Genomic DNA, 60,948 nt, shown 5'->3' on the forward strand with positions numbered 1-60,948 from the left:
AGCACACATGCCCGCACTCCAGGAAGACACAGGACCTGACGTTGGTCAGACATACGACACAGGTGGAGCCCAGGCCCTCCCTGTCCTCCGACTGGGCCTCGCTCAGCATCCGGGACACCTGCTCCCGTAACTCCTTCTGCATCTGCTGCAGGCGCAGGCGCTCCTGCCACTGCAAGTACTGCTTCCGCAGGAGGAAGAAAAGCATGGCGCACGTGGCAAAGCCGAAGACCAGCACCAGAACCTTCCAGAATCTGACGCTCGACTCCTGCCTCTGGAGCAGGCTGTCGAAGTCCTGGCTGCTGAGGTAGTACTGCATGCCCTGTTTGGGGGGCTGCAGGCGGACGGCGTCGTTGTCCAGGACCAGCTCGCCCACGCCCGTGAGCGTGGCTCCCACCTTGAGCACCTCCTCCGTCTCCTGGATGCCTTTGGGGCGCTCGCCGCTGATGTAGTGGCCAATGACGTCCGTGAAGGACTGCACCGAGGGGTGGAACCTCTCGTACACTGTCTCCAAGCCCAGGTCCACCGAGTCCAGGGGCTTCAGCACACGCACAGCCACATCCACGCCATCCTCGTGGGGCACCAGGTCAAAGGGCACCGTGTTGGTCCTCTGGTGGATGATCTTGGAACAGTCATTCCTACGTGGGGAAGAGATCTGATGACTGAATTATGGCGAGCAGGCAGGGGAAAGAGGACCCGACACCCAGGAGGACAGGATAAAGTCCATGGGAACCAGATGAGTGCAACAGAAATCTCTGCCACTCAACATCTCTTTCTTTCCAGAATTTGTTTTTGTGTGAGAGCAAGCAAGCCCCACTCCCTTCTGCTGGCTTAGTCCCCTTGTGCCTACAAGGTCTGTGGCTGAAGCCAGGAGCAGGAAACTCAGTCTGGCTCCCCCACGGGGGTGGCATGCGCCCCATCCTTCGAGCCACCACCACCGGCGAGGCCCCACTCTGAGACCTCAGGCAGGAGCAGTGGGCAGCAAGCACCCTCCCAGACAGTCTAACCGTTCATTTCCCTTGGCCACTGAAAGAACACGTCAAGTCCAAGGCCGCCAGGGCTAGCTGGGGAAATGTACTCCAAGAACGGCTCCAATCACCTGAGCGAAGCCTGAAGTACTGATCCGGAAGTCAGCGGCCCTCAGACTCTGGTGTGTGGGAGCCGGGAGATCCAGGTCCCCTATCCCGGAACCCGAAGTAGGACTAGAATGGAGCCCGGAATCTGACAAGCCAGCAGGCCGTCTGGGTGACCGAGGTGAGCTCCCCAGAACACGCAGAGCATCGTGAACGTGCGCACAGGTCTTCGGCATGTCTCAGGAGAAGCTGGAGCCAAAGCAGCAGGGGCCGAACGGCAGGCTGCCGACAGGGGTCAAAGGACACCTACCACAGGTGCGTTGTTCGATTCCACACCATCTTGTGCTCCTGCAGGGTCAGCCGCTGAATCACCCCCTTGCAGTTCTCCACAAACTGGCTGTTCAGGGTTTCTTTAACAGATCGCACAGCTCCTAAGGGAAAACGTTATTTCTTTCCTTTAAACATGTTTTTAAACAATCTATTTCATTTTATCTGAAAGGCAGAGAGAGAAATGTCATTTACTGGTTCACTCCCCAAACATCCAGAACAGCCAGCACTAGCCCTGGCCAGAGCCAGGAGCCCAGAACTGAGTCCCAGCTCTCTGCGGCACCTGCTGGCTCCTAGGGCATATGGGGACAGCAAAGTGGACTGGAGGCAGAACAGCAGGGACTCCTGGCAGGCACTCCAGTATGGGGTGTGACAGCCTGACTGCCATTCCAGTGCCCACTTGTCTTTGAAAAACTGGAAGGGGCGGGGGGGGTAGAAAAGAGAGAAATACATGTATGTATATATACACACACACACACACATACAAAGAGAGCGAGAGCAAACCCACGCCCAAGAGCGCCGGAAGCACTTCCTGGGCCGGTGCACTCCCCTCCCGCCTGCTGAGGCAGTAGGGGTCAAGCTCAGGCCAGGTCCCCCCCCCCGCCATGAGCTGGGGCCATGTGCAGTGCCAGCCAGAATCAGGAGCCAGAGCTGGGTGTCCCTACCAGCAGCTCAGGCACTAGGCCGACAGCCCTCTCCTTACTGTGTCTCTGAAGGATTGGCCGGCCTCTCCTTTAGGATAACAGGAGAGCACGTTTCGAGTTTTGAGTTCCTTTAACTTATCCAAGCGATGACACTTTACTCACTGTAAGTGGGTGTAGGAGCACCTGCTAAGCGCCCCCCACACTTACGCCACTCCTGTCTTCCAACAATGCTGTGAGGCGGCAGAGTTCCAGAAAGGTCTGGTAACCTTCCCAAGAGCACACAGCGATAACCCAGGTTTTTCTGACCCCCACACACATCCCAGACCAGGCACTTAACGTTAGCCAAGGCGGTCTCTATCAACCTTGGGAGAGGGAAGCTGTTTTCCACTTATCAATAAAGACTCATACCTTCAATAACTGCGTAAGGCACACATTTTCCTGGAGCTTCTGAAAGAATACTCTTTAAATCTTTACCCAGGTGGATTTTTTTAGCTCCCTAAAACGCAAAAAAAAAAAAAAAAAAAGTCATCCTTTGCATTCTGATATATTCAACTGAAAGGCAAAATGAATAAATAAATACTTATTTTTTTCTATATTTATCATATTTGAAAGGAAGAGTGACAGAGAAAGAGGGTGAGGCAGAAAGATCTTCCCAGATGGTCGCAATGGGTGAGGCCAAAGCAAGCCTGGGAGCCCAGTCAGGCCTCCCACGGAGGGCCAAGGCCCCAGCACGGGGGTCGTTTTGTGCTGGGTTTTTCATGTACAGAGAATAAGGACCCTGGAGATGGAGGCTGTGACCTCACTGCAGTGCTGGGGGCTCTCTTACACAGAGGTACAAACGACCTCCTGCCCTCCAGCGTGGACAACGGAGCCACACGTGCTCCAGTTACCCCAAACTTATCCTCAAAACATAAGGTACTTGGTAATATGCACGCCGCAGACTCCACATCATTAAATCTGAGCTGTGGCGCCAGGGAGGCTTAGGTAAGCGGCAAGTAGCTAAACCAAGGCAGCCATCGTGGTACAGTCGCTTAAGACATCCTTAGCATGCAAGCATCCCATACTGGAGCCCCGGTTCAAGCTCAAGCTACTCCGTTTCCAGTCCATGCTGGGAGGCAGCAGACGGCAGCCAAGTGCCTGGAACCCCGTGGCAGACCAGGCTCCTGATTTTGCACACAGCTGAGGGGTGAACCAGATTTCAAATCGCCCACTCTTCTGTCCTGCTCTGCCGTTCAAGTGAATTAAACTAAAACAAAAAAAACCACCAGGCACCTGAGCCCGTGATGTGAGCCTCCGCCCATGCGGGCATCCCCATTGGCATCTCGGGTACTATGCTGAATTCCCGTCCTTCACTAAATCTAGGGAATGTCAGGCAAGGGGCCCCTAAAGAGGGAGACAGCCACTGGGCACATGTTTATTTCACTCTGAATTTATCTTTACTTTTTTTTTTTTTTAAGATTTATCCATCTTTATTTAAAAGGCAAATTTACAGAGAGAAGGGAAGATAAGGTGGAATCTTCCATCTGCTGTTTCACTCCCCAAATGGCCGCAAAAGCCGGAGCTGGGCCAATCCAAAGCCAGGAGTCAGGAGCTTCCTCCAGTGTCCCACACAGGTGCAGGAGCCCCAGCACTTAGGCCATCTTCAGCTGCTTTCCCAAGTGCATTAGCAAGGAGCCAGACCAGAAGTAGAGCAGCTGAGACACGAACCAGCGCCTGTATGGGATGCTGGCACCGTGGCATCAGTCCCAATCACTGAAAACTTAAGCCATGGCTACACGGTGAATGACAGGGAAAAGGCCAATAGAAAAACAAAAACAACAGCGGCAACAGTTAACACAATTTATTCATCTACTATTGCCCGGCACCCTCCGTTGGCATTAACCCGTCTCCTTCATAACGGTGCTAGACACACAGCAAGCACCTGACACATACGCAATGACAAATGACGGACTCAGCATCCCATGTGGCAGCACCATGCTGAGCACTTTAAACACAGGCACTCCTTCCCGCCCGCCACCCACTTACACAGTGCACCTAACACAGAAGCCGCACAGCTCCCCTCCGTCCCTGCTACGGGGAGGGAGGGAGAGCGCGGGCAGAGAGCTGGAGTTGGATGAGGAGCTCTGGGCGACTCAGATGGGAGTCTCAGCTTTGCCAGCTGAAAAGGGCGGCAGACACGGGCTCCTGGAACTTCCACACAGGTCACCTGCACGCGGATCCTGGAGGCTGGCACACCGCTGAGACACAGCCCCACCACTGGCAGTTTTAATAACCTCACCAGGAAAACGAACCCTCCCCCACTCCACCAAGCTCAGGGGTCTGCACTCTGCAAAGCTTTTAAGTCACCAAGGGACAGGACCTGGAGGCTTCTCTCTTCAATGACAAGAAGGCAGGAAGTCCAGTGTGGGCCACACTCAGAGCCCAGGCTGACTTGATTATTAGTGAACAGGCGGGCAGCTGGTCTCACAGGGGGCCACGTTGCAGGGCGCCTCCAAGCGCCTTCTACCTGGGTTCGTTCCAGACTCCAAAGCTCCCTTCTCAGCAAGTGGTTCCCAAGCCCTTACTGAAAGCAAGCCGATGGTAATGAACTTGGTCAGGGCTGGGAGCCCATCTTTTCTCCAAGTGTCAAATCAAGCCCTAGCGGTCACACAGAGTTGTTCTAACTGACATAAATCCAAAAACATCTCTCAGTAACCTACCACTTGTCAGGCACTCAGAACCCATGGCGGGGAGGGGGAGATAAAATTCCATCTCCAAATTAAGAGGCTCATCTATCTCTATGCGAATCAGATATTCACAATCCGGCAATGAGGCCAATCAGAAAAAAAAATAATAATCCCAATTTTAGAATCAAACAATCTAAGGTTAAAGTTCTAAACTGGGGCCCGGCGCGATAGCGTAATGGTTAAAGTCCTCGCCTTGCACACACCGGAATCCCATGTGGGCACCAGTTCTAGTCCCCGTGGCCCCACTTCCCATCCAGCTCCCTATTTGTGGCCTGGGAAAGCAGTTGAGGATGGTCCAAGCCCTTGGGACCTGCACCCGCGTGGGAGACCTGGAGAAGCTCCTGGCTCCTGGCTTCGGACTGGCTCAGCTCCTGCCATTGCGGCCGCTTGGTGAGTCAACCATCGGATGGAAGATCTTCCTTTCTGTGTCTCCTCCTCTCTGTATATCTGCCTTTCCCATAAAAATAAATAAATATTTAAAAATAAATAAAGTTCTAAACTGACTATAAAAAACTTTCTTCTGAACCACAACTCTGCTTCACAATTTCAGGGGGCGCTGTCATGTTGTTTGGGGGCTGGGGCGGTGGTGTGCTCAGTCGATCATGCTGCCGCCTGCAACATCCGCATTCCGCACAGGAGTGCAGTCTGAATGCCGCTGCTTTGCAAGTCCCGACTCACGTGCCTGTGAAGACGGCCTGAGTGTTCGGGACCTGGCCACTCACATGGGAGACCCAGCTAGACCTCCTCCTGACTCTGGCTGCGTTGAGGCTCAGCCCTGCCTGCTGTGGCCATCTGAAGTGACCTGGAAGATCTCCCTGTCGCTCCGCCTCTCAAATAAATACATCTTTTTCTCAGAAGTTCAATAAGAGGGACCGCTGTGATGGCAGAGCGCACAAATTCTCCTCCTGTGGCGCCAGCATTCCATAGAGGCGCTGGTTCACGTCCTGGCTGATCCACTTCTCACCCAGCTCCCTGCTTGTGGCCTGTGAAAGCAGTGGAGGGTGGTCCCATGTGGGACACCTGGAGGAAGTTCCTGGCTCCTGGATTCAGAGCAGCTCAGCTTTGGCCACTGAGGCCATTTGTGGAGTGAACCAGCAGACGGAAGACCTCTGTCATTTTCTCTCTATAAAATCTGCCTTTTTTAAAATTTATTTTATTTTTATTACAAAGTCAGATATACAGAGAGGAGGAGGAGGAGAGAAGATCTTCTGTCCGATGATTCACTCCCCAAGTGACCACAACGGCCGGTGCTGTGCTGATCCGAAGCCAGGAGCCAGGAACTTCATCCAGGTCTCCCACATAGGTGCAGGATCCCAAGGCTTTGTGCCGTCCTTGACTGGTTTCCCAGGCCATAGGCATGGAGCTGGATGGGAAGTGGAGCTGCCGGGATTAGAACCAGCACCCATATGGGATCCCGGTGCAATCAAGGCGAGGACTTTAGGTGCTAGGCCACGCCGCTGGGCCCAAAATCTGCCTTTCAAATAAAACCAAATAATTCTTTTTAAGTTTGTAAAGAAAAAAGTTAAATCAATATGGAAATGTGTTATGCAAACATGTCTGTTCAAAAAGCATTATTTTCAGGTTAAGTGTGGTGAAAATAAGTAAATAAATAAGTGCTCTGGTGCTGCGGGTTAAACTGCACCTACTACAAGGCCAGAGGGGGCTGGCTAGCCCCAGTTCTGAGCTCCCAGGCGGTAAGGCTTGGAGCTGGGTGGATTGGATTGCCCCGGACGTGGCTCAGGTCTGGAGGGTAACCTGACCCATCTGCCTACCCTGTGCTCAGAGGCACGTGGGTCAGTTAACCCCGGAGGTCCGGATTGGGTCTGGAAGAGGCCAGCCAGACAGTGGGCTCTGAGCTCCCAGGTGGCAGGACCCGGGCCAGCAACAAGATCTTGAGGGGGGAACACATGGACCTTTAAGGTTCAGACCAACACAGCAGTCCTAGAGGGACAGCAGTGCTGGGGTAGTTAGTAATGACCAATGCCTAATACCACTCACTGGGACATGCTAAAGCTCAGGCTGGGGGCCTACCTGGCAGGGTTAGATCACAGTACTTGCCAATGAGAGTAGAAACAGGGGGCAGGTAATGCTAGACTGGGCCATGGCACTAATCAGCACACAAGACAACTGGGCCTGGGGGCAAATTCTGTGCGGGGATGTGGGGGCCCACCCCTGTGATCTGCAATTTCAGCTGGTTTTCTTGGAGCTGAGGGTGGTGACAGGCTGAGCTAGGTATGACCATGGACCCACCAACATTCATGGGTACTAGGGTTGGGTACAGGCTGGGCTGGTTCAAGCTACAGCACCTGCAGACATACCCAAGACTATGGTGTGGGGCAGGCTGGATCACAACCTTCACTGCTCATATATAAGTCAGGATGGAGGAGTAGTCTGTGACTGGTAAAGGCCTAGCACCCACTGACATGGGTAAGATTTGGATCTGGGAGTGGGTCTGGTGGGGGAACTAAGGCAACTCCCCGATAGGCCATTGATCCTGCTTGTGAGCATAAGATTCAGGCTTGGGTGTTGGTTAGACTGGGCATGAGAGCTCCAACTGTCCACACACGTGTGGGCTGGCTTTGGAAGGGGGTGGATCAGGCAGGGCCTTAGCTCACTGGCAAGTGCACAAGCCAGCCTAGAATATAGGGCACGCTGGGCTAGGCTATCACACCTACAGGTTTGCACAAGTCAGTGATGGGAGCAGATGGACAGGGCCAGGCTGCAGCACTTACCAGCGAGAGCTGGGACTGAGGGTGGGCCAGGTCAGGCCAGGCTGCAGCATCCAATGGCAAAGGTCAGGATAAGAGGGCAGCCTGTGCAGAGCTGAGTCAGAGCAACCACTGGCATGCACAAGATCTGGGGCTGGGAACAGGCCTCGTTGGGGACCCTAGGGAATGCCCCAGCTGTGATTCCCACTGCTGAGCAGGAAAGCCACAATGGGGGTGGTGTGGGCTGGACATGGCTGCAGCGTCCCTCGGCATGGGCGTGGACAGACTCTGAGGCATACCAGACTAGGCTAGACTCCAGCATCCACTGGTGCTCATGAGAGCCACAGTGAGTGTAGGATGGGCTGGGCTAGGTTTTGGTTTGCACTGGGCCATGTGAGAGCTATGTCAGGGCATGGACTGGGAGTGGGCCTGTTGGGCAATCCTACTGTTTCTGCCAGGACAGGAGGTGAACTAAGTCAGCCCGGGCCAAGGACACACCAGTGTACATGAGATCTACCACTGACTGACAGGAGATCCAATAAAGGAGCTTGGGGAACTCCTCTGTCAGGGTGCAGTCCTGAGCACAAGAACCAAGGCAAGGAGCAGCTCAGACAAGACCAGGTTACAGTACCTGCCGGCGTACATATGGCTCAGGTATGGGGGCGGGCCAGTTCATAACACCCACTGGCAGATCTGAGAACCAGGATGGGGTGCAGGACAGGCCGGGTCTAGCTGCATCACCAGCCAGTACATGTGAAGACCAGGACTGAGGGCTGACTATGCTGGGTTTGGTGGCAGCACCTGCCAGCACAAGCTGGAATAACAAACTGGACCAGGCCAGGCTACAGTACCCGCTAGCAAATGCCAAGGTGGCACGGGCTACAAGAGACTGGGCCGCAGCACCCATCAGCACACACAAGACCAAGCATGGGGGGTTAAACCTTGTAGGGGAGTAGTAGGGACTCCAACGCTGGACCACCACTCATGCTGGTGAGCATGAGAACTGGAACTGAGGGCAAACCAGGCTGAGCAGGGCCACAACACCTGTTGGCCTACATGTGAACCATGTTAGGGGGAGAGCCAGGCTGGGGTAGCCAATTGTATCCACTGGTACAGGCATGAGTCAGAATAAAGCCAGGTGGGTTGGGCTTTGCTGCAGTATCAGCTGGCAAGTGCTGGGACTGGGGGCAAATCCTGTCAAGCTAGACCACAAAGCCACCTGGAGCGTGCGCGATCGGGGATGGGGAGTGGGTCCAGTGGAGGGGTTGTGGGCTCCTCTCTGATGGTCTGAAATTCCCACTGGTGAGCATGAGAACCAGGACTGGGGGTGGGCCTGGCTGGACAGGCGGTGGCACCCGCTGACAGGAGTGTGTGCTGGAGGGTCAAATCAATTGGGTTGATTCAGGCTTCAATGCCCAATGATGTATACCAGATCTCAATGGGATGTGGGGCAGACTGGACCAGTCCACTGCACATGCTGGCAGGCACAGAAACCAGAGCTGGGGGGCCAGTCCAGTAAGGGTTATCAGAGGTCGCCCTGACTGGGCTGCAGCTCCCCCTGTGGTACCTGAGAGCCAAGCGTGTGTTGGGCAGGGCTGGGCTGGCTGCAGCACCCATTGGTTTACTGAGGATGGAGAGCAGAACAAACTGTTCAACTATCCCAGTGAAACTTGACAGCAAACTGCTGGGCCAATGGACACTCAGAGGCAGACTGTGACGGCCAATCAACCTCGGAAGGATTTCCTCATCCTCCGAGCAGTGATATCAACAGCATCTCAGAACTATCAAAACCACGTGAACAGAAGAACCCTCAGAAAATGCTCCACAAAGGGGAACTTGAGATGACACCGGGTGGCAGTTCCCCAAACCCTGGGGTGATATGGCGGTTGGGAAGCTGGGCGTGGTGTCTCCTCTTGTATAACTCTCTCCCCATAGACGGGAAGAGGAAATTGTATAAACAAGGGTCTCACCCACTGCTCCCTGACCCTTCCCACCCTGATCAACTATGTAAACATCATCACTAATAAAATTTTTAAAAAACTGCACCTACGATCCCAGGGTCCCATCTGAGCGCGGGTTCAAGTCCCAGGTGTTTCACTTCTGAAACAGCTCCCTGCTTTAACGTGTTTGGGGAAGCAAGCGATGATGGCCCAGGCTCTCCCCTCACCCCGCCCCATAACCCCTTCAAATAGCAAAAGAAAAGAACTGTAATGAAAAAAGCACCTGTCGCGGCTGGGTGTCTCGCAGTGGCCGCCCGCACCGCCACGCTCCTCTCCTTCAGCCCTCCACGCCCCCTCCCTGCCCGGAGCCCCGCACCATGGGTTCCCCTCGTGCCCGGCGCACAGCGGGAGCGGCACACAGCAGCAGCAAAGCGACGGTCAGCACGCCCCTGGCTCCCACGGGCTGGACACCGTGGGGGGTGGGGGTGGGGACGGTGGTCACCTCCAGCTCTTCCGGCCGAGGCCAAGGCGGTCCCGGCACTGACCTTGAGCTCCCGGGAGACCTGAGCCTTCTGTCGGTACACTGAGTACAGGAAGGCGGTGACGACGGAGCTGGTACCCAGCAGGATGAACTGGCCCAGCGAGGGCCTTCCTCCGCTGTCCATGACCTCGCCGCGCCGCCCGCCCTCCACCTGGGACGCCACTCCTGGGTCGGCCCTTCCCGGAACCCACCCACGCCCCAAGTCTGTCGCCAGGCGATGACGCAACACGCCGGAAACGGACGTGGCGTTGCCAGGGCTACCGGCGGCCTCGGGGCGGCTGAAGAGATGCGGTGCTTCGCGGCTGCGTGGTCGCTCGAAGAACGTTCTGATCTTCCCGCGGCGTCCGGCCTGTGACTGACTTCGCCGAACCCTCTGCTGTCTGGGATTCTGGGGTTGTGTGAGCAAAGAGCAGTGTGGGTTAAACACCTAGGATGCGCTGCCTTTCCACCCCGAAAGGGCGCGCAGGTCTCCCCTGCATCTGCCTAAAAACCCTTGATTGTTAACATACTGACTAGAGCTGTACTCACCAGGGGCCTGTCGGGATCTGTTGCAGAAAACCGGCTCCAAGGACTGCCTGGGATCCTCCGCACGAGGCAGAGGTGCAGACCACCGATGGAGAACGGGGGTTCAGGGCCTTGAGCTCCAAGTTGATTGGCTAGGGGCCGGCCACGTGGCGCAGCATCCCAGGTGGACAGCTGTTGCAGCCCCCGCTGCCCCACTTCAGCTCCAGCTCAGGCACCTGGGGAAACAACAGAGGAGGGTCTTCGCTCTCATGTAGGAGACCTGGAAGAAGCTTCTGGCTCCTGGTTTAGAACAGGCACAGCTCACCACTGCGGTTTGGAGAGTGAACCAGCAGATGGAAGCTCGCTCTGTTTCAAATAAAGAGGGGTAGGATGGGGGGGGGGGCTTCAGACATAGGTGATCCTTCTTGGCAAATGTAGGCACTGCGTCTCCTCTGTAATAATCAGATGTTCAAAACAACCTGCAAATATAAACTCGCTGAGTAATTCACAAAGGATGCTCTAAATTCTTGAGAATATGGGAATGAACCTAAATGAATGTATGTGAAAATGTATCTCAAATCTGGAAAGAGGCAGAAAAGTAAAAAACGCCTTTTTTACAAAGGCCTTGCAGCCTTCTGGGGAGTGAACAAGTGGATGGAAAATTCCAACTCTGTCTCCCCCTCTCTCCAATCCTGCCTTGCTGTCAAAAGTCTATGCTGGTGCCACAAATGATGGCATCACTGGCAGACACAGCACCAGGCCCCCATTTGGCCATTCTGTATAGCTTTTACACTTGCACATGTTATTAACATCTGGGAAACAGATTTGTCCGTTGTATTATGTTTAAGCAACTTAGAGGAGTAAACCAGTATGGAAAGACAAACACTGCTTTCAATAACAGTGAAAACTTAAGTGTGATCAATGGTCAGTTGATTAAATGATGGAATGTGGGTGTGTATAATAAAGTGAAAAAAGCAACCTACAAAAAAAGTATGATCCTGGGGTTTTTTTTTTTTTTTTCCTGTTGTTTTTAAAATGCTGATTCACTTCCCCGAGATGCCCACAGCAGCCAGGGCTGGGCCAGGCCTGAAGCCACGAGCCAGGAACTCCATCCAGGATGACCACGTGGGTAGCAGAGACACAAGGACTTGGTTCATCATTTTGATTCTTCTGCTCTTCCCGGCTGCCTTAGCTGTGGCAGAAACACAGCAGCCATTTTACAGCTGTCTCCATCTTAACCTGCTATGCTACAACATCTGTGCATTTCTTTAAAATCACATCTTTTTTATTATTACTTTCGAGACTTATTTTTATTTCGAAAATAAACTGTCAGAGAGAAGGAGAGACAGAGAAGAGAGATCTTCCATCCACTGGTTCACTCCCCAAATAATCACAAAACAGCCCAATCTGAAGCCAGAAGCTTCTGGTCTCCCACGTGGGTGCAGGATCCCAAAGCTTTGGGCCAGCCTCCACTGCCTTCCCAGGCCAGAAACAGTGAGCTGGGTTGGGAATGAAGCAGTTGGGACATGAACCAGCACTCATATGGGATGCCGGTGCCAACAGGTGGAGGATTAACCTGTTGAGCCACAATACCACCACCCTCACCACCCCACCCCCGCTTATTTTTTTTTTTTTTCTTAAGAGGGAAATAAGGACCCAGCACAGTGGCCTAGTAGCTAAAGTCCTCGGGCCATTGGTTCTAATCCTGGCAGACCCCCTTCCCATTCAGCTCCCTGCTTGTGGCCTGGGAAAGCAGTCAAGGACAGCCCAAAAGCCTTGGGACCCTGTACCCACATAAGAGACCCAGAAGAAGCTCCTGTCTTTGGATTGGCTCAACTCCAGCTCTTGCAGTCACTTGGAGAGTGAATTATCGGATGGAAGATCTTCCTCTCTGTCTCTCCTCCTCTCTGTATATCTGACTTTGCAAAAAAATAAATACATCTTTAACAAAAAAAAAAAAAAAGAAGGAGATGAATATAAGTGTTGTGTATCTCTGGAAAGTTGTGTCTCAAATAGCTCATTAATATTGATTGTTTACGTAGAAGGAGACCTGAACAGAGAACAGAAAGGGTGACTGTGTATCTTTTGACTATGAATGTATGGCATATTTTGAATTAATAAAAGTCAAGTTTAAAAGAAAAAATACTACTACTCTACAACCAATGGCTCCAGAGGGCCTCCGACATCCAGGGCTCTGAGCACTAAGAGATAAAAGCTGATTCAGCCAGGGTCTTCGCTCCACTGCTCTGCTCCAGTGGCGAGCAAAACACAGGCAGGGGACACACGGTCCTGAGCCCCGTGGCGTTAGGGAAAGCAAGGGGCCACTCGCTTTTCCGTACTGCGAATACTCTCTAGGGAATTAGAATTCTGTAAGCAGCATGAGGATGGAGTGGCAGCCCCTGATGCGAGCAGGAAAGACTTTTCACTTAGCAGAGAAGGAACAGGTGTACAAAGCTTCCCAGGAGCTGACCAGAATAGCTAGCATGAGACCAGAACAAGTGCCTGCGAAGGAGAGCCTGCAGGTCCCTAAACGCAAAGCAAAACCCACAAATGCCATCGTCTGGGACACGGGATCGAGGGGAACCTTGTGGAGCTCTAACCTGCCTGAGTGGTTGTATTTGAATTTAATCAAAATGTATCCTCGGATCACACAGCAGGGGAAAAACAAAACAGAGGCTGTGAAACAGGAAACCAGCGGACCGTCCACAGCGCAGAGAGGTGAGGGCTTCTTGTTCATGGGTTCAGACTATTTTCAGCCGTTTTATTCTCTCAAGCCTTTTATGGGTTTCTTGGGAGCTCATTAAATGTGACCCTTTTAAATCCCTCTTAAATGTGACTGTTGGCTTTTAAATAAGCTTGACATTTTTCGGCCACGGGCTGAAATCTCTCATTAACCATCCTGGGCACAGTTCTGGGGGACCAGTTGAAAGGAATGTCCTGTGGGGTTATGTCAGGAGCCGGGCAAGATGGGTGGACATAACTGGAGCCAGATGTCCCTGGGGAACCGCCCCCAGCCAGGAATGGCTGTCCCCACTGAGTCACAGTTGAAGACTTCACAAAGCTCAGTTCCTAAGGCAGCAAGCTAAGCTGCCCCTGGGTGGAACAGTTGAGCTGGGGGAGCCAGGGTTACTAAAGATGTACCCCTTCTGCGCGTTTATCATTTCAGGTCTAAATCCACTCTTTCCTCCCAGGGGCAAAAATGCCCTGTCGGCCAATGGGTGAAGGCTCTTGGGCATCCATCTGCGAGGGTCTAGGGACCAGGTAGACTTGAGGGCAAGCATCCAAGCACCTGCACCAACATCACCTGGCAGGTGCTGGGGAAACAGGAAGCAGACAGATATTAATGAAGCATTACGTCACCTGCCACTCCGTTTCCTTTCACGGGAGGCAGCAGCGGGACATATCGGAGTGCCTGGGTCAGTGTCCCAGCTCTGCTTCCACCTGTCTATCAGCGCACGCCCTGGGCAGCAGCCCCAGTGGCTCACAGAGCTGGGTCCCTGGCACCCATGTGCAGATTCACATTGAGGGTCATGCTCCTGGCTCTGGTCTGGCCCAACACAGCCTGCTGTGAACAACTGGACAGCGAGTGGATGGATGAGCTGCGTCCGTCTACACGTCTCTATCTCTCTCGCTGCCCTTAGATAAATAAAAATGTTAAAAATTTAGGAGATAAAATTATTCATATGTATATAGTTATATATCATATGTTATATAAAATAAATATGGGCCTGGCACAGTAGCCTAGCAGCTAAAGTCCTCGCCTTGCATGCGCAGGGATCCCATATGGGCACCAGTTCTTGTCTTGGTTGCTCCACTTCCCTTCTAGTTCCCTGCTTGAGGCCTGGGAAAGCAGTCAGGGACAGCCCAAAGCCTTGGAAACCTGTATGTAGGAGACCTGGAAGAAACTCCTGGCACCTAGCTTCAGATCAGCTCAGCTCTAGCCATTGTGGCCATTTAGGGAATGAATCAGCAGATGGATCTCCCTCTGTGTTTCTCCTCTTCTTTGTATCTGACTTTCCAATAGAAATGAATACATACATACATCTTAAAATAAATATATAAAACATATGCATTTATATTTATATGATAACTACTTACATATACATATACATTGAAGCTTATTTGGCTTCAACCTTTTTTTTTAAGATTTATTTATTTTTATTGCAAAGTCAGATATATAGAGAGAGGAAGAAAGACAGAGAAGATCTTCCATCCGATGATTCACTCCCCAAGTGACTGCAAAGGCTGGTGCTATGCTGATCCGAAGCCAGAAGCCAGGAACTTCTTCCAGGTCTCCCACGTGGGTGCAGCATCCCAAGGCTTTGGGCTGTCCTCGACTGCTTTCCCAGGCCACAGGCAGGGAACTGGATGGGAAATGGAGCTGCCGGGATCAGAACTGGCGCCCATAGGGAATCCTGGCACGTTCAAGGTGAGGCCGTTTAGCCGCTAGGCCACAACCACGCCAAGCCCAGCTTCAACCTTTTTTAAGGTTTACTGTTTGTTCATTTATTTATTTGCAGCAGCCAGAGCTGGGCCACACAACAGCCAGGATCTAGAAACTCCATCCTGTTTTCCTTCAGGGGCAACAGAGACACAATTGCCCAAACCATCACCTGCTGCCTCCAAGGGGTTAGCAGGAAACTGAATGAGAAGTAGAGATGGAACTTGATCCCAGACACGGGCCTGACTCACCGCCCACAAGGCCGGGCCCCTGTGCAAGTCTGTGTGGGCACATTCAATCCATGGGTTACGTTTCATATGGAAGGTGGATGTTTGCCTTTCTGAGACACTGCTGAGTAATTCCCTGTAATGGTTGCACCATTTCACATCCCTGCCAACACTATACAGGGAATAGTCCAGATATCCTGCCAAGGCTTCCACTTCTATTTGTCTAATAATGAACAATGCTGAGCATCTTCTTTAAAAATTGTTGGAGCCAGTGGTATGGTAGACTAAGCTTCCATCTGCAATGCCGGCATCTCATATAGGCCCTGGTTCCAGTTCCAGCTGCTCCACTTCTGATCCAGTTCTCTGCTGTGGCCTGGGAAAGCACCAGAGGAGTGGTTTACAGAGGGGAAACCAGAGGGCTTGTCTGGATCAGACCACAGCACTCACCCACATGGGAGAACTGGGTTGCATTGCCCAATGCCCACTGGTATATGCAAATGCTGGGCCTCCAGGACATGCTTGGCTGGGCTAGGCCACAGTACCTGCCTGGGAGTGTCCACCAGAATGTGAGAGAACCAGATCTGGGGCCAGGCTCTGCAGAGAAATTGTGGGCTTACCTCTGGGACTGCAGCACTCTCTGGTGTGTGCCGACAGCTGGGAGTTAGTGATGGGTCAAGTGAGGCTGGACCATAGAACTCATGTGACAGGAATCTCCTTGACACTCGTGGGAACTGGGGCCGAGAAAAAGCCGGGCGGAGCCAGGCTGTAGCCCCCGCTGGCACATGCAAAGGCTGGGACGAAGAACAGACTGTATCAGACAGGGCTGCTGCATTCTCCAGCAGACTTGGGATCCAGGGCTGTGAACAGGCCTGGTAGGAGAATTTGGGGAACTAGGTCACAGCTCCTGCTGGGGAGCACAAGAGTCAGAGCTGGGGGCAGGCCAGACTAAGCTGGACTGCAGTAACCATCAGCATATGTATGACCTGGATCTGGGGTGAGCCAATCCACACCACACACTGACATGAGCGAGAGTCAGGACAGGGCACATGCCAGGCCAGGCTGGACCACAGCACCCACTAGTTCACATAAACGCTGGTGGTGGGCCAGTCTGGGCTAGGCTACTGCACCCACTGGCGAGAGCTGGGACTGAGGGTGGGCAGGGCTGAGCCAGGTGATGGCACCTGCTGGCAGATGCCAGGAATGGGGACTGTCCCTCTGAGGTTGGGCCACAGCACCTGCTGGCAAGCTCAACACCCAAGGCCGAGAGCAGGCCTGGTAGGGGAACTTTGGGGACTCCTTTGCTGGGCTGTTGTTTCCACTGGTAAGTGTGAGAGCTAGAACAGGCTGGACTAGGCTGCCACAGTTATTGGCATACACAAGAGCCAAAATGGGAGCGGGCTAGTTGGGCTAGGCCACAGCACCAGGTAGCAAGGGTTAGGTGTCAGGACTGGGTACAAGTCATATCAAGCTGGACCACAGTAGTCTCTGGCAGGAGCAAGATCTGGGCTGGGAGCGTGCCTAGCAGGCGAACTGCTGGTTTGAAGCACCTTCTGCTGAACATGAGAGCCAGGGCTGTGGGAAATATTCAAAATAAATAAAATTTAAAAAAAAAACTTCCCTCAGAGGATGCCCCACATTGGGGACCCTGGGATAGTTGGGAGGTTGAATGTGGCTTCTCCCCTTATCTCTCCCTCCCCCAAGTGACAGAAAGGAAAAAAGAGAATACCAAAACAATGGCCACACCCACTTTCCTCTAGCCCTTGGCCCTTCGCACCCTGATCAAATATGTAAAAAGCATCAAAAATAAAATTTTTACAATAAAAAAAATCTAAGGTATCTAAGCTGAAAAAGTAAAACTTCGCAAGTCCAGTTTGTTGTTTCCTTTGGCAGGTCATGCTATTGATATAGCATCTTGGAGATCTTCACCTGCTCTAAAGTCACAAACCCGTCTCCCAGGCTAATCGCCTTCTGCACTGTACCAGGCACTTTTGTTTCCAGGCTCCAACTCGTGCCACCTTCATATCATCCTTGCAAAGGAGTCAGATGCTATGTTTTCTTCCCATACTACAGATGAAGAAATGGAGGTGCAATGAAGTGAGGTTACCAGGTTTAACCAGATCCAAATGCTATGCTGACATTTGCTTAGCTCATGCTGTCATGTATCAGCTGGATTCACGCATGTCACTGCTTTTCAGTGCCTTAGTCACATAGGTTCCTATTCAAAGATAGCCCTTTTAGGGGTCCAGGATTCCTAGTTTCTTCTCTCGGGCTCAGGTCATTTCACCTCTGGTAGATCATTTATGGAACAATCAATCTGCATTCTACGGGCAGGATGTTCCTAGGAATGTTTAGCATTTGGTGCATTGATCCCCTTGGCCACAGGGAGGCGCAAGGAGCACACGCTGCACAAGGTGAGGCGCCGCCAGGAGATCCGGGGCGTGAGGAGGGGAAAGAGGAGGCCTGTAGCTTTAAGGGACACCAGGGCTAACCACGAGGGACTTTACTCAGGGGGCGAGAGTATGCACCTACTTCACCGCCAAAAGGGTCAATGAGCAGAATTTGTAAAAGATGATTTGTTTATTTGAAAGTCAGAATTGTGACAGTTACAGAGAATCATTCCCCCATGGCCACAACAGCGGGGCCTGGGCCAGGCAGGAACCAGCAGCATCCTCCTAGTCTCCCACATGGGTGGCAGGGACCCAAGCACCTGGGCCGCCCTCTGCTGCTTTCCAAGGCACATGGACAGGAAGCAGAGCAGCTGGGACTGGAACCTGCATCCCATGTGATCACAGCAGAGGCTTACCCATAAAGTGCTTATAAAATGCTTATAACTTGGAATTATAAAACACAAGTGGTGCTTGCTTTAGCAAGAATCGGAGCCACTCGGTGACACAGGGGGTGAAGCTGCTGCTTGGGACGCCAGCATCCCATAGGGCAGAGGTGGTTTCAGTCCAGTGATATAGGGCAGCACATGGCAAGAGGCAGGGGGCACCCAGGCTTGCCTGTCCTTAAAAAACCACCAGTCGTCAATCAGGGGAGCCCCACCCCAACAACCTGCTAGGGTCTCATCACTCCCCAGGGGTGGCCCCTCAGCGCCAGGGCTGGGTGACGTCTCCAGTCCGTCCGTTCCCCACCCCTCCACCCCCGAGTCCCACGAACGCCTGTCTTCATTTTTAACTCCTGATTTGAGTCAGGGGCGGCATCAGAGAAACCGTAGCTCTAGCTCAGCTCTCATCCCAGCCCTAAGCCGGCTGCCTGCAGGCTCCAGGCTCAGCAGGCAGGTCCCAGGCAGGGGCGGAGCCCTCGGGCCACAGCAGGCACCAGGATCCGCTGGTTCCCCTCCCCTCCCCTCCTCTCCCTGTTGGCCTCCGCATCTTCCTCTCCGTTAGCATCCCTGTTCACCTGACGCCGGGCTAAGGGGAAGGATGTACTGGGAGAAAGGCCTTCCATTGGCTGTCTCGGGTCACGTGACCTGGCCTGAGGTCTTGGTTTAGTCAGGCGCTTGATGCAACTATCATGAACGAAGTGATGATGTCCGTATTTAGCGGACAGATCTTCCTGCACAGCTGCGCCACTGCGGGTGGACACGGCGGCGCTGATGGAGACCCTGCTGGATGCCACTGCGCCCCACCCCCTCCACCGTGGTTTCTTTTCCAGCTGCACCTGCGGTCCCCGCAGCGCTCAACAGAGCGTTCACACTTGACCCGAGCCCCGTCTGACCCAGCCAGTGGAAGATCCTGCCCAAGTCTGGCCAAGTCTGTAATACACCTCATTACCCCATGCAAAACACCTCCTTCATTCTTGAATTTAAAGACACAGAGAACGGGAGCTAGAGTCTGCCTGTGCCACAGACGCTTTTAAAATAGCACAGTTGGAAAACCTGAGATTTCCTTTTAAAAGGGTGGGGGCAGAAGCCCGCAGGATAGGATAGGCTGGACAGCAGAAGCAGCATTCTCTGGCCAGGACCAAGGAAAAAGAGGCTGGGCGAGCATTGGGCCACAGCACAGCAGCACTGTCGTCAGCTCTGTGGGTATATTTGCAACAGGGGCCTAGCACGCCAGGAGTTGCAGGTTCGATTCCGTAAGCAGCAGAGACCCGAGCAGAAGCTGTCAGTGAAAGTTGGGAAACTTTGGCTCATCCCCCTGGGGCGGGGGTCTGGGGGTCTGGGGGTCTGGCCACAGTACTGAGGACACCCACAGCATCCCAGCGCTGCTCTCATTGCCACCTCTTGCTAAGGCACACCCTGGGAGGCAGGGGTTGACGGCTCCATGGGGGAGGCCCTTGCCACCCACAGGGGAGACCCAGATTGAGTTCCTGGCTCTTGTTTTTTTGATCCAGCCCAGCTGTTGTGTGTCCTGCAGAAGGCATTTGGGAGAGAACCAGGAGATAGATCTGTCTATTGCCTCAATTTCTTTCTGTTTCAAATAAAGTTTTGAACCTCACAAACCCAGGCGTGGTCCTGGAAGAGAGGCAAGCAGTCCACTGGCTGGAGAGGATGCACAGGGCAGACCAAGGTGGCCAGATTCTTCCTGCCACGCCCACGTGGTACTGTCACCCTGACACACCCTCGCCCCTCTCACCCTGGCAGAGGCACCAGGGGCCCCTCTCCGCCCCCATGAGTACCTGCCAGCTGTCAGCTCTGTGGCCACAGGCCAGTCACTGAAGACCTTTGTGTGTGATCACCTGCTCGCTGCGTACTATGAACCAACAGCTCCCAGAACACACGCATTGAGATGTGGTGTCAGGATGGAGCTGAGCTGCATCGAGGGCAAGCGTTTCATCAAACCCTCTGATGCACCATCTAACCAAATTCCCCCGAGAGCCTGTGTGGCAGGGATGGCTTTCTGCATCCCAATATTTGGGTTTTTTTTTCTTGATACTAAAATTTTTTATTTATAGCTGGGCACATAAAGACTACATTTTTCAACTTCCTTCCAGAAATATAAACATGTGGCTAAGGTCCAGTCAAAGGGAAATGTCACAGCAAACTGCTGGAAAATGTTGTTTCTTTCTGCTGGCTAGAGTGCAGTCAAGCTAGCTGGAACTTTAGCAGCGTGTTTGACCATGTAGTGGAGATGGCAGAAGAAGAGACAAGAAACCCGGGGCCCCAGTGGCTGTAGACCTACCCTGCACTTCCCAAATACTTTATGTGAGAAAACAAACACATAAAAGGCAATAAAGCAAAAACTGTGTCCTTTGAAGTCACTGTTGTTATTAGTTTTTTTTTTTTTATTTTTTAAAGTTTTTTTTTTTAAAGATTTATGTATATTTTGGGCCTTGCAGCGCAGTGGCCTAGCGACTAAAGTCCTCGCCTTGAACGCCCCGATCCCATATGGGTGCTGGTTCTAATCCCGGTGGCCCTGCTTCTCATCCAGCTCCCTGCTTGTGGCCTGGGAAAGCAGTTGAGGATGGCCCAAACTTTGGACCTGCACCAGTGTGGGATACCCAGAAGAAGTTCCTGGCTCCTGGCTTCGGATCAGCATAGCATCGGCCGTTGCGCTCACTTGGGGAGTGAATCATTGGACGGAAGATCTTCCTCTCTGTCTCTCCTCCTCTCTGTATATCTGACTTTCCAATAAATAAATAACTCAAAAAAATAAATAAATTAAGACTTACTTGCCTATTTGAAAGGTAGAGACATGGAGACAGGAAGAGACAGAGATTCTCCATCCTCTGGTTCCCTCCCCAGATAACCTCAATTGCCGGGGCTGGGCCGAGCCTGGGCCAAGCCGAATCCAGGAGCCTGGAGCTCCATCCGAGTCTCCTGTGTGGGTGCAGGGGCCCAAGCGCTTGGGTTACCCTGTGATGCTTTCCCAGGTGCATTAGCAGGGAGCGGGATCAGAAGGGGACCAACAGGGATTCAAACTGGCATGCATATGGATACAGGCTTTGCAAGCAGAAGATTAACCCACTGCACCACAACACCAGTCCCAGAATGCATGCTTGTACCCAAACAGCACCAAACAGGATCTGGAACCAGACCCAGCTTGTCTCTTCTTCAGGGTGGAAACCCGAGCAGGAGATCACAGCCACACTGATGATTCCAGCGTGAATGACACATGCCCTTGATCCGGACACAGCCTGAAGTCCATTCAATCAGGAACACAGAAAAGGAACCGCACAGATCATGTAACATCATCTCAGTCCCAAGACATCACCCTGGGGAGAACATGCCTTCGCCCCGCCTCCCCAAGTCATCTTGGAGAAGCACAACAGACACCTTCCTTTGCCAAAGCTTCCTGGTGCACGGCCAGGTCTCCCAAGGGTTAACTCCACAGCTCAGCTGTTTCTCAAAGGTGTAACAGGAAGGGCAATCATGGCCTGATACATTTAGCCCATGGCTTGACTGCAATTTCCCTCCTTCCTGCTTCCCCTTTTTGCACGTCCTTGGGGGAGCTTAGGTGTTGCTTAACCATTGGGAAGATCCTGGGAGGGGCCAAGCAGACTATATAAGAGCAGTTCGACTTTGAATAAAGGCCTCAGTTCACAAGAATGAGCCACGGTGTGTTGTCTGTCTTGCCTGTCTCATAACCCTAGTCCCTCTGCTCCGCTCGGGAACCCTAATCCCTCTGCTCCGCTCGGGGTACGTGGCGACGTGGGTGTTGCCAACATCCTGGAACAAGTGGAGTTGGACCAATGTTTTTTCTAACCAAACTTAAAACAGGCTGATTCTTCAATTTTCACCCCTATTGGAACCCCTTTCTCCCTTCCTTTCGAAGTCACGAACCCTAGTTCTCAAGCTGCCCAGTAGTTGGGGTGTTTAGTCTTCTCTGCTAGTCTCAGAGCTGCAGAGTGAGGGCCAGCGGTGGCTGCTGAGACCCCAGGCAGCACTGGGAGCAGAAGATGCCCCAGGGGATGTGCAGGAAGGAGAAAGAATCGCATCAGTGGCTGGGTGCCTGACCACAGCTGCTCCGCAGACTCAGCACACAGGTGTGTGTGAGTGGTGTTGTCCCCACGGTGTGCAGGGATCCGAGCTGCAGCGGACAGAGGGGGTTAGAAAGAGCCCCCCTTGCAGGCCACGGTGGGGAGTGGAAGGCAGGCTCCATGACCCATGGCAGAGTCCCGCCCATGCGGGGGGAGGGGCATGTGGAAAAGAGCTCAGGGTCTCATCCACTCCAGAAGGAAAGTTGGGGCTGTCAGTTTCATCAGCCTCTCGTCAACTGGCAGACAGGCAGGAGGCAAAGGTACAACATCTCCCCAAAATATGCAGACTGGCGGTTGCCATGAGCACCATGATCTGCATGTCTTTTGACATCCTTTTTTTTTTTTTTTTTTTTTAGAAATCCAGTTGCCATGGGAACAAAACACCATTATCCACCCTGAAGATGACTCCCTGGCTCATATCTGAGGGAGACTGGGCTCTTTCTGGACCATGAGATGGGGGTGGGAGAAAGCCCTCCATTCCAGGACTGAGGACTGGACAGGCTTCAAGGAATTCAGCCCAGGAAAAAGTGGGCTGGGAGAGACAGTCCCACATAGGCCCCCATGTGCCCATCTGATGCCTACCCTAGTTCTGACATCATTGCCCAGCATCCAGGTGGAAGGTACTTCCAGAGTCAGCTACTGGTGCTCATAGCACAGACATCAAGAACAGATGAACACAGCCATGGCTCATTCCCCTGAATCCATCCTGAGCGTTTACTGCTAGCCAGGAAGTCCCTGGAGAGTGTGCATCCTGCCCTGGAGACGCGATAAACACAGGACCATCGGGTGGCCTGAAGGACAGCATGCCACCCCAGGGAGCCCATAGGCCAACCCTTGTGAAGCCTGAGACTACATCAACCTCCACAGCAAAAGGGATGTGGCAGGTGGATTAACTTAAGATATAAATCTATGCTTGGTTGATTGATTAAGAGGCAGAGTTACAAAGAGAGGGAAGAAGTCAGGGACAGACAGAAAAATTTTACATCTGCCGATTTATTCCCCAAAGCAGGTGGGGCTGGGCCAGGCCAAAACCAGGAGCCTGGTACTCCATGCAGATCTCCCATATGAGCACAGGGGCCCAGGCACTTGAGCATCTTCTGCTGCTTTCCCAGGCATGTTAGTAGGGAGCTGGACCAGCAATAGAGCAGTAGGTCTTGAATCAGCACCTATATGGGATGCAGACATTGCAGAAGAGGCTTAACCTGTTACACCACAACACCAACCCCGGGATCCATTTTATAAGAGATGTCATAATTTACCTATTTTAAAGGCAGAATGACAGAAAGAGGAAGAGATAAAGAGAGAGAAGGAGAGATCTTCTTTCTGTTGATTCATGCCTTAAATGTTTGCAGTAGCTGAAACTGGACTAATATGAAGCCAAGAATTCCACTTGGGTCTCCCATGTGGATGACAGGGACACAGGTACTTGGGCCATCACCTGCTGTTTTCCAGGTGTAATGACAGGGAGCTGGCCTTAAAACAAAGTAGAGGAGACCCCAACCCCTGGTCTGCTATGGGATGCACGTGGTACAAGCAGACACTTGATCTGCTGTGCCACAACACTGGCCCTGAAATTTGGATCTGAGACTGTTTTCTTTGGGGGGAGGGAGGTAATTACAAAGATTCAAAAGAGACAATGGCCGGAGGTCACAGAAAGATGCTGCACACCACTGCTGGCTTTGCACTCTGGGGGCATAGCTCTGAGCTACAAGGGAGCCAGCGTGCGTGGGGAGCCTCCTGCAGATGGGAACCATGGACAAGACCCCAGCAGACAATGAGAACAGAGGCTGTATAAGGCAATGGCGGCAGGGCTGGGACTGGGGGAGTGCACTTGGAAAGGAACGTGGCCAGCATGCTGCCTGGAGGAGATGGCATTTGGGCCAAGAGGCCAGGCAGAGTGTACCCGCTGGAGGTCACAGTCAAGCAGCCAGTACAGAGTGGTCACACCTTGGCAAAGGACAGGGCGCGAGGTCAGAGGGCCCAAGGGATTCCCTGAAGCGTTCTGAGGTGAGAAGGGCCAGGATTCCTTCTGGGAGAACATAAGATCTTGGGGTGAGGAGGGTTAGAGGTGAAGGAGGAAGGGAGGGATGTGGGCTGGGCCAGGCTGCTGAAGAGGATGGAAGGTCGGTTGTGGATGGGAACCTCTGGAGTTGAAGGGAGAGTTCCAGCGACAGGTGTCTGTCAGAGGTTAATTTGTCAGGTGGATTTTCCAACCCCCCTGCATGTGCTTGCCAAGGAAGCCAGAAGGTGGAGCTGAGAAGGAAAGTGAGGAAGGACCTTAAAAAGAGCACTGGGGAAGCAGGTGCAAGCACCCACCTGCATCAAACTGCTGCTGAGAGTCCCCTGAAGGCAAGGCCCTGTCCGTGGCCTTGAGAAGCGCTCAGGGGAAGCCAGACCCCGATGCCCAGGAGGGCTAAGAGAAGGAACTGGACACAGCCAGTGGGGAGCTGCTTTTTTTTTTACTTTTTCTTTTTTTAAGTTTTACTGGAAGAAAAGCAGGGTATTGCGTTGCACAGAGAGGGAAACCCAAGGATAAAAGAGTTTATTCTCTGGGATTTTTGTTTTGGATGATGGAAGCCAGAATAACGTGTTTGTATGCTGATAGGAAAGTGATCCCCAAAAAGAGGGGGAAGAGGGAAGCCCACAGCGCTCAGCAGCGACTTCCTGGAGGCGGGCAAGCAGGGATTCCAGGTGTAGGGGTGAGGGGAGGACTGGCTCCTGGCAGTTCACCCACAGGAGGGAGGCCCAGCGGGGCAGGCCTGCACACAGGCCGTGCTACTGAGTACCGCGGCAAGCTTTCCTCCGATCTTTCTCATCTAGGAAGTAGGAAGCGAGAGCATCCGAGCATCCGAGCATCCGCAGCGCCTAAGAACGGGGAGGAAGTGCGGGGGCTACCCGGAGGCGTGAGGTCCACCAGCTGGAGCCCAGGCAGCAGCGGCGGCGCCCAGGGCTGGCGAGTCAAGCACGCACCCCAGCACCTGCGCAGCAGCGAACTCAACGCCAGCTGGGAGGGCTGTTTTTCTCCACCCTCGGCAGCAGTCACAGTCACGGAGTGGGCACACAGCTGGCTTCCAGGAACTGAGGCTTTTGTTCAGGCTGGTGAAGCGGAGGGGAGCCAAAGCACCTGAGGGGTTTTGGAGGGCAGCAAAATCCTACTCCCTCCCACCCCGCCCTCAACAGGAGGCCCACCTCCTGTCCTCAACAGCCCTGAGAAGGTCGATTGACCTGGCCTAAGGGAGTCAGAATTAGGGGTTTGCAGAGAGAATTAAACAGCTGGTCAGCTGCCCACGAGATGGAGGATGAGCCTGTACTTTGCGGGTGGTCCCAATGTAATCACAGGGGTTCTTGTAAGTGGGAGAGGGAGCCATCAAAATGAGAACCAGAAAAGCAGCAGCAAGGGTAAGACTCACAGTGCAAGCAGGGTCACACAGGAAGCTAATCTTCCTGCTATGCTGCCAGTATCCCATTTGGGCACCTGTTCATGTCCTGGCAGCTCCATTTCCCATCCAGCTCCCTGGGATGTGGGCTGGGAAAGCAGTGGAGGATGGCCCAAAGCCTTGGGCCTCCGCACTCACATAGGAGACCCAGAAGAAGCTCCTGGCTTCAGACTGGCCCAACTCCAGCCACTATGGCTGTTTGGGGAGTGAACCAGTGGATGGTCAATCTCACTGTCTTTGTCTTTATGTAACTTTGCCTTTCAAACAAAAAGTAAATAAATCTAGCGGGGGAGGGGAGGGGAAATAACCTCAGGGACCAGCACTGCTGGTCGGTAGGAAGGGCAACGAAGGGCCTCTTGTGAGAGCAGAGGTCAAGCGTGGGAGTGAGCAAGAACCTCCAGGTTCTGCAGAGCGAATGGGCTGGACGAGCGAAGGCGATGGGAGCCTGCCAACCAAACGGGGCTGCAGAGGAGCCCCCGAGGTCATGTGAGGACTCATCTCACTCCTTCCGCTGCACACTCAAGCGGCACGAGCAGGACGGTCCTGGTCCACAGCTGCCACTCCAGCCCCTGGCTCGTTAACGCTGTGAGAACTCGGCCACTGCTACATAAAGATGTCTCCTCATCCTGAGAAGAGAAGCTGCAGCCTCCAAGGAAGCCAGCGCCGACCTGCGCGCCGCATGGTAACCATGGCAACCCTTCAGGGGACTTGGAACAACTGGAGCCCTGGAGACAGAGACCTGCCATCTACTGGTTCACTCCCCAAATGCCCATCACAACAGCTGGGGCTGGGCCAGGCAAAGGCCAGGGACCAGCAACGCAATCTGGGTGTCCCGTGTGTGTAACAGGGACCCAACCACTTGGACTATCACCTGCTGCTTCCCTGGGTCCCACAACAGGAAGCTGGAATGGACAGTAAAGCTGGGACCCAAATCCATGCCCTCCAACCCTGGATGCAGATGTCCACATGGTGTCTTAACCAAACGCCTGCCCCCTCTTCCCCAGCTGAAATCATGATACAATCTCACCAGAGACCTCAAGCCAGACATACCTCCTGACTACTAGGTCCCTAACCATAAAGAGGCAATGAAACAGCTGTGTGTTGTTATGGGGTGCAGCCAGTGATAGCCAGCACCCATTGACAGTGGGCAAATGAAATTTGGCTGTGTCCCCCATCCTCTGTCCTGAAGGTGGAGCCTAACAGCAATGGGATGATAATCCCATCCTCAACCACTCCCCCGCGTCCTAAATTAGTCAGGATATTGGATGCAGACAAGTCCAATTAGCCTAGGCATTTTTAGCTACAAGCCCAGTTCCTGTTCCTGCCCATCCCAATGAGCACTAATCAACTCCTTAGCCCACAACACTTAGGTATTCGATCCTGCCCACCTGTGACTCACCTGTCACCTGAGAGGGGACAGTACTGCATTGTCATGTAACCACTCCCCTCACAAGCCCCTTTAAAAGGCCCAGGAAGCAGGGGCTCTCACTCTCTTTCTGGCCAGGTACTTCCATTACTCTGGCACCTCGGCTCTTGGCTGACCCAGGACAGGTAACCCCCTGAGCATGGTCCCTGTGTACTGCTTAGATGGGGCAATGGTTATAATAATGTTGTTTCTGGTTTGTGTGCTATCAGGAGTTCCAGGAGGGGTGAGGCTTAGCAGTGATGGAATGTGGGCAGAGAAGCCAGGGAAAGGTGAATGTCTGCAGCTTTGTAAGGGTGTCAGGTTCTTTGTGAGCGTGTCCAGGTTATTTGTTGCATGTCTCTTGGGATAACTTATATTGCTGGGGAAGCTGGGACATAGGTCTTCAGCTTAACGGATGGGCTTAGTTAGGGGTAATGACCGTTTGTTCCTCTTGGGGTTGTGACTGATTGGATTGCCATATGGACCTGTGATTTGCTATTTCTAGTGGGCCCTGTTATCACCAAGCTTGGTTAATAAAGACTCCGTAATAAACCTTAGACATGTCTGGTGTGATCTCGCTCGCACCCTGCAACATGTGTGACTTGGCACACACAGGTTATATACCACCTCCTTTTTTTATATAGCTTCCTTCCTGACAACACCCTGATCACTCAAATGCAATGACCTCTTTGGACAGGTTACCTTGCATGGCTTCGTGAATCCAGGAAGCCCTCTTGTAGTGCTCTGTTCTCCTCACTGCATGATTAAACCATTGCTTGCATGACAACTGGCATAAGACATAGACTCCTGACACAGGAGTGCCTATCCCAAACAAGACTGGAAGTGCCATGACCTTGGGGACGTCTGCCCTGCTCTGTACCCTGGTGCCTCCCTTACACAACACCCGGCGCTAAGTGCTGGAGAGAAGCTGTTGATGACGTGGGTGAATGAGCCCAGGTGTGGGGAGATGAGGGAATCGGGTGGAGGAATTCAGCTTCAGTACCAGATGGAGCCAAGCTCCCCATCCCGCTCTCTGGCCTGATGGGATCCCATCTGCTCTGGCTCAGGGCCTGCTGGCTGCAGGTATCTCGTCTTTCTGCATTCCTGAGAGCCAGCTGTGTCCAAGTCCTGGCCTCTGTTTAGACTGCATCGATGTTTGTGGTGCCAACATGACTTTGCTCTGAACCGGACTGTACTCTGATGGATGCCCCCGAGCTTATCTCCTACGCACAGGTGCTGTGCAGCCGCCATTCCCATCCTTCCACTCTGCTCTCCTTCTGCCTCAGTACTTGGCATCACAATATAAGTGAATGCTGTTCTGGAGGCGCCTTTTCATCAAAAATCCTTCAGAATGAGAAGAATTTTTGTCATTTCTCTTTTTTAAAGCATTTCTCTATTTTCATCTACTTAAATGACACACAGAGAGAAATCATCCAGTGAGGCACTGCCCACAACAGCCAGGACCCTGAACTCCATCCAGGTCTCCCACGTGGGTCCCGTGGATTCACGCACTTGAGCCATCACCTGTGGCCTTCCAGGGTGCACATCAAAAGGAAGCAGGATCAGAAGGAGCTCAGTAAACCAGAACTGGAACCAGCATTCCAGTATGCAATGTGGTTGTCCAAGCAGGAGCTTAACCTGTTGAGCCATAACACCTACCTATCTTGTTCCTTACTTTCTTTTTTTTTTTAAATTATTTTTTTTATTGCAAAGTCAGAGAGGAGGAGAGACAGAGAGGAAGATCTTCCGTCCAATGAATCACTCCCCAAGTGACCACAACAGCTGGAACTGAACCGATCCAAAGCCAGGAGCTTCCTGCAGGTCTCCCACACAGGTGCAGGGTCCCAAGGCTTTGGGCCGTCCTCGACTGCTTTCCCAGGCCATAAGCAGGGAGCTGGATGGGAAGCAGGGCCGCTGGGATTAGAACCAGCGTCCATATAGGATCCCTGCACTTTCGGCAAAGAATTTAGCTTCTAGGCCACAATGCTAGGCCCGTTCCTTATTTTCTTAGGCACAAATATACACATGTAATTTTGCCAAAACATAGGCGCCAGTTACTGCTGTCCCATGTCTTAGCTGTGTGATCACAGGCAAGTGGTTTCACTTTCTGAGTCTCAGGTCTGTGTAGTCTGTGATGGGGATTAGATAGTTCCACTGTGAGCAACAGCTATGATAATGGAAGAGCGTTTGCACAAGGAAAGTGTAAGGCAGTATCGGTTTGTTATTAGAACTGAGTACAGTGCAGCTTCAAACAGAGAGAGCCAAGGCAGAACATCTTCAAACACACCTGCAGCAGGATTGAGGATGTTCATGAACATTCTAGAGCAAACACAGACTTAAAAAAAAAACAACAACAACTTCAGGAGCTAAACAGATGGAACTATAGATTATTATGCTAAATGAAGTAAGCCAGACACAGAAAGGCAAATATCATATGTGCTTCCTCCTATCTGGATGGTAAAGAATAGATGACCTGGGATGGGCCCCCGGCCTAGGGGCGAGGGTGCTCACGCTCCATTTTAGGGTGCCTGGCTGTGAGTTCCATCTCCACTCCTGACTCCTGCTTCCTCTTAATGTACACCCTGGGATACAGAAGGTGATGATGGTTCAAGTAGTTGGGTCCCTGACGCCCCCGTGGGAGAACTCCATGGGGTTCCTGGCTTCAGTATGGCCCAGCTCTAGACACCCCAGGTGTCTGGGAAGCAAACCAGCACGTAGGAATGCTCTCTCCTCTCTTCAAATCAATTAAATACATTAAAAAATCATTTAAAAAAATAATAGTTGCTTCAAACATAGACTAGTGATTCCCAGAGGCTGGGAAGGGTAGGGAAGGGCATGGAAGGGTTGGTCAACAGGTAGAAGCGTCAGCTCTACTTCTCTGCTCAGTGGGCTATCAGCATAGAAGTGTGTTACCTGGTGCGTAAGGAATGGCAGCAGAGCAGCTGACAGGCTGCAAATCCAGGATGGCTGAGAAAAATGAAAGCCGAGTGGCCCGGCTTGACTGGTTTGCACTGTGTCCCTGCATTCAATGCATTGCACTGTTGCCCTTATAGCTGTGCAAGCATCGGCATGGGTGCTTGGTCTGATGGTTAATGAGGTGGTTAGGATGCCAACGTTCCATTTCATGTAACTAGATTCTGTTCTTGGCTCCAGCCTCTGATTCAAGTTTTCTGCTAACACACATCCTGGGAAGCAGCAGATGATACTCAAATAATTGGGTTCCTGGCACTCACAGGGGAGACCCGGATTGACTTCTTCTTCTTTTAAAGATGTATTCATTTTTATTACAAAGTCAGATATACAAAGAGGAGGAGAGACAGAGAGGAAGATTTTCTGTCCGATGGTTCATTCCCCAAGCCAGTGCAACGGCCGGTGCTGCGCCAATCCGGAGCCAGGAACCAGGAACCTCCTCCAGGTCTCCCACACGGGTACAGGGTCCCAAAGCCCCGGGCCATCCTTGACTGCTTTCCCAGGCCACAAGCAGGGAGCTGGATGGGAAGCAGGGCCGCTGGAATTAGATTCGGCACCTGGATGGGATCCCGGCGCGTTCAAGGCGAGGACTTTTAGCCGCTAGGCCACGGCGCCGGGCCCAAGATTGGCTTCTGAACTCTCAGCTTTGGACCTTCACTACTGCAAGGCATCGGGGGAATAAACCCACACATAAGGACTAACTCTTGATGTTTCTCTGCCTCTCATTTTGAGGGAAAAAAAATGCAAGTATCACATGTTAATCAGATTCTAATTTTTTTTAAAGCCCCCCCAAAAAAGAGAGAGAGACAAAGGTACAGCAGTCTGACACCAAAAGATACACACATCCACCCGACCACTGAGCTGCATCCATGCGGTGAGCCGTAGCTCATTTACAATGATTACCTATGCAATCACTGCCCATCACCTAGAGAGTAAGAAAACTGCAGGCTGGGAACACGGAAAGCTCTGCCAACATCTCTCTAAATGAAGTAGCTCCCAACCTTCCAGAGAAGTCTTTTTCCCAATCGCTATCTGCCTTTTTTCAGACCGGAAAGGCGAGCAGCCCAAGGTCATACCATGAGTCAGTGTCGGAAGTGAGACTTTCTGTTTTTAAATAAAAGTGGATGTGCTGCCCTTTCACAGCAAGGTACAGACCTGAACCAATTAGGGAATGGCTCTGAACTGTTTGCCTTACAGAGGAGATGATGGGAACTGCAACCCTAACCCCACCCCACCCCTGCCCCTGTTGGCAGGAGCCAGCCTCATCCAACCCTCACACGGTGTTCCAAAAACCTAGGATGGTTTGGGAGCTGTCCAAGGTACTTAGAGCGAGCAGCGCCTAAGAGACAGTCTACCCTCGGACCGTGGAGTCTCAGGAGCAGACAGAGACGTGTGGTAAACAGACAATGACATGAATAGTTAATAGACTACAGCTCTAGTAGATATTTCAAAGACACCTTGAGAAACAGGTTTCTGTCAGTGAGGAATCTGGGAGAACTTGGAGATGGTCTGACTTACAGTATAGACACGGTTAGGCCATAGTCGGTGACCCAAGAGGCCAGCTTAGCAGCAGTGCACTCCTTCATGTGCAGTTTGTCTCTATTTTTCTAATGTTTACTTATTTATTTGAAAGGCAGAGCATCAGAAAGAGAGAGCTCCTGCATCTACTGGCTCACTCCCATAATGGCTGCAATGGCCAGAGCTGGGCCAGTCTGATGCCAGGAGCCCAGAGTTCCATCCATGTCTCTCACATGGGTGGCTGGGGCCCAAGTATTTGGGCCTTTTTTTTTTCTGCCTTCACAAGAGCATTACCAGGGAGCTGAATAGGAGGCAGAGCAATCAGTACTCAGACCAGCACTTCAATTTGGGAAACCAGCATCACACGGAACAGTTTAGCTCACTGTGCTACAACACTGGCCTCCATTTCTTGTTTTGAACACAACACCCACTTATCAAGATGATTCCTGAGCTGGTAAAATGTCTAAACTGGAAGGGACTGGGACTTGACTTCAATGTTCTCATCTGACAGAAGATAATCGCGGAATAAATACAGCAATCATTTGCTATGCGGGAAGTACTTTTGTGCTCTCGGGAATAAATGACAACAAGAAGGAGACTCAGATGCATGAAGATGAAGCAGTGGCATTATTAACTTGGCACACTGCAATCCAGTCCCGTTCATACCCCAAGGCTCACAACAAAGGAATCAATGTGGCAGAAACTGACAGGAGCACAGGGCGGTGGCGGCGGAGACGCTTCATTGCATTTTGGAGGATGCAGGATGAGGAACAAGGAGGGGGCAGGGAGATGGAAGCCCACAGCATGTGGCATGTGACCTGAAATCCTGGAAGCCCAGGGGCGCCACAGCAGCAGTGGCTGCTGACAGGTGCGGGTCCAAGGGACCCTGTTCCCTATCCTGAGCAACACAGAGGCACCCACTGTACCCTCCTGCCCAAAGGCTCCAAGGGACCCTGTTCCCTATCCTGAGCAACACAGAGGCACCCACTGTACCCTCCTGCCCAAAGGCTCCAAGGGACCCTGTTCCCTATCCTGAGCAACACAGAGGCACCCACTGTACCCTCCTGCCCAAAGGCTGCAGATCTGCTCCTTGCAAACCTTACCCAGAGAGCCTTTGCAGGCACTGGCCAGGCAAGGAAGGCTGGACATCCCGCACACAGGGCACACCAGTCAGTAAGTTGTCCCCATCTCCACACTGCTCCCAGAGTGAGGGCAGCCAGGTCCGCACACTTCCTTGCCCCAGGACAGGACACTGTCCAACCTGCTCATGAAAGACCTCTGACCTCCATGGGGGCTTCGTTACACAAGGGCTGAGAAGGCCAGCCCTGTCTGGCCCTCCCTTCCCCACCCCACACACAAGATGTTCATATCCCATATGAGAGCCGGGGTTTGAATCCCAGCTCTGCTCCAAATTTCGGCTGCCTGCTAATGATGTGGCTGAAGTGGGCTTCCCTGCCCCCCACGTGGGAAGCTTGGATTCAGGGCCAGGTTTCTGGCAGTGGCTGGTGCAGGTGTCTGGGGAGCGGACTAGTAGAGGAGAGTGATCTCTTTGCCTCTTGAAGAACACGACTAAATCATTGTGAAAATAAAAAATAAATACTGTAATCAGAAAACCCTTTAGAATCCATCCAAAAAACTTCAGAACTAGCAAATTCAGCAAAGTCGTGGGACACAAAACTAACATGTCAATAATAGTCACGTTTTTATACACTAACAATGAACAATCTGAAATAGAAATGAAGACGATTGCACCTAAAAATACAGTAAAATGGAGTAAACACTTTGCATTAAATGTATCCAAAGATGTAAAAAACTTGTATACTGAAACATATCAAGCATTGCTGAAAGAAATTAAACAAGACACAATCAATAGGAAGGCATCCCATGTTCATGGTCTGGAAGACTCAACAGTGATAACATTTTGATATAATCCAAAGTAATCCACAGATATAATATAATGACTACCAAAATCACAATGATATTTTTGTAAGAGATAGAAAAATCCATCCAAAATTCTATATAAAATCTCCAAGTGAGTATCCCTGAATAGCCAAAGAAGGACACAGCCACCCCACACTTCCGCTTTTTACAAAACTACAACAATCAAAACAGTGTGGTGCTGAAACATGGAATAAAAAAGCCCAAGTATCTGTTAAATACTATATAAACAAATATCGAAAAATAAATGCTTTTGTATATATTCAAATGATTTTCCACCGAGGGTGCCAAGAACACTTAAGGGAGACACAACAATTTTTTCAATAGGTGTTATTAGAAAAACTTGGTCTCTATTTGCAAAAAGCATGATCATTAGCATCTGTGTCATACACCAGAGTTAACTGAAATTGGAACAGAGGCCCAAACGGAACCATAAAACTCTCGAGAGAAACACGGGGACAAGCTTCCCAATGAGGGCTTTGGCAATGATTTCTTCCACATGACAACAAACGCACAGGCAACCACAGAAAACGACACATCAGTCGGACTATAGCAACCGGTAAGTGTGTGTGCAGGCATGGCATCACGGTGTTCTAGAAATATGACCACCAGCAAGCCAAGAGCCACTTTTACAGGGCAAGTGCACGGGCCTCTGTATGGGCAGGAGCAAGCAAGCAGGAAGACCTGGATGCCAATACGTGGCAGTTCACCATTTTGGAACTTTCTGAGCTGGCATAGTTCCAGGTATTCCCTATCTGGTTGGTTGGCATATTATCTTAGCTGACTAGCTGAACGGGTCCTGTCCTTTTGTGGCTCAGAGCAAGCTCACCTCCCTCAATGCTATGCCTACGTGACTCAGAGCAGGCTCATCTCCTCTGTGTAAGCTGTCTCAGCCTGGTCTGTACATGGGCCTTTTCTGCTTGGGTGGCACAGTGGGCTACGCCACTGCCTACAATACCAGCATCCCCTATTGGAGAACCAGTATGAGTCCCAGATGCTCTGCTTCTGATCCAGCTCCCAGCTGATGTGCTTGAGAAAGAAGCAGAAAATAGTCCAGGTACTTGGGCTACTGCCAGCTACCTGAGAGACCCCGACTGAGTTTCAGGCTCCTGGCGTCAGCCTGGCCCAGTCCTGCCTGTTGTGGTCACTTACGAAGGATTTCTTTCTCTCTGTGTCATTCTGCTTTTCAAATAAATTAAATAAACCTTTTATAAACTAAATTCTGTGCATAAAAGGTTCACAATTAACAAGTAAAAAAGGCAACATATTTCCATATGGGAGAAAATATTCTTAAATCATCCCTCTGATGGAGGGTTAATATCCAGAACGCACAGAGAATTCAGTCAACTTGACAACACAACAACAAAAGAAACAATTTAAAGATGAACAAACGGGTCCCAGGGCCATGGCCTAGCAGCTAAAGTCCTCGCCTTGAACGTGCTGGAATCCCATATGAGCACCAGTTCTAATCCCAGCAGCCCCGCTTCCCATACAACTCCCTGCCTGTGGCCTGGGATAGCAGTCAAGGATGGCCCAAAGTCTTGGGTCCCTGCACCCATTTGGGAGACCTGGAAGAGACTCCTGGCTCCTGACTTTGGATCAGCTCAGCTCTGGCTTTTGTAGCCATTTGGGGAGTGAACCAATGGATAGAAGTTCTTTCTCTCTGTAAATCTGCATTTCCAATAAAAAAAAATTTAGGTCAGAAAATGGAAAGAACATTTTGAAAAATTAGAAAATCAGCCCAAGAGAAGTAACCAAACTAGATCTGGAAAGAAAAAAAAAAAAAAAAAAACAGAAAAAATGAACACAATAAAATTCCCCCAAAACAGATCCCCAGACTGAAAGAGACTGACTTTTAAATTCAGATGCGCATAGTCAATGCTGCCGTGAAGAAGCTCTGGGCTGCTAAGGCTCCTAAAACTCCAGAACAAGACCACACCCACAGGCCCATCAGTCAGTGGTTGGAGCGCTGAGGCCCCAGAGTCCGCCCCACCTCCCACGCCAGGCTGCCTCTGCTGGTCCTGGCTCCCGTGCTGGTCCTGGCTCCTGTGCTCTGATCCTGGCTCCTGCGCTCTGATCCTGGCTCCTACGCTTCCAATTCAGCCTTCTCCTAATGCCCATCTCAGGAGGCAACTGGTGACGGGTCAAGTATTTGAGTCTCTGCCACCAATATGGGAGACATGGGTGGAGTTCTAGGCTCCCAGCTTTGCCCAGGCCAGGCTGCTGGCAGGCATCTGGGGAGTGAACCAGTGAAGGAAGAAGTGTGTGTGTGTGTGTGTGTGTGTGTGTGTGTGTGCACATGCTCACGCGCATGTGTGCTTTAAAAATAATTTCTTTGGAAAAAATTGTCATTAAGTCTTTAGTGGTGCAGCAGATCTTCAAAATTCTAGAGGAAATGCATTTCTGTCTGGAATTCAACACGAGGCCATGCCATTAATCAAGGCTGCTCGGGCGTACGCTCTGCCAAAGCAAAGAAAGAAACCAAGGTTGGGGACAAGGGGAAACAAAGGATTCAGAAAACTGGATGAGAGCAGAGGCGAGCCCATCTAACACACGTACAAGAGTGTTGACTGTGCAGGTGAGACTGCACAGTGGGGGAAAAGGGTGTCAGGGACTTTTAAAATTATTATTATAAACCAGTTATCTGACTTTTTAAACTAATCTAACTATAAATATGTAAGAAGACAAGATTAAGTTGGGAGACAGGCACTGTGTTGAGTGTGTTAAGCCACCACGTATAACAAGGGCATCGCACATGGGTAGTGGTTCTTGTCCCAGTTGCTCCATTTCTAATCCAACTCCCTGCTAATGTGCCTAGTAAAGCAGCAGAAGTTGGGCCAAGTACCTGGGCCCCTGGCACCCAAGTGGGAGACTCTGGCTTTGGCCCAGCCCATCCCCATCTGTGGTAGCCATTTGAGGAGCGAACGAGTGGGTGCAAGATCTCTCTTTCCTCTGTCTCTCCCTCTCTCTCTGTAACTCTGCCTTTCAGATAAATAAATAAATAATTTTAATGGAGTTGAAAAGACATCCAACCTCATGCCAGTTGGTGAGTCGGTGATGACCTGGCATGAGGTCAGGGGCTCTTACCATCGACTGGAGTGGAGGGAAAGCTTAGAAGCAAGACAGGCCTGCCTTCTGCCGCTGGCCGTGAAATCAAGCCAGCTCTCCTGGTTGTCTGAACAGGAAGGTTGGTGGGGGCCCAGAGGCCAGCTGAGTGAGGAGTTTGAACCAAGTGCAAGCTGCAGCCTCAGGAGGGTCAGTGACCCAAGGAGGGAGGGGATGAGAACAGCCCCTTGGAGGCCTTACGAGCTGTGAGCATGTGATACGGGCATTCCCCCCAAGCCACAGGGGCTGCGCCTGACCCCATGCTGCCTGTATCACACTGCTTCCTGTACCTCAGTTTATAAACTGGGTACAGCATGAGATTAACAACAATACTCGAGATAGTAAAGCAGGACAATTAGAACATAAGTCACAAAGTATCTAACTACATTCATCTCTTCATTTAAACACCAAGCACTTCCAACTTGCCAGTGGCCCTCCTCTCCACGCCCTGTAGCCTTGATTAACGAGAACAAGTGTGGCTCCAACACAGGCATCGCATCACCAGGTCAGTCTAAGGAATCTACTAGGCAAAGGGACGGTTCCCATCCAAGGCAGGAGGCAGCAGGACAGCCCACACTTCCATCGCAATGACCAGAACGGTGCACTAGTTAAAACTTACAACTTGCTTCTTTCTAGAATTTTCCAGCACACCTGGGTTGACTGAAGGCAACTGAAACCACAGAGGGCACTAGTCTGAGGTCAGCAGGACTCAAAGCCAAACAACGAGGACACTGGATCTCACACAATTATGGGGAACCCAGAAGTTATTCCAAAAGTTATGGAAGTCAAAGCCACGCCCCCAGGGTTATGGAAAGCTAATGGAGCCAGGAAGGGAGTGGAGATACCACAAACATCTCTACAGGAAGACAAAACACAGGCCATACCTGACACACACCCTAGGTTAAAAAACACTGGATGTACCGCATCGTAGCCCCAGCAAGCATACAGGAGTCCACACTTCCCTTCAAACAAGCTTGGAGCCTTTATGCCGGGCCACTCCTGCCAACCTCCCTCCTCAGCAGCTAGGTAAGGAAGGTGGCCCTGGGAGACATAAGGCAGGGCACAGTGAAACGTTTGCATGAGCCAACTTCCAGGTCAAAGCCCATATGCTTTTGTTTCTGTAAAGGGAGTTGGCTGCCTTAATGTCTTCACCGACCCAAGAGGTGCACATGGTACCGTGAGCACGCACCCGTGACTGCCAGCTTCGTGGGGCCTGCTCTCTCCCTGGGAAACGAGGCCACATCTGCCAGGCAGGAGCGATGGAGACGCTCACATCCTCGGTGCGCTCATTTGTGCCACACGCATGCGCGACTTTGTAATCAGCAAAAGGCAATAACGGCGCTTCCATACGGAAATGAGCAGAAGCTGCAGCCAAGTAGATGATCGGTGAGGCCCCCTCCAAAGCCAAACTGTGTGAGCCTAAGTCATTTCCCGTCTTTTATTTGCCTATCCGTAAGGCAACGTTTGTGGTGCTTCGCTATTTGACTTTCCTTGCCCTGGGATTCGGAGCCCAGGCTACACACTGATGCTCCTTGCTGGCCCAGAATGTTGCTGGTAGCCAGTGAAGCTGCTTCTCCTGCCCCACGCTGGGTGGGAGTGTGCATGTGTGTGTGTGTGGGGGGGGTCATATGGTTGGGTGTAGCTCTGAGCTCAGCGTACACACACACACACCCCATCCTGATCAGAACTGACCCAGAGGGCATCCCCAGATGACACAGGGCTACAGATGCTGCAGCCACAAACAGCACAAAGAAAGGGGTTGGCCGGGGGAGCTGAGCGTGCCCTGGTTCCAACTGCTAACAGCATTGTGACCTTGGGCCAGTCATTCAGCTGAGCCCAGGGTCGGGAGAAGGATTAGATAATGAATGCTGAATAGCTGGGCACAGCTCAGAAGTGCACAAACAGGAGTTTATCCATTTAATCTTCCCAGCAGAGAGGCTGCACATCAGCCAGCAGGAACTGTTCCAATGCAATCGCCCCCAAAGCCAGGTTGTTCTGGAAGGTTCCCCCAGCCCTCCAATGCACCCTCCCTGTTTCAGTACTGGAGACCAGGCTGGGGCAGCTACTGCTGGTCCACGACCTTGGAGGAACCTGGAAGAAAGCTTCACCAAGTGACAGTACTTTTCCACTGCACTGCTCGGTCACTCTAGCTGGCTTTGTGCTGCGCAGACTGGAGGCAAAAGCACCAGGCCGGCCCCACCATGAACTCACCCCAAATGCCACTCTAGTAGATGTGGGCAGAGGACCTGCCGTGGGTGAGGGGAAGAGGGGAGGGCCTACAGATGCACCCCGCGGAGCTGTGAAGCCGGAGAAATGGGCATTGCCCCGGCTTCTGGTACGATTCTCTGCCCCCACCCCTCCAATAACAATGATTAAGCTGGTTCCACCGCGCCTGTGCCGGGTCCGGGCGGCTCGAGCCTGCGCAGGGCGGGGGAGGCGGGACAGGAGGGCGAGGGGAGGGGACTAGAGAGCTAGCGGTCCCTCCCGGTGATGCAGCCCTGGGAGGTGGAGCCTCGACGCCTGAAGGGGTCCCCACCGCAGCCGCGCTCTCGGTCTACCCCACCAAGCAGCCGCTCCGGCGACCTCCCTGACGCCGCAGTCAGGCGGCGGAGACCATAGGCACCACCCCCACCCACCTGCTCGGTCCTGGGGGTACGTCCACCGCCCCCCATCAGCCCAGCCCCTGCCCCTCCTTGCTCCCCAGACGGCTGGAGCCATTCCCGGGGGAAGCTGTTCCCGGCCGGACATCTAGGCGGTCAGCCAGGCCCGAGCTTAGGGCATCTGCGGAGCCAGCCCCACCGGACACTGGTCATCTCCGGGCACCTACCGTCTTCTCCGCGCCGCGCTGCTCCGGGGCGGTGGACCTCTGCGTGCCCGCCCCTCCCCCGACCACCCCACAAGACGCCCTGCGCTCGCCGCGCGCCCCAGCCCCTTCGGCCGCCGCGATGCTACCCTGGAGACGTAACAAATTCGTGCTGGTGGAGGACGAGGCCAAGTGTAAGGCGAAGAGCTTGAGTCCGGGGCTTACCTACACGTCGCTGCTCTCCAGCTTCCTGCGCTCCTGCCCGGATCTGCTCCCGGACTGGCCGCTGGAGCGTCTGGGCCGCGTGTTCCGCAGCCGGCGCCAGAAAGTGGAGCTGAACAAGGAGGACCCCACCTACACCGTGTGGTACCTGGGCAACGCCGTCACCCTGCACGCCAAGGGCGACGGTTGCACAGACGACGCCGTGGGCAAAATTTGGGCGCGCTGCGGTCCGGGCGGGGGCACCAAGATGAAGCTGACGCTGGGGCCGCACGGCATCCGCATGCAGCCTTGCGAGCGCAGCGCGGCCGGAGGCTCGGGAGCCCGCAGGCCGGCGCACGCCTACCTGCTGCCGCGCATCACCTACTGCACGGCGGACGGTCGCCATCCGCGCGTCTTCGCCTGGGTCTACCGCCACCAGGCGCGTCACAAGGCCGTGGTGCTGCGCTGCCACGCCGTGTTGCTAGCGCGGGCGCACAAGGCGCGCGCCCTGGCCCGCCTGCTCCGCCAGACCGCGCTGGCGGCCTTCAGCGACTTCAAGCGCCTACAACGCCAGAGCGACGCGCGCCACGTGCGCCAGCAGCACCTGCGCGCGGGGGGTGCTGCCGCCTCGGTGCCCCGTGCCCCTCTGCGCCGCTTGCTCAATGCCAAGTGCGCCTACCGGCCGCCGCCGACGGAGCGCGGCCGCGGGGCGCCACGCCTCAGCAGCATCCTGGAGGAGGATGAGGAAGAGGCAGAGGGGGCGGAGGGGGCAGAGAAGTGCGAGGGAGGAGCCCCCCAGAACGAGCGGGCTGAGGTGCTCAGCCTAACCCGGGAGCTGAGGACGTGCAGCCTGCGGGGCGTCCCGGCACCGCCACCGCCGCCACCCGCACTGCCCCGTCGCTGGAGGGCTGGCTCCTGGGAGCGCGCGGGCCAGGCACGATGATGGCCCAAGGGGCAGGACTCGCCGCCCCACACCCGGTCCATTAGACTCACAGCCTCCAACCCCGGCCCTGCCTGCTTCGGCTCCCAACCACTCCCTGGCACTGCCTCCCTGGTGGTCTTGGTTGTGGTCCTCCAACCCTTGGCCTCCTTCTGGCTTAGGGTGCACCTGACATGCCCTTGACTGCTGGGGGTGGGGGCTATCACCTCCACCTACACCCGGGCCCTCCATAGTGGAGCTGCCTCCCAAGCTTTACAGCAGGCTGCACACTGACCACCCGGCTCCCCGACCCACCACCACCACCCCAAGAGATCCTTTCAAGAGAAGAGAGACATGTTTCTAGAAATGCAGGAGGGTAGGTTTGCACTCTGGGTGGAGGCCTGGACTTGCCCTTGGTCTTGCTAGCCCTACTCCCTGGGGTGAGAGTTACCCTGCAGAGATGTCTCTCAGAGGGAGAACAAGATGGCTGGGGCAGTTAAGGGCAGGACTCCAAGGGCCACCAACTCGGCACTGTATACATAGGAAGAATTCTCAGGGCCTCTCCTGGGCCTCCCTGCCCCTTGCAGGATTCCTGGGACTTCACTACTCTGCCTCTGGTGAGGAATGGATGAATGTACCAAGTTCCAACAGCAAACTAGGCCAGGCCACAGGTCTGCAGCGGGCAGCTGCCCAAGCCTTTGCCGCCAACAGGTGCCTCACAGCCAGGACCAAGGTGCGGCTTCCGAAGGAGGTAAGGAGAACCTCTGACAAGTGCTTGGGGACAAGATGAGGCTGATCAGGGCAGGTGGAGCCTTGAGTTTCACAGCAGCAGGGATGGGGAAGGAGGGGTGTTAGCCCAGCAGGGAGAATGGACTCTGCCCAAGTGTCTGCAGAGACCACACAAGGCCCAAAGATGTGTGTGTCCCCAACTGATCATTGTGAATAAAGTGGACCTGCTTTTTCAGCCTGTCACCACTCTGTGTTGTGTTTGATGCCAGGCTGGCTGGGGGCGAAAAGACTGTCATCATAACCTTGCAGACCGCAGCAGGAATTCCAGCCCTTTGAGCAGCTGGAGCCAAGTGTCAGGATTGGAGGGGGAGGAGAGCTCAGAAAACTGTTCTCTTATTGCCGGGAGAGAAGGCAGTGGCACATGCCCTGTTTGAAAACAACATGTGCCAAGTTCTGGGCGGGGTGGGGTGTTATGTCTGCATACCTGGCACTTGGGTGCAAGTGTCTGGGATATTAGGCAGGAAGGGGGCACCGGGCTGAGGGGTGGGGCATTTCCCAGCATGCAGCATAGACTAGGCATGGCCCCTCCCCTGCACAGTGGGTGGAACGGAGAAGAACCAGCTGCCCAGCTTTCTTCAAGGAGCTGGGGATGTCAACGCAGACCCCTAATAGGCAGTGTGAGTCTGGAGCTGGGATGCCTTTTTATGCCTGTGTTAAGTTGGGCATCAAGCCCAGAGTTCCCAGAGTCCCAAAGTGGCCTCAGCCACTGCCAGGCATCGTGGTTCCCGGAGCTGCCAGCCAAGGTACCACTGTCCCCATCACTGTGGTGAGACCCACCCAGGGCCAGGGGCCTTGGAGAGGGCATAGCCAGGGTTGGTGTCCCATCTGACTGACAAGGATCCAGCGGGCAAGGGCTTCTCATGGTGTGGCTCCCCATGTGCAAGAGATAAGCAAGCAGGAGGATGTCAGATGTGGAGGCAGGATGAACCCAGGACAGCCCAGGCATGGGCTGAAATGACCATAGCCAGAAGCAAGGCCAAAAGCACACTCCCTGCCACACTTCAGGCAGCAGAGGGGACCAAGCGTGCTACATAGCAGGCACAGCGCTGGCCAGAGATGCCTGGGACTCTGGGCTCTTACAGCCTCAAGGGAGGTACATAAGATTAGAGGAGCAGTTACTGAGTAATTATCTGCAGGCCTGCCCCCAGCCTCACCCTACCCCTCAGGTTTTGGGGAGTCTCCTGACACATAGATGCACACACACACACACATCCATCTACCTTGTGCATTGCACACATGCACATATGCCTGCCAGTTGTTTGACTGACCACACCTGCATTTCCAATGTGTGTGGAGCAAGAAGACCCTGGACCAGCATTCCTCTCCCATTGGGTGGAAACAGAGAGAAGCCAGCGACCAGCCAGCACAGCTCCAGCTGCCACAGGGCTGAGAGTCAAGGGGATGGAGCTGCTGTAACCACCAGCCACTTCAGCAGCATTGCCCATGGGAGCGGGGTTTGGGGAGGTCAGGGGAGCCATGTCCACCTTACCCAAGCACTAAGGGCAGTGTTCCCCCACCCGCCTCAGCACCTCATCACCCACGTCGGAACCAGAAGCTCCCTAGGCAGTGGTCAGGATGTCTGTGGCCCCTGGCTCTTCTGCTGGCTTCCAAGTTCCCCACCCTGGGGAAAGATGACCATGGGCTGGGCCAGTGGTTTGCAAGCTGTGTTCTCTGAGTCCTTGGTTTCCCAGGGGTGTCCAAGGAGCTGCTGTTACCAGCGCTATGTGGGTTTTCCATGGGGAGGTTCTGGGATTCCAACTGAGTAGTGGGAACCTCCAGGTGGCTGGCTGGATTGTTAAGTGACTAGATGACACACTCCTTAACCCATGCCTACCTCCAGGCCTGCTGTGTGAGGTCTGCTGGGCAGACTCATCAGGAAATTGGGGTTGGAGCAGCTAAGGGAGTCTCAGAATGGCAGTGAAAACCCTCGCAAGAATGACAAGCTAGGGCTGCACTGTGGCACCGTGAGTTAAGCTGCTGCCAGTATCCCATGAGGGCACTGGTCTAAGTCCTGACTTCTCTGCTTTGACCTGTCCCAGCTTATTTGGGGAATGAACCAGCACATGGAATATCTACCTCTCTCCTCTATCTTTAAAATAAACCAGCATGATAGTCTGCCCAGCCCAAGGCAGGATGAGTGCTCCTGGTGTGTCCTGCCTCTGCCTGCCTGAAGCCATGGCTGTTGGCCCATGGGCCCCAGCACACATTGCGGCACCAATGGGTCCACCAGACAGCACCAGGTAGTCCCACCCCTGGGCCTTGGCACACACGGGTGCCACATCCCGGACTGCCCTTCCTGCAGGCTGCGTGTTTTTAGATTCTTCCCTGTCAGCAAAGCCCAGCTGCAGCTCCGCTTCCTGCAGCTTCACTTCCCTCTTCTCCCCAGCCTTACCCCGCTCCTGCCAGGTCTGAGGGGCTGCCACCTCTTGCAGTCACAGGGGGCTCCATCTGTGCTGTTCTCGGGGTCTTCAGCCTGGTCCACCTTGACATATTCGTCTCTTACTGGCTCCATCTTCAGCTCCCCACCCTCTTCAGCACCTTGTCCGCCATAGAATAGGAATTTTTTTTCTTTTTTTAAGATTTATTTATTTTTATTGGAAAGGCAGATATACAGAGAGGAGGAGAGACAGAGAGGAAGATCTTCTGGCCGATGACTTATTTCCCAAGTGACTGTGACCACCGGTGCTGCGCCGACCCAAAGCCAGGAGCCAGGAACTTCTTTCCAGGTCTCCCACGTGGGTGCAGGGACCCAATGCTCTGGGCCGTCCTCCACTGCTTTCCTAGGCCACAAGCAGGGAGCTGGATGGGAAATGGAGCTGCCGGGATTAGAACTGGTGCCCATATGGGATCCCAGTGCGTTCAAGGCAAGGACTTTAGCCGCTAGGCCACACCGCCGGGCCCAGGATAGGAAGTTGATGCTCAGTAGTGGTTTGTTGAATGAATACATGAATGAACGAGTCAGATGGAAGTGCCATCATAGGCCTGGAAAGCAAGTGGGTGGAGGAACCTTCCCTACGACAAGCTGCTGCTCTGAGATACTGAAGGCGTCATGTCCTCGGGCACCCTGCTCCTACTGAGGCCCTTTCTAGGGGACGAGCTCTATTCCTTGGGGTCTGCTCTGGCTCCACAGGGCTAGTCAAGGCCCCAGTGCAGAGCAGACAACAGAGAACACACAGCAGCACCTGGCCGTGGCCAGACACACTCTGGCCACATTGGCTGACCTTGGCAGACTTGGGTGAGTGGCACAAGAGCCCTCCAGGTAGGAGCCGTCTTCCACCCAACACTCAAGTCAGCAGACCGGGACTCGGCATCACACATACCTGTGCTGGCCATTTGATGCCTGGCTAGTTTCAGGCTAGCCTGGGTTTCCAGTCTGCCTCAGTAGGGACAGGAGGTCCATGCTCTGTATGGCTGTAAGGTGAAGGATGTGAGATGGAGCCTGTGGAAATGTCTGGCACAGGGAAGGGTAGTCACTGCGACTTCCTGGCTATAACCACCGTCTGCCCAGGAGCTCTCCTCCTGGGAATATCCAGAAGGCAATCAGGTGCCTGGTGCTTGAGATACTAATCACGTGGTCTGTTCATGCCCCATGGTGGTGAAACGCCCAATGTTCCATTCATCTATAAACCACAGTGAAGATTCAACCAACTCATGCCTGCCTAGTAATCTGCTTCTACTTGTTCAGCTAAATACATTTGATCCTACTGATGTTAGACTTGGAGCCAACACTACAATACAGCAGGTTAAGTACCTGCAGTGCAGCATCCCATATGGGCACAAGTTCAAATCTCGGCTGCTGCAAGTCTGATGCAGCTCCAGCTCCCTGCTGACGTATCTAGGAGAACAGCAGAAGATGGCCCAAGTTCTTTGGTTCCTGCACTCGTGTGGGAAAACACATAAAACCCTTGGCTCCTGGCTTCAGCCTGGCCTAACCCTGGCCATTGCTGCTGCCATTTGGGGAACAGCAGGTGGAAGCTCTCTCTCTCTCTCTCTCTCTCTCTCTCTCTCTCTCTCTCTCTCTTTCCCCCTTCCACTCTTTCTTTGCCTCAAAAAGCCCTAACCAATGCCTCCTGTTCTTCTCTGAGGTTCTGATTCTAGATCTAAGCCCCATTCAGCAGTTGCTATTCCCTTCCGTGTGTGTGTATGTGTGTGCGTGTGCGTGCGCACATGCACTCGTGGCTGGCTTACTCCCCAAATAGCCACAAAGGGCAAAGTTGAACCAATCCAAAGCTAAGAGCCAGAGCTTCTTCTGGGCTCCCATATGGATGTAGACTTTGGGCCACCCACTGCTGCTTTTCCAGGCCACAAACAGGGAGCTAGATGTAAAGTGGTACAGCCAGGACACAAACTGGACTCCATATGCGATGCTAGGCACTTAGAGGTGGAAAATTAGCCAATTTGGGCCTGACACGATAGTGTAGTGGTTAAGGTCCTCGCCTTGCACACCCGGGATCTCATAAGGGCGCCAGTTCTAATCCTGGTGGCCCTGCTTCCCATCCAACTCCCTGCCTGTAGCCTGGGAAAGCACTCAAGGATGGCCCAAAGCTTTGGTATCCTGCACCCACGTGGGAGACCCAGAAGGGCTCCTGGCTCCTGGCTTTGGATTGGCTCAACTCCTGCCGTTGCAGCTGCTTGGAGAGTGAATTATTGGACGGAAGATCTTCCTCTCTGTCTCTCCTCCTCTCTGTATATCTGCCTTTCCAACAAAAATAAATAAAAAACAAAAAAAGAAAGGAACTTAGCCAGTTAGCTCTCAGGCTGGCTCCTCCCAGTTGTTTTGTTTGACTTGCCCAGGACCTTCGGTGGAGCTCACACTCCCTTTGATGGAGCATGAGCTGTATGTGCTGATCTCAGAGTCCACGTTCTGGAATTACCCTTGACTCATTCCAGGGTGTGGGCTGCTCAAGGCTTACCCAGAGGGGCCATGTAGAGAGGATAGAATATTCCAGAAGGCTTCAGAAAACATCCAGCATCACACAGCAGTCAGGGCAGACTGATCCCACACTGGCTGTAAGACAAGAAAGCTGGAAGGAGGCAACACAATTCCACCCGGGCCTGGCGGGAATCCCTCCGGGGGCCCGAGCTTGCTGTGAAGGCAACACGTGCAGACTAGAGCCAGGGCAGTGAAAACAGGCGTCTATGGGCATTTCCTGATGGGGAGAGTCATGTGGTCAGGAAGCACCAGGCGGGGGGGCTTCAATAAGCACCCCCACCCTGTGAGGGCTTGAGGGTGTATGCCTGCATCCCTCCTGGCAGTCAGGGAAACACCTGCTACTCTGGAACAGGAGCGAGGAAGAGCAGGCAAGGCCACCACTTCTCAGCTGAGATCATCGCTGTGATGTATCCCACAGGGGTGGGACTGGGCTCAGCCAGCAGCCTTGGAAAGGGGCAGGGCTGCAGGAAGGGGTGGGGGAGGTACTGCCAGGTCACAGGGGCCACTGCAGTCGCTCCTTCCTCTCCCACACCATCAGCCTGGAGGAGGCAGGCTATCACCTCTCTCATACCAGCCTTCCTGTAAGATTCACTTGGTGCCTGGTGTACAAGCCCAGCTCGTGGGTGGGAAGCAGTGTCATGGGGTCAAGGGTCGCTATGGTGGGGGCAGCACAGGAGGCAGAGGGAACGAGTCGAGCTGTGAAGGTGAGGAGCCCACAGCACTTTGAGTCGTTAAGGATGTTAAATTCTTCTTTCGGGATTATAAAAGCAGCACATTTGTATCTGAAACCAGTGAAACAGCAACTGCACAAGAAATTGAATGAGCGCCCTTCCCCCATCCATCCCCATGCACTCAGAAGGAGTGAACAGTGCAGCTGGGGCTTGTCCTTTCCGGCTCTCTCCACACACGGGAACGGGAACGCTAAAGTGTGTGCACACACACACCACACACACACATACACACACACACACACACACACACACACACACACACACACGAGTTGTTTGTTTTCACCAGAGGAAGTCATTTCCAGCACATTAGTCTGCTCCTCGCTCTCTTTCTCACTTACATCATGCACTTCCCCCCGCACACTGGATTGAGATCCAACTCAGTCTCTCTTTTTAAGGACTTATGTTTTATTTATCGAGAAGGCAAAGAGAGAGAGAGAGAGAAGTGTGTGGGCTGGCTCTCTACAAATGTCTGCAACAGCCAGGGCTGGGACAAACTTAAACCAGAAGCCAGGGGCCCGCCGCAGTACCCTAGTGGCTAAAGCCCTTGACCTGTACCCACATAGGAGATCCGGAGGAGGCTCCTGGCTCCTGGCTCCTGGCTTTGGATCAGCTAAGCTCTCTCCATTGCGGTCACTTGGGGAGTGAATCACTGGACAGAAGATCTTCCTCTCTGTCTCTCCTCCTCTCTGTATATCTGACTTTCCAATAAAAATAAATAAAATAATAAATCTTTAAAAAATAGAAGTTAAGAATTGCTCGGGGTCTGCCACGTGGATGCAGAGACCCAAGTGCACGGGTCATCTTCCGCTGCCTTTGCTGGTGCAGTGGCAAGGTGCTTTATTGGAAGCAGAGTAGCCAGGACTCAGACCAGCACTCTGATACCGGATACCTGTTAACCTGCCCTTAACTAGCTCCTTTTTTACCAGTTGCATAATCCGTGTGAGCATTGTGTGTTGCAGCAGTCTCAGCTTGTTCTAAGTGGATGACGAATGCCTGCACCGCTGCACGCAGAGCAATACCAGTCCACAGCCTGAAGGTAGCTGGGACAGGCGAGCATTTCTGTGGATGACTGCAGCCAGAGAGTCATCGTGGGAAGGACCCTTACAACCTGTGGCCCCATTCCCCAGCTTGCAGATGATAAAGGGGTCTTGCCCAAGTATACATCTCTCTTTAAGAAAAAAAAAAGATTGATTTGAAAGGCAGAGTTTAGAGAGGGATAAGAAAAGATCTTCCTTCCATCTGCCGATTCACTCTCCAAATGACCACGAGAGCCAGAGGTGGGTCAGTCTGGAGCCAAGAACTTCTTCCGGGTCTCCCATGGACACACAGGGGCCCAGGCACTTAGGCTCTTTTCTGCTGCTTTGCCAGGCACCTCGGCAGGGAGCTGGGTTCAAAGTAGAGCAACTGAGACTCCTATGGGTTGTCAGAACTATAGGCAACAGCTTTACCTGCTGTGTCCCATCTCCAGCCTCAAGTACACCAGCTTGCTACCCAGGAAGCTGGCTCCCAGATCAACAGCAGCTATCCCTTGTACAAAAACTACCTGGAGAAAAGAGAAAAGCACAGCTCACACAGCACTTCTCACAGACAACTGCTTGTGTCTACCCACTCTGCCACCATGGTGCCGTTCGCCCATCCGACACCATCTAGCCCATCATCTGCTTGCTGCCTTCCCAGCATTCGCCATGATCTCAATCATGACTCTAGTTTTTTTTTTTAAGGGAAGATGTATTTCCAACTTTGGAAAGATTTATTTATTTATGGGAGAGGTAGAATGATGCAGAGAAAAAAATCTTCCATTCACCGATTCACTCCCCACATAGCTACAATAGCCAGGACTGGTCTAGGCTGAAGTTAGCAACTTCAGCCAGATCTGCAGCATGGGATGCAGGGGCCCAAGCACTTGGCCATCTCCTGCTGCTTTCCCAAACACATTATCAGGGAGCAGGATCAGAAGTGGAATAGCTGGGACATGAACCTTGCCTGCTTGAAAGCAGTGCCTCTGGCACACAGTAGGTGCCTGACAAAGATTTGGACAGAGAGGGTCTGAGCCTCCCAACTGCCTCCTCCACCCCAGGAGGTGTCTGGCAGAGCTCTATGGCCCCAGCTCCAGGTAGGAAGCTGACTGCTGCTTCCCGCTGGGGTTGGGAGGGGTAAGGCTTCTACAAGGATGAAAGGTGGCAGGTGTGACCCATAGGGCTAATCTCTCTCTTCATCCTCAATGCCACACCCTCTCAGGAGCCTCTGCCAGACACCAGCAGGCCATCATCTCTGACTGCCACCCCCTCCCACCCTTCTCGTGTCCCTGCACAGGTGCTTCTCCCTGGAGTTCTGAACAGTCTCCTCTCCCTGCTCTTCTCTTTGGACCCCAACTGCCCCTTCTCTGCTCACAGGCAACTGTGATACTTTCCCCAAGAAGGTGGGGGGCCAGGGAGTGAGTGAAGAAGGGACCCACAGATTTTCTGCTTCTGAAATGGGTGGGGACACTGGCCGGGTGTTCTTGGCAACTAGTTCACTGAACAACCTTGGCCAAGTCCCTCTACCTCTCTGGGCTCTGTCTCTGCTTGGAAGTGAGGGACAGCAAGCAACTGGAGTTGACCTGCCAAAGCTGCTACCTTGTCATCATATTCATGCCTGAAAATTGGCAAAGGAGGGCCCGGCATAGTGCCCTAAGGGCTAAAGTCCTTGCTTTGAACGTGTTGGAATCCCACATTGGCACCGGTTCTAATCCCAGCAGCTCCACTTCCCATCCAGCTCCCTGCTTGTGGCCTGGGAAAGCAGTCAAAGGACAGCCCAAAGTGGGCTGCACCCATGTGGGAGACCTGGAAGAAGTTCCTGGCTCCTGGCTTTGGATTGGTGCAGCACCGGCCGTTGTGGTCACTTGGGGAGTGTATCATTGGACGGAAGATCTTCTTCTGTGCTTCTCCTCTCTGTATATCTGACTTTCCAATTTAAAAAAAAAATAAACATTTTTTAAAAAGAAAATTGACAAAGGAGAACCAGATTCCCATCTGTGCTATAGATGAATAAGAAAAATCCAGGGACCAGCACCATGGCTCAATGGGCTAATCCTCCACCTGTAGGCACCAGCATCCTATGTGGATGCCGATTGTAGTCCCTGCTGCTCCACTTCTAATGCAACTCCCTGCTTGTCAAAAAGCAGCAGAAGGATGACCCAAGACCTCGGGTCCCTAAACCCATGTGGAAGACCCAGAAGAAGCTACTGGCTCCTGGCTTCAGATTGGCTTAGCTGTGGTCATTGAGGCCAATGGGGGAATGAACCAGTATGGAATCTCTCTCTCTCTCTCTCTCCCTCTCTAAATCTGGCTTTCAAATTAAAATATCAAAAAAAAAAAACAAAAAAAAAAAGAAAAAGAAAAGAAAAAGCCAGCTCTGGGAGGGGATGAGGCAGAAATAATGAGCCATCATGTGTGTGAGCTTGGCACGGGGCAGAAGTGATGTGGCCACCTTGGCTTTTTGGTACAGGGAAAGTCTCTACACTGGAATGGGCTTGAGAACCCTGCCCAGAGGGTGGGCACCCTGGTGGAGGTGAGGGCAGTCGCTGAGCAGTGGGTAGCAGACTACAGAGAGGGTGGGCTCCCTGGGGGTGGCCCTGGGAGCTGGTGCATTCTTTCTCAGCCGTGCTGGGCTGCTCACTTCCCCCACAGCTGGAATTCTACTTCCCACCCCTTTCCCAGCAGGCAGAGAGACTGGCTGTCCGTCCAGGGCCTGTCTGCTCCAGAGCTGGGCTGCAGGCCAGGGATCTGTAGTCCTCAGCCAACCAGCTTTCCTGAAATCAATGTCTGAGGCATGCTGACGGGCGTTGGCTGCTGTCCTAGGTGCTGAGGAGACGGCTGGGAACCGTGGAGAAAGAGATCCTGACCCTCCTAGCACCCACGTTCAAGTGGGGAGAGACCAACAAGAAGCAAGAGGCGGGGTCTCCCCGTTAGAAAGAAGATACATCTGTCCCCCACGGTGCCTTGCTACCGCCCAGCCTTACCTGGGCCACTGCTGGGAGAAAGGGCCAGCCATGGTGGGGAGTTTCTCCAAGCAGAGGCAAAGGAGGTAAGCGTGAATTGTCGCAACTGTGCCGGACCACCAACTAAGGTACGGCAAACCACAGTCACCGGGGGACCAGCTCCAGCGCTGAGCATCGTGCCCTCGGCAGGTTACATGGAGCAACCGAGCTACCTGGGATGGGAAGTGCGGCTGTCTCCGACACCTTAGAAACCCCAACGTGGACCAGCGCAGTTGGCTAGTGGCTAAAGTCCTTGCCTTGAACGCACCAGGATCCCATATGGGCGCCGGTTCTAATCCCAGCAGCTCCACTTCCCATCCAGCTCCCTGCTAGTGGCCTGGAAGAGCAGTCGAGGACAGCCCAAAGCCTAGGGACCCTGCACCCGCGTGGGAGACCCAGAGGAAGTTCCTGGCTCTTGCTTTGGATCAGCGCAGCACTGACCATTGTGGTCACTTGAGGAGTGAACCATCGGACAGAAGATCTTCCTCTCTGTCTCTCCTCCTCTGTATATCTTACTTTTCCAGCCTCCGATGATTCACTCCCCAAGTGACCACAAGGGCCAATGCTATGCCAATCCAAAGCCAAGATCCAGGAACTTCTTCCAGGTCTCCCACGCGCATGCAGGGTCCCAAGGCTTTGAGCCATCCTCGACTGCTTTCCCAGGCCACAAGCAGGGAATTGGATGGGAAATGGAGCTGCCAGGATTAGAACCAGTGCCCATATGGGATCCCGGCGTGTTCAAGGCGAGGACTTTAGCCACGCTGCTGGGCCCCTTTTTTAATTTTAATATTGATTGCAATGGTGAGGAGGTTGCAGACTGATGTGGGCCTCTAATTAGGATGGAGAAGGTGGGGATGGGGGGGAGGTGGGTAAGATAAATGAGTTTTCTCTTCTGTGTCCACAGAGTGGTAGGGAAGCTCTTGGGTACACCAGCAGGTGGGCCAGCCTAGCAAGAGTATCCTCTGAGACTCTTTACCAGACCTGTCCTCATACATGCCAGCAGGTGCTGCAGTCCACCTGAGACCCAGCTCTCACCATGGTGCTGTGGCCTGGCCAGGCCCGGTCAATCCCCAACCCTGGCTCCTCTCCTAGGCAGGTGCTTTGGCCTGACCCACAGAGGGCCTTCAGAGGCCCCCTTTTGATTCACCCAGTGTCAGGTCCCTCGATTGCCTGTGGTGCAGTGGTCTGGGCAGCGGAAACCCCACAAAATCATTTTATACGTGTCAAACAAGCACTCAGTGGCCCCATCCTGACCTGTGCCCAGTGCCCTGACCCCTAGCAATGCCCCCAACACACATGCCCATGGTGGTATTGATGACAATAGGCTGGCCCCAGCTGGCATGGCAGGCACTTTGCCCCTTTGCCCAAGATCCTAAATGACCTTGTGATCATCAGATCTCTGTGCCAAATCCCATTCTTTCTGAGAGTCATGAAGGTTTCTAACTGCCAAACCCCAAGTTGCACCATGACGGATGATCTTCTGTTTAGTGGCAGCTTCTGGCTTATTTCTCTGTTGGGAAAGTGGATAGCTTTTCCGGAATTGGTTTGCTTTTGAAGCAAAATGTGTCCACTATGCCTCTTCTAAATTTCTGTATCAGAATTACAATATGTCCTGACCTCACGGGCACCCTGTTCATCGTCAGCCCTCTGGCTGCTGCTCCGTGAGAACAAAGATTCTCCAACACTGCCCCTTCACACGAAATGCAGGAGCCGAACAGAAACCGAAGCTCCTGTCACACCGAAACAGCCTCCAAAGCTTCCAATTCCAAACGGTAAAAAACACACAAAATATCCAAAAGCCTCATTGTTCTCAATGATTGACTTGAAGTACAATATCATTTTTGAGCTTCTGTGTTCCCGGAGCTTAGAAAAGCATACAATAGTTACTCAATAAGTGATTGTTGATGGAGTGACTGAATGGGGCTTTGGGGTTGAACACTGCTGTGGCTATGGCGAATCTTTAGAGATACTTCAGAAAGGCTTGGCTTTTCTTTTCTGCCTGAAATGGTGGCAACCACCCCAATTCCAGGTCTCTAAGCTCCCAAGGAGGCACCTGTTCCGTCAAATCTAATTAGGCGGAGGTGCGGGGCAGCCTCTCTACGCAGGCTTCAGGGACCCCCACTTCTTCCACCTGTGGCCCTGCCCTCCTGTAGATTCTCAGTCCCCATGGCACACAGCTGGCAGGTGGGAAGGGATTGCTTATGGGCTGCTTATCGCAGAGGCTCATATCCTGTGGGCTGGACCCGAGTCACGTGGCCACATTAGCAGTACCCATGCTGGGTATAGCAAAAGAGGAGAACACAGAAGGAGCTACCAGGGTTCCCGTTTCTCCCTGGGCCTATGGCACCTGTACCATGCTCTCTCTGCTGCCTGTCCCATCTTCCCTTGGCCTTCAGCAAGTACCTCAAGTGCTCAGAGGTGACGACCTCGTGGGATCATCCACACTTGCCCCAGGATGACGGATGATGGAACAGACAGGAGCATCAGCTCGAATTTGTTGCCACTGTGAGCGTACGCCAAGCCCTTCGAGACCACACTTCAGAGTCCTACCAGGCTGTCCTCTAAGCTGACACTGACGGAGTCCCAGTCGGCCATGTCACCACCCCAGACGCTCCCAGTACATGACAAGGTCGGTGACTCACGCTCACTTGCGGATTCTTATATGTCTTCCACTGAAAAATGAGGCTCCTGATCAGAAGCAATGCTCTTTGGACTGCTAGGATTGTAAAACCAAATAACAACGTGGCCAGCAAAGCACAGCAGGCAGATGATGCAAACCCATTGCCATTTATTCCAGGGAAGCGTGATCCAGCATCCTGCACTTGGGGAGGAATATAGTACACTCACCCAGCCACCAGAGGGCAGGCCAAGCTTCTCCTGGCTGGGTGCCTTACTGATGACCCAGAGCCACTGCTGCTTGTCCCTGGTCATTCACTCTTGGGTAGCAGGAGAAAGGAAACAGAGACATCTAACCGATGGCCAATATCTATTGTTGTTTTCTTCCCTAAGAACAGAACCTTGACTTTTCAGTTAGGTCCCTAGCGCTGCCAAACAACCCAAGCATCCTCGTGTTTCTTTGCTACTGGGTGAGACCATGTTATCTGCCCTTCTCCCTACCGTTGCTTGGAACAAGTCGGTGAAGGCTGATATTCCAGAACTCAAGATGAACTTGAAGATGGAAGCTCTGAAGCAGGAAAGCCAGAACTGGAAGCCGGGTGGCGGCAGAGTCACATCATTGGCTCTGGACGGACAATGAGTGTAAGCCACGGTCATCTGTCAATCCAACCTGAGTCTGATGAGTACGTTGAGCAAGCAAGTTGGGGGAAAATATTCCCAATACAGCAATAATTATATATAAACAGACTGAAGTACCTGAAGGAAAAACAGAGAGCTCCAGATGAGTTGTTGAGAGCCAGCAAGATGTCACTGATAACAGACTCACAACTAAAGGACCGAATGATCAAAAGTTAAATAAGCAGTTTCTGTCTTAGGGCCCAGGGAATCCGTGAACTTGGAAAAAAAAAAAAAGTGCTTTATTTTCATTTACTGCCAACTAAAATTTACCCCCTCGTCATTTTTAAATACAGATAATAAATCATAGTACTGTGAGCAGCGCCTATCATTTTGACACAATATATCTTATATTTTCAGATTGATTGCAATATCCCAAAGTATATTTTACTCCTGTCTGTACTTCAAAAATACAATAATTATTTGGCCTATTCTCAGTTGTTATTTAAACAGTAACTAAATTTACATATGATATCACAAATATTTTAATTATTCCATTAGAACTGGCTTAATTATTAGGTAGTACTGGCTTTATAGTTCTATACAATGAAGAGCATTCTTTTGAAAAAGTTTGTTGGTATCACCAGGCTGCCAGAGGAACCTCTGGCACAAAAGGTCAAGAACTCCTAAAATAAATGGATTCTCAGACTAATAATAGTAATATCAGAAAAAGGGGATATAAAGGTTAAAACAAAGTCATTATAACAATGAACTCTCACCTCGGGGTCACTTACAGAAAGGAGAGCTGACCCCAACCAGGTGGTCTGTTCACCTGCCTCCTCAATCAGCCTTGCCGCCTTGCAGAGTTGTCTGGCTGCACCTCCTAGGGAGAGGCTCTGGTTGGATGCAACACTAGGTCATAATATGGGGCAGGGGAAAAGGGGAGGATGAAATGGGAGACCCCTGAGCTTAAGGATCTGTATCATGAAAAATTAAAAAAAAATTTTTAAGATTTATTTATTTTTTGTTGGAAAGGCAGATATATAGAGAGAAAGAGAGACAGAGATGGAAGATCTTCCATCCTCTGGTTTACTCCCCAAGCAGCCACAACAGCTGGAGTTGAGCCAATCCAAAGCCAGGAGCTAGGAGCTTCTCCCGGATCTCCCATGCGAGTGCAGGGTTCCAAGACTTTGGGCTGTCTTCCATTGCTTTCCCAGGCCACAAGCAGGGAGCTGGATGGGAAGCAGGACTGCTGGGATTAGAACCGGCACCCACATGGGATCCTGGCATGTTCAAGGCGAGGACTATCAGGCCAGAAAATTTAAAAAAAAAAATTAATGAATTTAAGAGCACAGAAAGTAAGTACTTTACTGTGGGAAGCTACACAGTTGGGTACAAGGTAAGCTGGACCCCCAACCTAGCTGTGCTTGTTCCTGTCACTATGTGGCTATTAACAAAACTTCCCTGAAGGCCTGGAATCTCCATTTTTTCTCCCGCTTTTCATCGTCTCTATTGCCACTTTTTTTTTTTTAACTTTTTTGGCTCAAGACTAGTCTTTTTTTTTTTTTTTTTTTGGACAATATTTACATAGTTAATTAGGGTAAAAAGATTCAAGGGCTATAGGAAAGTGGGTAAGATAATTATTTCCATATTGTTTCCTTCATGTTTAAAGGGAGGTATTAAGGGAGAAGGCCCACCCTATTTCCCACCATCCCCAGGTCCCAGATGTAGGGTATGCTCCGAGGTTCTTGCTCAAGTGATTTTGATATTTCAACAGTTACGAATCGCTGCCAATCTTGCCACTCCAAGCATTATGAAGTCTTTGAAGAATCCACTGATTGACATAGTCCATCATAGAGTCTCTGTTTGTCCCGTATTTCACTGCCAACATATAGCTGAGATGGTTGGTTGACCAGTTCTGGCTTCTCTCTTTTCTTGGTTAGGGTTATGAGTCCAGCATTTGATTGGGGAGATCTCCAAAGAAACTTTGTCTGAGGTGTTCTCAAACCAGATTCTTGTATGTGCTAGCAAGTATAGGGCCCAGCACAGTCCATCGCCCTGATCAGCTGGTGGTTGCGATTGCTGGGTTGGTTCTGTTTTCAGCCCAGACTTCCACTGGTACCAGTGGGTGTTTCAGTCCAGCCTGGTTCTGCCCAGCACATACTTGGCTCTTGCATAAACAAGTGGGAGCTGCAGCCTAGTTGGAGCGACCCACAATAACCCCCACCAGGCCCTCCCCCTACCCTGGTTTGCCAGTATGTGTAGCAGTAGTCCAGTCTGTCCCACACCCCATTCCACCCCAGCCCCTGTCCTAGTTTTCCTGCCCTCCCATGGAAGTGGTAACCCAAGAGAAAGGAGCCCACTATTTCCCTCCCAGGTCTCTCACTCTTGGATTGTGCACTTTCCAGGTGGTTCTGCAGTTTAACTTGACAGAATTAGCCCCCAGTGCCAGCTTCTGCCAGCTGATGCTGCAGCTAAGCCCAAACAACCCTCACCCACTCTAATTTTGTTTGCACCAGTAGGAATAATTGCCCAGCCTGGCTTTTCCCTGATCTAGTACACATGAAGCGTACAGGTGTTATAGCCCTGCTTGGTCTGGTCTGCCCCATCCCAGCCCATGCTCTCCAGTGGGAGTAGCTGTCCAGCAAAAGAACCACCTTTATTCCCTTGCCGGCTCTGCCCCCTACCTTCCTTGTTCTCAACGCTTGCTGGTTGGGTGCTGCGGTCCCTTCCGGTACAGGCAACCTCACTTTGGCATTCCATATTGTGGACTGGTTTTTGTTGTGACCAAACCTGGCTTGACCCACACTGTTCTGGTGTTCGGATTTGCCACTGGATGACGTGGACAGATTCAGCATGGTCTTCCCCCGACCCCTGCCAAATGTATGCCAGTGGGTAAATTTCCATGGCCTGTTCTGTTTCCTATCATGTTTCTTGTGCTTACCTGCCGGGTCTGTGTCCTGCCAGAGGAGTTGCCCAGGCTCCTCTATCAGAAACTCTCCCAATGCCAGGTTTCTTGCATACCAGTGGGTCCATGAGCCAGCCCTACTCAGTTCACCTGCTGTCCTAGCAGGAACAGTAGCTTTTACTGACTGGCCTTCAACCCAAACTGGTCCTTGCTGTTGGATGTTTCAGCCCAGCCATGGCTTGTCCATACCCACATATGGCTCACACATGGCTCAGTAGGGGTTGAGACCTTGCCTAGTCCATCACACATCTATCCCGGTCCTCCAGGACACCCAACAGTGTTGGAGTCTGGCCCAGCTTGGTGCATCCAATCCCAGTCCACACTTGTGCCAAGGGAGACTACAACCGCTTCGATCAGAAAGCAGCCCACATTCCAGGCCACATGCCCCTTGGTGGGAACCTCAACCCAGCTAGAGTTGTCCCCTTAGTTCCCCAACCGGGCCTGTTCCCAGCCATAGATCACATGCATGCCAGTGGTTGCTCTGACTCAGCTTGGCACAGCCCCTTACTTGTCCCGGCCTCTGCCTAAGACACTGTGGCTTAGCGTTCCTGACTCGCACAGACCAGTAGGTGCAAGAGCCTAGCTCGGCATGACCTATGCTCCCTCCTGGTCTCTAGTTTTGCTTGTGGGCTAAGGTTTGCTCAGTCCTGCCTGGCCCACCCTACTCCATTACCAACTGACACATCTGCCAGCTGTTGGAGCTACTTTTCCCAGCTTGTCCAACCCCCAGGTCTGGACCACATGTTCACCAGCAGGAGCTATGTCTCGCCAAGGGAGTTTCCCAAGTTCCTCCACTTAATCCACTCCCAGACCCAGTTCTCATACATGCCATTGGGTTTAGGCCAGGTTCCAGCAAAGTCTGGCCTTCCATTTGGCCTTGTATGAGCTGGTGAACGTTGCAGCCCAGCCCACCCCACACCCTACTCAGGATGCACATTCGGGTGCTGCTGCCTTGACCAGTCCAGACTGTTGGGGGTTCCTTTACCTGTGATTGATGGCAGGCTCTCTGGTCACACCTAGCTTAGTCCATCACCACCCCAACTCTTGAGATAACCAGTAGGGCTAGAATTTCCACAGGGTGTGGCCCACACATTCCTCACAGAATTTACCCCTGGTTATGGTTCTTGAGTGCTAGTTAATGTAATGGCCTGCTTAATGTGACCCTTCTCCTGATCCATCATCATGTCAGGTAACAGGATATGATTCTGCTGGACAAGCCCCAAGCCATAGCTTTAGCATGGACCGGTATTTAGTGGTCAGCATTGTTCAGTGATTACAAGTTTCTCAAAGCAAGAGTTACTGTCATTGGGAATCTTTACGAATGCTTCATGTCCTAGAAGAACAGTGGGTTCAACCTGGAGCTACCTAAGCAGCAATTCAAAGAACCAAAACCCTAGAGCTCCCCAGGCGGCGGGTGGGCCCCGGATCTGCCCAGTCATGGAGACCTCCCCCTTGGTGTACTCACCCCGAAGGGAGCAGCCCCCGGAGCCCAGGCAGGCCTGGGGACAGCTCACCACGTGCACATGGTGGCTGTCGTCTGGGAACCAGGCATGAGACGCCCCGTCCTGAGACCCACCAGCAGCTGGGGCCACTTTTTTTTTCAAATCAAGAAACAAAATGTTTGCATTTAAAAAATTGAAAAATATAGAAACAGTGAAGGAATGAAAATTATCTATGGATAATAGATACAAACATCAAGAGATCATGATTAAATTCATGTTTTCCAGCAGCCTTTTTTTTTTTTTTAAATCTTTTTGTCTTTAAATTTAGTTGTGATGAGGTTGTGTGTTCCTGTATGTGTGCCTGCGTACTTGCAACCTGTTTTTAAATAACTTTGTTGGGGGCTAGAATAATAACTCAACCGACTCATCCTCCACCTTGCAGGGCCAGCATTCCATATGGACACCAGCTCATGTCCTGGCTGTTCCACTTCCCATCCAGCTCTCTGCATATGGCCTGGAAAACAGCAGAACATGGCTCAAAGTCTTGGGACTCCATACCTGCATGAGAGACCTGAAGGAAGCTCTTGGCTCCTGGCTATCAGATCAGCTCAGCTCAGCTCTGGCTATCGTGGCTACTTCGGAAAGTGAATCAGCGCACAGAAGCTCTTTCTGCCTCTCCTCTCTGTAAACCTCGCCAGTCAGGCACATCACGTTAACCATGGCACGGCTCAGTTGGCGTGCATGCTGAAACAGTTGGGGATGTGCTGTGGGCTCTGTCAACATCTGGGAAGGGGGGATGCCTTTCGCCCCAGTTAATAGTTAACAATAACGTATCCCCCTCAAGGTTTCCAAACCTGGTGATTCTCACCTTGGCTACTAGTCATCAATTATACCTGTGACCACCAAAACTCCTCCCCGTTGCTCCCTGGCGTGCTGTGTTTAAACTTCCGCGATAACAAGATCCTGCTTTTCACACCACTGATAATAAAAATTCGCAGAAGACACACGTCGGGGCTTCTTGTCCTGCTTCCCCACCCCCAACCCCCGCCCCCTCCTGGCTTCGCAAACTGAGAACTTGAGCCTGAGTCTGTGTCTTTATTTTCCGCATCACTCACTGTTCCTGCTTCGGCCTGCGCTGACCCCCTGCCATGCTGGGCACAGCACAATATCCCTATAATCTTCAAAGGTAATATTGGATCATTTCAGTTTTTGTCTTAAAATGTCAGAATCAGCATGATTTTGCTGAAACATACTACTGAACCATGAAGAAGCAGATTATCCTGACAAATTACAGAGGGTCTTGGAGGAAAGTGAAAAACTGATTCTAAAGTTTACAGAAACCTTGAACTTGGGCAAGTGTTACTCTGGTGGGAGAAAAGCAACCAAAAGCTGGCAGGCATTCGGTCTGGCTAATGCCAGATTTGTGTCAACTACACAGTATGCCTGCATACTTGCTTTTTCTTCTTTTTCTTTTTAAAGACATGTGGGGAGGGCCTGGCATGGTAACCTAGCAACTAAGTCTTCGCCTTGCACACGTCGAGATCCCATATGGGCACCGATTCGTGTCATGGCTGCCCCACTTCCCATCCAGCTCTCTGTTTGTGGCCTGGGAAAGCAAACAAGGATGGCCCAAAGCCTTGGAACCCTGCTCCTGCATGGGAGACGAGGAAGAAGTTCCTGGCTCCTGGCTTTGGATCGGCTCAGTTCTGGCCATTGTAGCCACTTGGGGAGTGAATCAGCAGACAGAAGATCTTCATCTCTGTCTCTCTTCTCTGTATATCTGATTTTCTAATAAAAAAAAATTAATCTTTAAAAAACAAAAGGTATATGGGGAAAGTGGAGAATGCCAGGTTGGGACACACCACCCTGGCCCCCAGGCAGATTATCCAAGGCAAGGGGTCTGGGGACATGTTGGAGCAGCAGAGGATGAGGGCATGTTTGACAAGGTAGGAATGACTTGTGGGGTCCTCCACAGATCAGCCCACTACTCTCGGTAGACAAGGGAGGTGAAACTCAATGGTTTAGAAGTGGAAGACCAGAGAGCATGCCTGGGTCAAAGCAAGACATTTCTCCATGTGGGAGACCTGGGCTGGGTTACATAGCATCATCCACCACTTACTCATACATGCAAAAACTCGGGCTGGGGGCATGTCTTGCTGGGCTAGGTTACAGTACCCACCTACAAGTGTTGGAACAGGGGGTGGGCTACCCTCAGGTTGGGTTGCAGCATCCACCAGAACAACAACAACAAAAAAAGAACCGGATTTGGGAGCAGGTTCTATAGGGGAATTATAGGTTTGCCTCTGTGGGACTGCAGCACCTGCTGTCTTGCATGAGAGATTGGGGTGGTGATGACTGAGTCAAGCTGGACCACAGAACTCACCTGACGGGAACTCATCTGACACCTGGGAGAACCAAGGCTGGGAGGAGGCTTGGCTAGGCCAGCCTGCAGCACCTGCTGGCACATGCAAAGACCAGGACTGAGGGC

The 60,948-nt window shown here is 52.4% G+C and overlaps 2 protein-coding genes across 2 annotated transcripts in view; one reads left to right on the top strand and one right to left on the bottom strand.

Annotated features, from left to right (window-relative positions):
• The window catches only part of MUL1 (mitochondrial E3 ubiquitin protein ligase 1), an 11,197-nt gene extending 1,068 nt beyond the window's left edge, over window positions 1-10,129 (bottom strand). Inside the window, exons 1-4 of the mRNA XM_040988021.1 lie at window positions 9,961-10,129; window positions 2,450-2,537; window positions 1,381-1,501; window positions 1-635 (exon numbers count right to left, since the gene is read on the bottom strand). The exon at window positions 1-635 is cut by the window's left edge and continues 1,068 nt beyond it. Coding sequence (XP_040843955.1) covers window positions 1-635; window positions 1,381-1,501; window positions 2,450-2,537; window positions 9,961-10,080 — 964 coding nt within the window. The 5' untranslated portion in view covers window positions 10,081-10,129. The remainder of the gene's footprint in view (window positions 636-1,380; window positions 1,502-2,449; window positions 2,538-9,960) is intronic.
• Window positions 10,130-39,370: 29,241 nt separating this feature from the next.
• Window positions 39,371-40,372, top strand: FAM43B (family with sequence similarity 43 member B). The gene has a single exon (XM_040987717.1). The coding sequence runs from the start codon at window positions 39,371-39,373 to the stop codon at window positions 40,370-40,372; it is 1,002 nt and encodes a 333-aa protein (XP_040843651.1).
• Window positions 40,373-60,948: the final 20,576 nt, after the last annotated feature.

This window comes from Ochotona curzoniae, unplaced genomic scaffold, assembly GCF_017591425.1.
Source record: "Ochotona curzoniae isolate NIBS_2020 unplaced genomic scaffold, NIBS_Ocur_1.0 contig_4792, whole genome shotgun sequence".
Lineage (NCBI taxonomy): Eukaryota > Metazoa > Chordata > Mammalia > Lagomorpha > Ochotonidae > Ochotona > Ochotona curzoniae.

What these genes read in the sequence shown, in the direction of transcription:
- FAM43B (XM_040987717.1), top strand. Translation starts at nt 39,371, where the DNA reads ATGCTACCCTGGAGACGTAACAAATTCGTGCTGGTGGAGGACGAGGCC.